This window comes from Thalassophryne amazonica, chromosome 15, assembly GCF_902500255.1.
Source record: "Thalassophryne amazonica chromosome 15, fThaAma1.1, whole genome shotgun sequence".
In the NCBI taxonomy this organism is placed as follows: domain Eukaryota; kingdom Metazoa; phylum Chordata; class Actinopteri; order Batrachoidiformes; family Batrachoididae; genus Thalassophryne; species Thalassophryne amazonica.
Genome location: NC_047117.1, coordinates 86,713,280 through 86,785,368, shown reverse-complemented (window position 1 = coordinate 86,785,368; position 72,089 = coordinate 86,713,280). Strand labels below are relative to the sequence as shown.

At 39.8% G+C, this 72,089-nt stretch overlaps 3 protein-coding genes across 5 annotated transcripts in view; 2 read left to right on the top strand and 1 right to left on the bottom strand.

The window, feature by feature from the left end:
- LOC117526997 (prostaglandin D2 receptor 2) overlaps positions 1-18,480 on the top strand; it is a 28,293-nt gene extending 9,813 nt beyond the window's left edge. For both annotated transcript variants that reach the window (XM_034189129.1, XM_034189128.1), the window contains one exon: positions 16,429-18,480. In XM_034189129.1, coding sequence (XP_034045020.1) covers positions 16,436-17,779 — 1,344 coding nt within the window. In that variant the 5' untranslated portion in view covers positions 16,429-16,435 and the 3' untranslated portion in view covers positions 17,780-18,480. The remainder of the gene's footprint in view (positions 1-16,428) is intronic.
- A 10,307-nt stretch (positions 18,481-28,787) lies between these two features.
- On the top strand, positions 28,788-59,243 carry cabp2a (calcium binding protein 2a). Of its 2 annotated transcripts, XM_034188000.1 has the most exons (8): positions 28,788-28,931; positions 32,988-33,170; positions 52,401-52,622; positions 56,471-56,501; positions 57,023-57,157; positions 58,385-58,494; positions 58,623-58,770; positions 58,985-59,243. In XM_034188000.1, exons 1-8 carry the CDS (start codon positions 28,872-28,874, stop codon positions 59,008-59,010), a joined length of 915 nt encoding a protein of 304 aa, XP_034043891.1. In that variant the 5' UTR covers positions 28,788-28,871; the 3' UTR covers positions 59,011-59,243. The 2 variants fall into 2 exon arrangements, with proteins under 2 accessions (XP_034043891.1, XP_034043890.1); XM_034187999.1 differs by lacking the exon at positions 52,401-52,622.
- Positions 59,244-64,067: 4,824 nt separating this feature from the next.
- LOC117526831 (low affinity immunoglobulin epsilon Fc receptor-like) lies at positions 64,068-69,192 on the bottom strand. Its single transcript, XM_034188908.1, has 6 exons — positions 68,970-69,192; positions 68,441-68,539; positions 67,547-68,341; positions 66,720-66,865; positions 64,389-64,498; positions 64,068-64,236 (listed from the first exon to the last, which is right to left on the bottom strand). Exons 1-6 carry the CDS (start codon positions 69,073-69,075, stop codon positions 64,083-64,085), a joined length of 1,410 nt encoding a protein of 469 aa, XP_034044799.1. The 5' UTR covers positions 69,076-69,192; the 3' UTR covers positions 64,068-64,082.
- Positions 69,193-72,089: the final 2,897 nt, after the last annotated feature.

Sequence of the window (72,089 nt, the reverse complement as noted above, 5' to 3'; positions counted from 1 at the left end):
GCGTGTGCTCAGCACATCTCTGCTCTGTGTCCGTACACATGTGCTAACAGTCTGTCATGTGTGTGACACACACGTCCCTCCTGCCGGTGCGATCTCCTGCTGGGAAAGAGAGGACGAGCGACGATGTGACTGCCGGCTTTGACCCATATGGTGTGAGTCCGGTCCATACGTTGGTTGTACTCCAGAATGATGAAGCTTCACTGGAACTATTATACATTCATTTACAGCAGTTTTTAAGAACAGCTGTCTTGTCTCTTTGCTTTCCTCCTACTTCTGCACTGTGGCTAGCACAGCCACAAGCTCTTATATTGGCGCCTAGCGCTTCTGCAGGAAACCCTTGTTTCTGCAGTCACAGAAGGTTCGAGATACCACACCAATGTGATATGTATAGAACAGCAACTGATGAAGAAAAATAAGGCAAGTATTTGTTGGTTGGAATCAATGCTTACAAGATCGGAACTAATGGTGATCACTTGTAGAGTCTCTACAAGAGTCAAGACATAAGTCAGACTACCAGAGGAAGAAATTTAGCTGAGGAAGTTTCTGCGATTAGAAGCGAAACGTCCTTGTGTCAAGCAACCCAGTCCAGTCGAATATTCAAGCTTCTCTACTATCTTCATAAAAACACTGTCAGCATTAAAATACGATGAAGCACCTGAAACTCTCTGAACAGTGGATGGCTTGAATCTGCCAAAATTCTTGTTGCCAGATTCAAAGACCTGACAGATAAAGTTGTCAGGTCACTTAAAGGTGTGAGCACAATTTTGCTGGATTCTTTAATAATACTCTGCAGCTTGTTTCTGTTCTTGAGGGATGGCAGGCCTCACCAGAATACCAAGGAGAAGGTCAGGACTGATTCAATAAAACAACTTCATAAAAACACTGTCAACATTAAAAATACTATGAAGCACCTGAAACCCTCTGCCAACATTCTTGTTGCCAGATTCAAAGACCTGACATCAGATAAAGTTGTCAGGTCACATAAACACTGTTAACATTAAAAAATACGTAGCTTACGCAGGAAGTACATCCATCAATTTATTTTTTTCTTACAGACATCATCCACCTGGGTTTCAAAGGTCAACTTACCCATGAGGGTGCCCAATTATTCATACTGCTGAACGACTGCTACTGGATGATTGATTCTTCCTAATCTCAATGACCATCATTTGTTTTGAGTGCATTGATATCTAGAAAGGGAAACCTACACCAGTCTATGAAATCAGACACAAAAGAACCACGGTCCTGGTCACCAGCCTTCAGCAGTGACACTATGACTGAGTAATCTGCAAATTTAATGACATGAAGCCCCTCATGCTGGATCGGGCACGTTTGTGTACAGAACCAACAAAAGGGGTGATAGGATGCACCCCTGCAGTGATCCAGTGGAAGCCATGAGAATGTCAGATAATCTGACATTTACTTCAAGAAATTGATCAACCAACAGATCAGCCTGGGCTCAGTATTACATGCACAACTTAACCTGTCTGCCAAAATGTGGGGGCTGAATGCAGTTTAAAGCTGAGGAACTCTCAAAAACACCAGCCTCAACAAACAGTTTGCACCTTTTAGATGTGTCAGGATCAGGTTCAGCAGGCTGCCAGTATTATCATCAACACCCCTTTCTGACGAGTTGCCAAACTGACATGGATATGAATTGGACATGTCACATTTGATATTCAGAGAAGTATCAAATATATCTCTTTGCACTCTATTGCCAGCTGAACAAAGGAGTGTTCAGATTGCAGGATTGTTGAAGCAGCTCAGTCGTAGAGAGCGGAGCGTGTGAACATTCTACTCTCTGAAGGTACTTCGCTGTTTCACAAGGGGAAGAGTGATGTGGCTTATCTTTATTAAAAGTGTTTGTATCAGTCTAAATGCAGATTAGATTATTCTGCTGTTAGATGAGGAAAAAAGCACCAAACCATTATTAGATCACTGTTGTTGCTGCGGTAAGATATTTATAAAAACCTTTGGTTATTCAATATCATCTGAGAAGATGAGCAATTGTAGGTAAATAGCAACAAATGCAAATGTAAATCCCCACCTCATTGATCAGAATCATAAAGAATGTTGTCTTTTGGTGGAAGTATGTCCTCTGAGTGCAACTCTCATTTCAGATCTCCTTCTGACACTCCAGTTCTCTTTTATTCCTTAAGATTCTTTGTAAATTCCAGTAAATTCTTTACACCAAAAAACAGTGTAAAAAACAGTGGATCTATATTTTTGAAATTTCTCCAGTTTATTGTACCTAAATTTATTAGTGTATCTCAAAGTATATTTGTAATTTAAGGGTTCAACTATATTATAGATATACTTTGAGGAAAAACGAATACAGTGTGTAATGAATTAGAGCAATTTTTTAAAAGTTGAATCTATATTCAGTTTGTCAGTGTGCTTCAGATTTTAAAGGCGTTAATGACAAACATTTTTCAAGTTGAAAATAGTCATTTGTGAGCTTGTTAAACATAATTCACAATATTTCTAGCTCTACAGTTAATTGTTGCTTCTCGTACAACAAAAATCATATTTTTTGTTGCATGAGAAACTTTTGTAAAGTCCAGAGAAAAGCAGTCAGTCAGTCAGTCAGTCACTGCTGCATCACCAGTGTATTTGCTGCAGACGTGACACGTCCTGGTGTCGCCTTGGCAACCAGCGTCAGATCTGTATGACATCATGTTTGACTGTTCTGGTGTTTATGTTCAAAACAAAATTTAAATTCTTTACGCTAAACTCACAGTGATGAGATGACACTCCATGTTTCCAGTGTAATTCTTGCGTTTATTCTTAAGTTGTTGCTTCCCGCCCCCTCAAAAAAAAAAAAAAACAACATGGAAAAAAATTTGTAAAATTACAGTTTTAATTTTGTGTATATCCTGACACTTTTTCCCCCTCTTATTTATTTATTTATTGTAGTCAAAAAGAAAAAGAGGAGAGGGAGGAATGAAAAGAAAAATAGTTGAAATTCCTGATCAGGACAGGTTATCCGTCTCAGTCCTCCAGGCTGCACATCCCTTTGATCTGCCAACAATTCAGAGTCAATAGATACCAGAGCAAATTTAAGCTCCTTCATGGCAGCTCTCTCTGTCTCTCTCTCTCTCTGTCTCTCTCTCTCACTCACTCTCTCTCTCTCTCTCTCTCTCTCTCTCTCTCTCTCTCTCCATTTTGCACACTTTGCCACTGGACCTGCTTTTCTGTTTGAATGCTTTTTAATTAGTTTATTCGACTCGTCTCGGCACAGTAACTCTCATCTTCTAAGACAACTAGTTTCACTCAGTGACACAAGTGTGACATGTGGCCCAACAAGTCACTGAGATTTTCCCAACACAAAGGCCAAAAGAAACAGCACTTCCAGCAGTGAGCTTAAGCACACAAGAGTATAATTTATGTTGCTGTTGTGAGCCGACTTTCTCTGTCTAACCCGGGTTCGGCTCCACATATCGACATGCGGCTGCAGCTTTATTGATGGCAGAGGCATTCTGGGCAGTGCACCATAAATGCACTCGTAGCCTTAGAAGATGTGGACATAATAGAGAGAGAGAGCAAAGGTGTGTCTCAGCCAAGAGGACTAGGAGGACTGTTGTCTCTCTTAAGTAGGTAAACACAGACTGTGATCGTGACATCAGCTCTGATGTCAGTCTTTATGTTCTCCAACATTCTTTCACTACTAACACGCAATTACCGGATGGCTGGTATGTGGTCAGACCATAAGAACAAACTTTCAAATGCTGTTTGCCGGAAAGCAACAGTATAAAGTCCAGGAAATGTGGTTTATAACCTCTGCCAACAAAGTTGGAGGAGGTTATGGTTTCGCCCTTGTTTGTTTGCTTGCCTGTTTTTCTGTTTGTCTGTTTGCGAACAGCCTGGAGCCCACAGTTTTTCATGCATCGTTATGAAATTTTTATTGAAGATTCATATCCTGATAGGCAAGAAATGATTCAACATTCAAGGTCAAAGATCAAAGTCAGGAAAAATCTCAGAAAAACTGGAAAAATTCCTATCCTTAACACTGGATGTATTATCAAAAATTCATAACTGTTAAAAAAAGATCAAATTTCTTTCAGATTTGAGAGTGTTATGTAGGATGGTATCCTTTATCGACTGACAAAGTTTGATCCGGATCTGATGCGGATTACAGATTTTGTGATACTAGGGGAGCTATGACCACTACCTTTGCACCACCTCCCCCAGGACTAAACCAAACCAACTTTTTTAGGTTCCTTAGATGACCCCAAAACACAATCAGGATGTTCCCAAAAATAAAAACTGGCCTCAAGCCAGTTATCCAAGATGGTGTCCAAGATGGCCACCAAAATAGTTTTTTTTCCACTAAAATACTTTTAAACAACATATAAACAACTTCATAGTATGTATTTTAATGATAAGGGTCTATTGGTGGCCATTTTGGACGCCATTTTGAATCTTAAACCCATGAATGAATTTAGTTTAGGCACAAATGAGTTTGCTGTGACCTGCAATGGTCTTTCCATTGAATCTCTGTGATATTTAAGTTGTTTATACGTTGTTTAAAGATGTTTTAGTGAAAACCCCACTATGGTGGTCATCTTGGACGCCATAGTGGCTAACTGGCTTGAGGCCAGTTTTTATTTTTGGGAACATCCTGATTGTGTTTTGGGGTCACCTGAGGAACCTAAAAAAGTTGGTTTGGTTTAGTCCTGGGGGGGGGTTGGGGTGCAAAGGTAGGCTAGTGGTCGTAGCTCCCCTAGTATGACCATTTAAATTGAAAACCCCATTTATTGTATATTTTACATTACAGTGATCCCTCGCTATATCGCGGTTTACCTTTCGCGGCCTCGCAGTTTTGCGTATTTTTTTTGCTGCAATTTTGCATGCTTCTTCTTCTTCTTTTTTTTTTAACAGCACATTGTGTTTTGCGTCCTCATCAGGCAGGCCGGTCGGCATCACCGCGATTGCTCTCACTGCCTCTGATGCGCTTACCAAGTCTGCGGGCTCGGTAAACGCCGCAGCAGGCCACTCACACCGCTCCACTGTCTGCTGTGCAGAGTTGCCGCCAAAGTCTGGCAACAGGTCCAGAGACTACACTCGCTGTTTTGATGCAGAGCGCTCCAGCAGCCTGCAAGGATAGAATTCTTGCGGAAAAATCCGCAGCGTCTCACGGTCTTGGTAACCGCAGCCGCAGAGCTCCGTGGCCACTGAGAGAAGTTTGTATCTTTTTAATGACTTGGATTCTTTGCGGGTCCCGCATCCGTCCCACAACGGTAACACCGGAGGCAGTGAGCGAAGAAAGAGCACGCGCATTGTGTTCTGCGTGTGTCTGTTTATAAGAATCTTCTCGCCCAGAAGAAAAAAGAGCGCCAACAACTACCCATAACTGTGTTCTTCACTCGGAAATAGACACCTGCACCGAGGTTTGACTCAGTGGAAAAGATGCGACAGCGGAACGACGCCACGATGAAAAGGCGCGGTCAGAGGAACTGTGAAATAATGGTCAGTCAATATTAATAATTTCTTATGGGGCCAACGTCGTAGGTTGATCGTTAAAATTAAATTCGTTAGTTCTAAAAGCCATCATAATTATTTATAGGAAAACTTTCTATTTTTATTTTTCAAACAAATGTTTGGGCCTGAAAACAGGTTTTGATCTTTGGTTTCATTCTATAATACTGGACTTATTTTTCTACTAAGGTTTGAACTTTGAGAGTGTTTACACAGGAGAGAAAAGTGAGAAAATGTTAATGCCTGTTTGAGAAAAGTGTATAAAGTGTGTAGTGAGGAGTTTTACAGCCTTAAAACATCTATAATAATTGTAAAAAATAACGCTGACTACTTCGCGGATTTCACCTATCGCGGGCTATTTTTAGAATGTAACTCCCGCGATAAACGAGGGACCACTGTATATCTTAAACAAACATGTCCCAATCACTGTCATATTTGACAGTGAGGTGTAGACTGGCACTCACTATTGCCTGACAAAGTTTGATCTGGATCTCATCCAGATTGCAGATTTCGGGGTCATGTAAATTTAACATTGAAAACCCCATTTAATGTATATTTTACATTATCTCAATCAAACATGCTCCAATCACTCTCTTATTTGAAAGTAAGGTGCAGACCGGCACTCACTATCGCCTGACAAAGTTTGATCTAGATCTGATATGGACTGTGGATTTTGTGGACATTTGAATTTAATATTGAAAAGCCCATTTGGTGTACATTTTGCATCATATCTCAATCAAAAGTGCCTCAATCACTCTCATTTTTCTATTATGGATTTACCTACACCACTGAAATTGGATGGAGGTTCCAATTTTATGCCTGTTTGTCTATCTTCCAGTTATGTTGTGGTCAGTGGTGTCAAATCACCCTGTTCTGTGGGAGTCCCACAGGGTTCCATTCTCGGGTCAGCTCTTTTCTCCCTTTATATAAATGATCTCCCAGATGCATGCAAAAACACCCATATATAAATGTATGCAGATGATGCAGTGATATACACTCCAGCAAAAATATACAAGAAGCTGGTCACATCCTCACATATGAAATGGCCAAAGTACAAGATTGTCTCTCAAAATCATATCTCCTCTTAAATATTAAAAAGACTATTTGTATGATGTTCTCCAAACAAAATCATAAAATTGTGAAATAATGTGTATTTCTGGGAGGAAAGGAGCTCCAAATGGTACATGAGTTCAAGTACCTTGAAGTGGTTTTTGATACAGCTCTCACTTTTAAGAGTCATGTCAAAAAAAATTCTAAAACTGTTGAATTTAGCCTACATAATTTCAAATACATTCAATCATCACTGTCACTTGAGGCAGCCAGGATGTTTTTGCATGCTATGTTATTTTCACATATAGAGTATTGTTTTACAAACTGGTCTCTCACTAACGAAGTCACATTCAGACAAATTGAATCATTATATGAAAAAGCATCAAAAATATTTGCCAGAAAACCTATTTCATACCACCACTGTCACATTCTGGACACTCACAACCTCCTGAGCTTTGATCATTTCAAATACTTAAATATGCTTGTACTATATACAAAATACTCAATGGACTTGCACCACCACCATTAAAGGAATTTATAAAACTAAAATCTCCTTCTGGCATAGCCACTTGGTCAGTGGTCAGAGGAGACTGTGAAGTGCCTTACAGGTGGACCAAATTTGGGCAATCTGTTCTTTCAGTCAGAGGCTGTAACATCTGGAACAACATCCCACTCTCCATAAGAGAATGTCCCATGTATGTGAATTTTCCTCATTAGATACAGGTCTCCACTGTGGGTTAGGATCTTGTGACCTGCTGCATTTTTAAAAATACACTGTGTTGCTTTTGTAGACAATAACCATGTTTTCATCATGCCATGTTATGTGTGTAGCCTTTTATATTTTTGTGCATTTATGAAGTTTTAATTAATTGTTGTTAATTGTTTAATTTATTGTTGTTGGCATTGTACACATTGTACAAAAGGGTACCATCGATGACATCGATATAAGGCTTTTTGTTGACGTCAGGCTGCATTTCCACCAGCCATCTGTTATTTGCATAAACCAGTTCCCCTTGCTTATCTCCATCTTGTGCAAGTCAAAGCAAGACTGTCCTACTCTGTGAAATCCTGAAAAGCAAGCCCATATGCAACGAGACATACAGTGGGGTAAAAAGTATTTAGTCAGTCCCTGGTTGTGCAAGTTCTCCTACTTAGAAAGATGAGAGAGGTCTGTAATTTTCATTTTAGGTACACTTCAACTATGAGAGACAAAATGAGAAAAAAAAATCCAGAAAATCATATTGTAGGATTTTTAAAGAATTTATTTGTAAATTATGGTTGAAAATAATTATTTGGTCACCCACAAACAAGCAAGATTTCTGGCTCTCACAGACCTGTAACGTCTTCTTTAAGAAGCTCTTCTGTCCTCCACCTGTCACCTGTATTAATGGCATCTGTTGGAACTTGTTATCTGTATGAAAGACACCTATCCACAGGTTCAAACAGTCAGACTCCAAACTCAACCATGGCCAAGACCAAAGAGCTGTCGAAGGACACCAGGAAGAAAACTGTAGATGTGCACCAGGCTGGGAAGAGTGAGTCTACAATAGTCAAGCAGGTTGGTGTGAATAAATCAACTGTGGGAGCAATTGCACAAAAATGGAAGACATACAAGACCATTGATAATCTCCCTCGATCTGGGGCTCCACACAAGATGTCATCCCGTGGGGTCAAAATGATCATGAGGACGGTGAACAAAAATCCCAGAACTACATGGAGGGACCTGATGAATGACCTGCAGAGAGCTGGGACCAAAGTAACAAAGGCTACACACTACGCAGAGAGGGATGCAAATCCTGCAGTGCCAGGCATGTCCGCCTGCTTAAGACAGTACATGTCCAGGCCCGTCTGAAGTTTGCCAGAGAGCATATGGATGATCCAGAAGAGGATTGGGAGAATATCATGTGGTCAGATGAAACCAAAATAGAACTTTTTGGTAAAAACTCAACTCGTAGTGTTTGGAGGAAGAAGAATGTTGAGTTGCATCCCAAGAACACCATATCTACTGTGAAGCATGGGGGTGGAAACATCATGCTTTGGGGCTGTTTTTCTACAAAGGGGACAGGACGACTGATCCGTGTTAAGGGAAGAATGAACCGGGCCATGTATCATGAGATTTTAAGACAAAACCTCCTTTCATCAGTGAGAGCATTGAAGATGCAACGTGGCTGGGTCTTCCAGCATGACAATGATCCCAAACACACCGCTCAGGCAATGAAGGAGTGGCTCCGTTAAAAGCATTTCAAGGTCCTGGAGTGGCCAAGCCAATCTCCAGATCTCAACCCCATAGAAAATTTGTTGAGGGAGTTGAAAGTCCATGTTGCCCAGCGACAGCCCCAAAATATCATTGCTCTAGAGGAGATCTGCATGGAGGAATGGGCCAAAATACCAGCTCCAGTGTGTGCAAACCTGGTGAAGACTTACAGGAAATGTTTGACCTCTGTCAGTGCCAACAAAGATTATGTTACAAAGTATTGAGTTGAACTTTTGTTATTGACCAAATATTTATTTTCCACCATAATTTACAAATAAACTCTTTAAAAATCCTACAATGTGATTTCCTGGATTTTTTTTTTTTCTCATTTTGTCTCTCACAGTTGAAGTGTACCTATGTTGAAAATTACAGACCTCTCTCATCTTCCTAAGTAGGAGAACTTGGACAATCAGGGACTGACTAAATACTTTTTTTGCCCCACTGTAAAATCTAGATAACTTTAAGATGTTTACTTGGTGATTTTACAGTTAAATGTCTAAAACAGCTTTTATTTTTGTAAAAAGCCCTATGACACTAGTAAAGAATTTAGCAAACATATCAGTACAAGATGCACACTGAGCAGGTTTGAGGCAGAGGGTGAAGCGACTAGGATGAGAGTCAGCACCTCCAAATCTGAGACCATGGTCCTCTCTGGAAAAGGGTGGATTGTCCCCATATGGGTTAGGGAAGAGTTATTGTCCCAAGTGGAGGAGTTTAAGTATCTTGGTATCTTGTTCAGGAGTGGGGGTAAGTTAGAGCATGAGGTTGTGAGATGGATTGGAGAAGCGTTTATGTTTTATGGATGCTGTACAGGACTATCGTAGTGAAGATGATGCTGAGCCAGAAGGTGAGACTTAATTTATCAGTCGCACCTGTTAATTTATGAATGATGGAGACCCAAGCAGCAAAAGCAAATCTAATAATGGTTTGATGCTTTTTCCCTTGACAAACAGCTGATGTTCATCTGGTTTTGCACTGACACAAACTGTACTCACTGAAGGAAAAAAAATAGTAAGTCATCCATGTTTGAACTCTCTGTAGTGGCTTCAAGGAAGGGATCATATAAACCATAGAATAATTTACCAATAATCAATATCTTTTTTGTTTCTTTTTCAGTAACTGAAACAATGCAGTATTGTTTTTTTTTTTTTGGGGGGGGGGGGGGGGTGGATGTGGTATCCTGATTGCCAAAATCTGTTACATGTAACACATTCCTCCTACAACTTGATTGTAATACTAAATATTGCAGTATGTGGTGCAGATGGCAGTAAAACGACTTGAAATGACAGAACAGTGTTGCTCTGCAAAGAATCTGCAGTGAGACTATTATTTTATTGTTTTTGAGTTACTGCTCAATTATAAACTGACTTTACTGCTTGTGAACCTAAAATATTTAGTTTAATTTATGACTGAATGTTTACAAGGCTGTTAATTGAGGCTTTTGTTTGATTTAGTCAGACAGTAAAGTGTTAAGTTAGTGTGCAGGCGAGAGCATGTCCACCAGCCCTATCATCATCCACATCAACATCGTCACGGTTGCAAACAGCATTCGCACATTTTTTCCTCTCGAGGCAAATGTCAACTTGTCAATAGGCAGCAGCCACAACAGAACAAAAATGTTTTTTAGACGAGAACAAACATGTCGACATCGTATATGGCCGATAACAATATAGTATTATTTTTTATGACAGTTAGTAAAATGAAAGATGTTCTATCTTCTTTGTACTTCTTTGTATTCTTCTTTACTCTTTATTAATATAATGACATGTTGACCCTATATATTTAAAACACAGTAAAATCATCACTTTTACAACCAGATGTTAACAGAAAAGCCAGAGAGTAGATACAACTACAAGACCTTTACTGGTTTACTAAATATTGCCTGTTAAATCAGTTATTTTATTCCATTTGTATTTATTTATTGTTAATGGTAAGAATATGTCACGTTATGGGAAACTGACCAACCACTGAAAGACACTCATGAGTGAAGCTTAAAAACAATGAAATGTGATTGTGACTAGAGAGACTGAATGCACGTTTTCTGTATTGCTTCAGCAGTCACAGTCAGTCTATTCTTTTTTAAGAATGCCTTCTGACATAATCAAACATTATTTTCAGAATGGTTTTTCTCTATACCACAGTAAAACTGTGACTGGTGAAGCAACAGTTTAAATTTATATGCAATCTCTCGAAAAACGTGAAGTCTATACCACAAAAATGTTTTATGAAGAAGACTATGGACAAAACTGATTGCGTACAGAGAAGACTAACGAGGAAAGCCACAAAGATACTGAGGACATTGCTGAAGGAGATACAAATTTCAGTGGCTGTGACTGGAGAGATTTTCACATTTTATGTGCTGCTGGTTTCCTCGTGGATTAAAGCATGAGTTTAGAGAAGCACACACAAAGCTACTGCCCAAAAGAAAACAGTGAGATCCAGGCTGTAGTTTTCGCATGTCTTCTTTGTGACGTTGCCTTGAAGCTGTTTGACTGGTGAAGCATCAGTGAAGCTTCTTATTCCTTCAAAGTTGGCATGAGTGTCTTTGTGGCTTCCCTCACAATCCTCCTGCATGCTACGGAGGCGTATTGTATTCACTGAATAAATAAATAAAAAATAGACCCCTGATCTCGTAATTACGAGAAAAAAAATCTTGTAATTACGAGATCAGGATGTCATCACCATGAGAAAAGATCTCATAATTACAAGATCAGGATCTCATAATTACGAGATAAGATCTCGTAATTACAAGATCAGGATATCATCACTATGAGAAAAGATCTCATAATTACGAGATCAGGATCTCGTAATTATGAGATCAGGTGTCTAATTTGGTTTTTATATATAGCTTCCATACTTCCAATCCCTCAGTAAAGAAGCGGGATAAGGTTAGCCGATGATAGCACACTGTGATCAAACCAACCCAGTCTCACAAGTTTTTTTCACACTCCTGTCAAGAATTCAGTCAAATTTTCATGACTTTTTTTTTTATCTTACTATTACTAACCCTACCCCTCCCTCTAACCCTAACCATAAATAAACCAGACACCTCTCCCCGCATCACATTTAATTTTGTGCAGCTGTCACAGAATGTATGAGAATAAATTCTTGCTCCCGCTGCGAAAAATGTTGCACTTTTCGTGACAATATAATGAACCAATAGATTCATGTATATTTTGTGATGCTGGTGAGATATGGTAGGATCAAACACAAAGTGTGGATTTCCCCTAAGGTGCTCCTGGATGAATGTTCAGGGAGGGGCATGGAGCGTCTCACCAAAATGAGACGTGTCTCGCCCACCCTCCAAGCCAGGTGCATGTCAGTCTGCAGGCGCCATGTCCCGCATCCCTGGATGAGTTTTATTCATCCAGGAACACCTTCAGGGAAAATCCACACTGTGTCCGATCACAGTGCTGCATCGGCAGTTATTACAAATTGGCTGATTTTCAGTTATGACTGGGGAATTCTCACACTTGTCTTTACTGAGGGACTGGAAGTATGGAAGCCCTTTGTACTGCACTCAACAAAAATATAAACGCAACACTTTTGGTTTTGCTCCCATTTTGTATGAGATGAACTCAAAGATCTAAAACTTTTTCCACATATACAATATCACCATTTCTCTCAAATATTGTTCACAAACCAGTCTGAATCTGTGATAGTGAGCACTTCTCCTTTGTTGAGATAATCCATCCCACCTCACAGGTGTGCCATATCAAGATGCTGATTAGACACCATGATTAGTGCACAGGTGTGCCTTAGACTGCCCACAATAAAAGGCCACTCTGAAAGGTGCAGTTTTATCACACAGCACAATGCCACAGATGTTGCAAGATTTGAGGGAGCGTGCAATTGGCATGATGACAGCAGGAATGTCAACCAGAACTGTTGCTCGTGTATTGAATGTTCATTTCTCTACCATAAGCCGTCTCCAAAGGCATTTCAGAGAATTTGGCAGTACATCCAACCAGCCTCACAACCGCAGACCACGTTTAACCACACCAGCCCAGGACCTCCACATCCAGCATGTTCACCTCCAAGATCGTCTGAGACCAGCCACTTGGACAGCTGCTGGAACAATCGGTTTGCATAACCAAAGAATTTCTGCACAAACTGTCAGAAACTGTCTCAGGGAAGCTCATCTGCATGCTCGTCGTCCTCATCGGGGTCTTGACCTGACTCCAGTTCGTCGTTGTAACCGATTTGAGTGGGCAAATGCTCACATTTGCTGCCGTTTGGCACGTTGGAGAGGTGTTCTCTTCATGGATGATGCGAAGGAGATGTGTTGCACTGCATGAGGCAAATGGTGATCACACCAGATACTGACTGGTATCCCCCCCCCAATAAAACAAAACTGCACCTTTCAGAGTGGCCTTTTATTGTGGGCAGTCTAAGGCACACCTGTGCACTAATCATGGTGTCTAATCAGCATCTTGGTATGGCACACCTGTGAGGTGGGATGGATTATCTCAGCAAAGGAGAAGTGCTCAATATCACAGATTTAGACTGGTTTGTGCACAGTATTTGAGGGAAATGGTGATATTGTGTATGTGGAAAAAGTTTTAGATCGTTGAGTTAATCTCATACAAAATGGGAGCAAAACCAAAAGTGTTGCGTTTATATTTTTGTTGAGTATATATATAGACACCTGATCACCTAATTACGAGATCAGGGGTCTAATTTCTTTTTTATCCAGTGAATGCAATGCGCTTCTGTAGCATGCAAAGTCCTGTATTTCTTATTTTTACATCAGGCCTGCTGTATATTTTTATGTAATTAAGATAATAGACATTTGTCTTCACCAAAGAGGTTATATATGAGAACTAGAGTCCTCACTCCCAATGTTGCCTACTAAACGCCAACGTCTCTTCATGGACAGCGATATGACGCCTCCTAACCGGGCAAAATACTGATGAAGTTCTCGGATGTTAATGCATTTTCAATGGGGATTCGCGACTGAACACACTCAGAAAAACACTTGCAAAATACGTGTTAAAATGTCATTCTGACCTGAATATCGAGCAGGTAAAATTAATCAGCATTAAATCATGTCAGGAAAGTATTAAACTTACTCTGACACCCACACATTCCGATATATTAGTGTTGAAAGTTACACGGATCTGATCTGTTCCAAGCTGCTGCTGCTGGTCCTGTGTTCCGTTCAATATGTACGATACGATACGATACACTTTATTGTCCCCTCAGGGAAATTTGTCTTGGACTCATGCTAAGTGCCTTTACAAAAGGAAAACAAACAGAGACAAGTAAAAACACAACCACATCCATAACAAATTAACATGACAGGAAGTCAGGAGAAACACCATAAGTATTGCACAATATATATATATATATATATATATATATATATATATATATATATATATATATATATATAGATAGTGAGGAAAATAAGTATTTAAACACCCTGCGATTTTGCAAGTTCTCCCACTTAGAAATCATGGAGGGGTCTGAAATTTTCATCTTAGGTGCATGTCCACTGTGAGAGACATAATCTAAAAAAAAACAAAAAAAACGGAAATCACAATGTATGATTTTTTTTTAATAATTTATTTGTATGTTACTGCTGCAAATACGTATTTGAACACCTGTGAAAATCAGTGTTAACATTTGGTACAGTAGCCTTTGTTTGAAATTACAGAGGTCAAACGTTTCTTGTAGTTTTTCACCAGGTTTGCACACACTGCAGCAGGGATTTTGGTCCACTCCTCCATACAGAGCTTCTCTAGATCATTCAGGTTTGGAGTTTCAGCTCCCTCCAAAGATTTTCTATTGAGTTCAGGTCTGGAGACTGGCCAGGCCACTCCAGGACCTTGAAATGCTTCTTACGGAGCCTCTCCTTAGTTGCACTGGCTGTGTGTTTGGGGTCATTGTCATGCTGGAAGACCCAGCCATGACCCATCTTCAATGCTCTTACTGAGGGAAGGAGGTTGTTTGCTAAAATCTCACAGTACATGACCCCATCCATCCTCCCTTCAGTACGGTGCAGTCGTCCTGTCCCCTTTGCAGAAGTGCACCCCAGAGTATGATGTTTCCACCCCCATGCTTCACGGTTGGGATGGTTTTCTTGGGGTTGTTCTCATTCTCTAAACATGGTAAGTGGAGTTGATTCCAAAAACCTCTATTCTGGTCTCATCTGACCACATGACCTTCTCCCATGCCTCCTCTGGATCATCCAGATGATCACTGTTGGACATGTGCTGGCTTGAGCAGGGGGACCTTGCTGCCCTGCAGGATTTTAAACCATGACAGCATCATGTGTTACTAATGTAATCTTTGTGACTGTGGTCCCAGCTCTCTTCAGGTCATTGACCAGGTCCTCCTTTGTAGTTCTGAGCTTTCTCAGAATCATCCTTACCCCACAAAGTGAGATCTTGCATGGAATCCCAGACTGAGGGAGATTGACAGTCATCTTGTGTTTCTTCCACTTTCTAATAAATAATCATAACGGTTGTTGTCTTCTACCAAGCTGCTTGCCTGTTGTCCTGTAGTCCATCCCAGCCTTGTGCAGGTGTACAGTTTTGTCCCTGGTGTCCTTAGACAGCTCTTTGGTCTTGGCTATGGTGGATAGGTTGGAGTGTGATTGATTGAGTGTGTGAACAGGTGTCTTTTATATACAGGTAACAAGTTCAAATAGGGTGCAGTTAATACAGGTAAAGAGTGCAAGATGGGAAATTTCAGACCCCTCCATGATTTCTAAGTGGGAGAACTTGCAAAATCGCAGGGTGTTCAAATATATATATATTATATTTTTACACAATTATCCTTTATTGACCAAGTTTCATTCATGAAGTCAGTGGTGTGGGTGCACATCTCAGAGTGATGCTGTGACTGTAAGTGGCACAGCGCGGATCAGTATAATCTCTGAGCAGCAGCTCGTTATTTGAAGGTGCAAATTTAAAAAAAAATCGTCAGTCTTGTGGAACAATTTTGATCACTAACAACAAGTATTTTAACTAGACATCGGTCTAGCAGTGGAAAATATCAACTTGACATAAGTGACGAGTTAATGGTCCGTGTCCATGGACAACACAGGCACGGCAGGACACATACACCTGTTTATCGACCAAATGTCACGGACAAAGTGACAAGAATGACCAAAACCACTTACTTATGGAAGGAAATATTGTCTCCCTTGTTCCTCCGTTTGCGGCTTTGCCAACATGTGCAACTTTCCAGCATATTCCACCTGTTTGTTGATGTGACTGAGCGTCTATGAACAGTGATCAGTAAGTTGCCCGGAATTAAAATGGTGAACACATCTCATTGCCGAGACACGGCTCAGTGCGAGTGCAGACTCGTTCTAGTTCTCATATATAACCTCTTTGGTCTTCACATTGAAAGTAAATAAATAAATTGTAAAAATTGTGTAATGAAATCTATATTTTATATACATTTTTATTTTAGTATTTTTTATTATTTTGATTTGATTTAATAACAAAGTAAAATCCCAAAGGGGTGTGTGTGTGTGTGTGTGTGTGTGTGTGTGTGTGTGTGTGTGTGTGTGTGTGTGTGTGTGTGTGTGTGTGTGTGTGTGTGTGTGTGTGTGTGTGTGTGTGTGCGCGTGTGGAACTTTTTAAAGCCACTGTTTTAATCCTGTCTTTTGTACTTTCATTTTTGTGTTTCAGAGGACAGATGCTGAAGATGACCTCTGCCCCTAATGTCACAGACGGCCCAGTGTTCTGCCCCCTGCTGCAGAACATGAGGGAGCACACACTCAACAACAACTCAAAGACCAACATGGCGGTGGTTTGCGTCCATGGTGTGGTCTCCTGCCTTGGAATTTTGGAGAATGCCCTGATCATCTGGGTGGTGGGGTTCCGCCTGCGAAACCACACCGTGGCTTCGGTTTGGGTGCTGAACCTGGCCTTGTCAGACTTTTTGGCCACCCTAACACTTCCCCTGTTCACCTTCTACTTCTACTCCTCTCACAGCTGGGAGCTCAGTGATGCACTTTGCTCGCTGCAGGCTTCCATTTTCTTCCTGAACATGTTTGTCTCGGCTTTCCTGTTGGCGGCCATCTCATTGGACCGCTATCTACTTGTGGTCAAACCGGTGTGGAGCAAAAATCACCGGACGGTGGTAGGAGCGTGGAAGGTGTGTGCGTTTGGTTGGTTGTGGGCGGCAGTTAACACCATACCTTACTTCCTTTTCCGCGCAGTGACCATGAAGGAGGACGGGAGGAAACTGTGCTACCATAACTTCGCCTTATATTCATCCCCGGGAGCAACACTGATGAGGGACTGCAAAGTGCGGCAAGCGGCAACAGCCATCTCCAAGCTGTTGTTAGCATTCCTGATGCCCCTTTTGGTGATTTTACTGAGTTACATCCAAATGTGTATCAGCCTGAAGAAAAGGAGGAAGTGGAGGAAGCAGAGTACTATCAAGCAACCAGAAGCAAGGTCGATTTCAAGCAAAAATGAGACACCGGAGTTTACAAATACCCTCAAAACCACAAAAATGACTAAATCCATCTTCAGGAAGCGAAAGGCTTCCAGTCAGAGTCATAATTCTGTGACTTTTCGGGGTCCGCTGTCCAAGAGCTTCACCAAAATGGTGATGTTTGTGATTGCGGTTTTTGTGCTTTGCTGGGCTCCCTATCACATCTTCTGCATTCTTGAAGTGGTGGCCCAGTACCGGCCCCCAACTCTCTTACTGGTGGATGTTGGGCTGCCCATCGCCAGCACCTTTTCGTTTCTGAATCCAGTCTTGAATCCCATTCTGTACACCTTTAGCTGCCCAAACTTCTGTGTCAGAATACGACAGAATTTAGGAACATTGTTTGATGGACTGGTCGAGGAGGGGGGAGGGATTCTGATGGCCCCAGCGAGGACTATAAGAGCACAAATTAGGCGGAGGAGCAGTGAGGACACATCCCTCCCATCTCCAGTGTCGAAACAGTCTCCACATTCACCCTTACAAGCCTTCTTCATGTCATCTTCCTCCAGCAGTCAATATGCTGACACTGAGCATGTATGACGAAATGTGAAATGGGACATTTAGCAGAGGGTCACCCCTTTGAGTCTGGTCTGCTTGAGGTTTCTTCCTCAGAGGGAGTTTTTCCTTACCACTGTTGCTCTGGAGGTTGGTAAGGTTAGACTTTACTTGTGTGAAGCGCCTTGAGGCAACTTGGTTGTGATTTGGCACTATATAATTGAAAATTGACATGACCCAGAGTTTGACATTTTTGGAATTTAGCCTGTTTGAGAAAGACAAGCTTTTCCAGGTTTCAAGGTTTTGCTGCTGGCATATAAGACTCTAAATATCTTTTACACTGTTTCAATAAGTCATGTTTATTTTGTGTATGTAAACTTTGACCCACTGGAAATCTGGCGCTACAAACAAAAACGGATATTAATCTGTCATTCCTTTTGATAATATGATGAGGAAATGAATTCAACTTTCTGTCTGACTGAAATTTAAGGAATTACAACAAACTGGTTTTAGCTACGGCATATGAACATTTATAATCCCATGCGATTATGTTTCTTACATTAAAAAGATGGTTGTTTTTGACAAAAAAAAAAAAAAAAACAAGAAATAAAAATGTGTTTGACACGTAAAGGATGTGTTTTATTGTGGAAATGTGGAAACACTGAACTTTAATTTGAAAAGGTTTTATTTCACCCATGTGGAATAACTTCATTTGGTTTGTAAATTTAAGATTAAGGTTAAAGTTGCATTTAAAGAGCTGAAGGGAAGGAACAAACTGACATCAGAAACATTTTGACACTTAAAAGACATCAAAATCAACCTGAATCAGGTTTAAGTTGACTTTGAAGGAGTCCTGTTTGATATGTTGTTCTCCATCATGGATTGAAGGTTCTCATTTGATCAAGACTTAATGATGACGTATTTTGCTGTCAACAAAAGGCAACTTCCAGTAAAAACAAACCTTTGACAATTGTCTTTAGATACCTTCCATTACAGTCATGTGTTTTAATGATACAAATAAATCAAATTACTTTTTTTCTTTATTTGTGGTTCACTTATAGTTTCATGTTCAGTAACACCTCAGACAAAAGTTTATTTATTGGTTTTGACAGAAGTTATGTTTTTTTGTATGTCTACTGGCTGTTTGGTTTTTACTCTAGTTCCCTAAAATTTATTTGTAACACATTTCTGACATTTCTTCTCTACAAGAGTAAAGACAGAAGTCAGACTACCAGAGCAAGAATTTTAGCTGAGGAAGCTTCTGCGATTAGAAGCGAAACGTCCTCGCGTCAAGCAACGCAGTCCAGTCGAAGATTCAAGCTTCTCAAACTATGGAAACCACCTGGACACCTGAGTGCCTTCACAGAAACTAAAGGAACAATGTTTGCTAAAACTGGAGAAGCATAAGGTTTGGGGGATGGTAGAGGTTCAGGTGTGGGTTATGTTTAGCCTGTTAGTTCAGGTAATGTTCATGAAAATGTTCTGGTTTGTGTTCATCCTCAATTTTCAAACTTCATGAAGTTGCTATAAACAAGAGCAATCCAAGATTTAACTCCAGATCCGGATCACCTCCAAAATTCAGTGGAATCTTCCATGCCCTAATATCTATCAGTGGTGAAAATTTGGTAAGAGTCTGTGAAGTAGTTTTGACATAATCCTTCAAAGCCTATATAAAGGGAAATCTTGACCCAGAACCCGGATCTGGATAACCTCCAAAATGTAATGGAATATTCCATGTCGTAATATCTAAATGTGGTGAAAATGTCATCAAAATCCATGCAGTAGTTTTGACATAATCCAAAAGGATCCAAATATATATATATATATATATATATATATATATATATATACACTCAACAAAAATATAAACGCAACACTTTTGGTTTTGCTCCCATTTTGCTGAGATAATCCATCCCACCTCACAGGTGTGCCATATCAAGATGCTGATTAGACACCATGATTAGTGCACAGGTGTACCTTAGACTGTCCACAATAAAAGGCCACTCTGAAAGGTGCAGTTTTGTTTTATTGGGGGGGGATACCAGTCAGTATCTGGTGTGACCACCATTTGCCTCATGCAGTGCAACACATCTCCTTCGCATAGAGTTGATCAGGTTGTCAATTGTGGCCTGTGGAATGTTGGTCCACTCCTCTTCAATGGCTGTGCGAAGCTGCTGGATATTGGCAGGAACTGGTACACGCTGTCGTATACGCCGGTCCAGAGCATCCCAAACATGCTCAATGGGTGACATGTCCGGTGAGTATGCCGGCCATGCAAGAACTGGAACATTTTCAGCTACCAAGAATTGTGTACAGATCCTTGCAACATGGGGCCGTGCATTATCCTGCTGCAACATGAGGTGATGTTCTTGGATGTATGGCACAACAATGGGCCTCATGATCTCGTCACGGTATCTCTGTGCATTCAAAATGCCATCAATAAAATGCACCTGTGTTCTTCGTCCATAACAGACGCCTGCCCATACCATAACCCCACCGCCACCATGGGCCACTCGATCCACAACATTGACATCAGAAAACCGCTCACCCACACGACGCCACACACGCTGTCTGCCATCTGCCCTGGACAGTGTGAACCGGGATTCATCCGTGAAGAGAACACCTCTCCAACGTGCCAAACGCCAGCAAATGTGACCATTTGCCCACTCAAGTCGGTTACGACGACGAACTGGAGTCAGGTCGAGACCCCGATGAGGATGACGAGCATGCAGATGAGCGTCCCTGAGACGGTTTCTGACAGTTTGTGCAGAAGTTCTTTGGTTATGCAAACCGTCAGACAGTCTAAGGCACACCTGTGCACTAATCATGGTGTCTAATCAGCATCTTGATATGGCACACCTGTGAGGTGGGATGGATTATCTCAGCAAAGGAGAAGTGCTCACTATCACAGATTTAGACTGGTTTGTGAACAATATTTGAGGGAAATGGTGATATTGTGTATGTGGAAAAAGTTTTAGATCTTTTTCATCTCATACAAAATGGGAGCAAAACCAAAAGTGTTGCGTTTATATTTTTGTTGAGTGTATATATATATATATATATACGATATATATATATATATATATATATATATATATATATATATATATATATATATATATATATATATATATATATATATATATATATCGTATATATATATATATATAATCTTATATAAATCCTTTGAGGTTGTTGGGATGGGATTAATCTCATGCCTTAATCTGAAACTGAAATATGGCATAATGTTAAATCTATATTGGAGCACCACAATAGGCTTTAGGATGAGGATTTATCTCATGCATCTTCTGGCCACTAGAGAGCAGTGTAGCAATGACTATATCTGTGAAACAATGAGGCAGGATTATTATTTTCAGGTCCTGTAATCCAGGAGCACGTTGTATATAAAACGTCAGACATTTGGCCACCTTTCTGTGTGATTGGATTTCATCCTGTCTGATACCTGATATCCTCTCTGATTGATTGACTGTCTCAGCAATCATGTGGTTTAACCAGTCCAACACCCACACACCAGCTCAGGTGTAATGTAGGCCACATCGTCAGGGGATTACCACAGAGGTAGCTGTAATTTGGTGAGAATATTAGAGAGAAAATCCAGACTATAAAGAGAGGGAAGAATTAAATCCAACAGGTCAAACATCGAAAGTTGTGCTTTGCTCTCAGCCATTAGGTTCCATCAGATTATCTTCCTCCTCCACATTCGATTTAATCTTTATTTCTTTCTCTTCGCCATGTTTTTGACGACTGTCGTTTACAATTTTCACTTTAAAGTAATGGTGCAATTTACAACCACAAAGAAATAAGCAAAGAGGAAAGACAGAAGAATAAAAGGAGGGAAAGATGGAGCAAAGTTTCATGTTTTTACTGTCAGCATACGTATGATGTCTAGAATTTGGTTTAAAGGGATTTTAATGATGAATGGATTTAGAGTTCAACTCCAGAAATACCAGACCTAAAGAAAAAAATCTCCTCATTATCAACAGGTTGGGACTGTTACTTTTGAAATGTAATAGGTTTTAGATGACTACTTACTCTGTTCAAAATATAATCAGTAATGCAGTTATTTTAATTATGTCCTCAGATTGATGTAACTGATTAATTTTGAATAGTTTATTACTTTTCTAACAAATGTTTTCAACTGGACAATAAAGCTGGAAAATCTTAAAAATATCTATTTAAAAGTAGCAGAATCAAAAGGTTCTTCAATATAATTTGTCACCTGCAGAGAATGTCTGCTCCTCTGCTGCATCTCCCAGTGTCCCCATCCTTTCTGTCCACAAAGCAGCAATATTCCAAATAATCCCACTGTTACAAAACTGGCCAGTCTGCATGGAATTAAAACTGCCAAATTTGTCACTAGTTGATAAATAAGATTTTTAGTCCTCATGTGTCCTCAATGTGTTCCCAAGCCAGCGGGGACATATAATCCTTCCAGTATGACCTGGGTCTTCCTTGGGGCCTCTTCCCAGTTGGACATGCCTGGAAGACCTCTCTAAGGAGATGACCAGGGGGCATCCTCACCAGATGGTCAAACCACGTCAGCCGGCTCCCTTTGATGCGAAGAAGCAGTGGCTCTACTCAGAGTCCCTCATGGATAGTTCAGCTTCTCACCAAGTCCTGGAGTGTAAACCCAGATACCCAACAGAGGAATCAGTTCCTTGTATCTGTGATCTTAATCTTTTGGTCATAATGGCCAAACCTTACCTACAAATCTTACACAAATCCCATATCTTTACTTCAAAAGAAAGCTATAAGAAATATCAGTAAGAAACCTTATCGTGAGCCAACAAATCCTTTGTTTGTCCGTTTGTATAGTTTAAAATTTTGGGATTTGATTGATTACATTATCATACAAATTATGTTCAAAGTGAAAAATAGACTTCTGGCACAACACATCCAGGACCTGTTTGAAATGAGGGACATTTACGAGGAACATTATTATTTAAGAAACCAAAGACTTGAACTACTGTAAAAAGTCATTGTATTTCCGTCAAAGGTGTATATATTTGGAATAATTGCCTGGATAATATAAACTCACTTGGAAGTTTGACTGGTTTTAAAAGGCTCTATAAAAATTATTTGATTACTTGCTATGGCATGTTAAATTAGGTTTATTGATTCTGTTGTGTTGTGACTGATTGTGTTCTGACTCTGTTCTGCACTGCTGCTTGCATGTTTGTGTATTTTTTTAAATTCATGGATCAATGTATACCTTGTACTCATATGATGGGTATGTGTATAATTTTATATAAATTTTGATTTTTGGTTAAAGGGGTAGGCGTTTACAAGCTTTTGCTTCTGCCTACACCCTTTTTGACACATGGGTGCATTGTTGAACTATTTCTCCCTTTTGTTGTAAGTTTTTGTTTTTCTGGACCTGTGTGTGCTGAATAAATTCATTCATTCATTCATTCATTATCAAAAGGTCATGACCATAGGTGCGGATAGGTGTTATGTTACACAACCAAAAGACAAGGATTAGGACCCAACTGCAGGAAACAGACCTTGATAACAGAAAATAATTTATTGTGGTGATAATGATAATCAGTGGTGTCAAAAGTACACACATTTGTTACTTAAGTAGAAGTATAGATACTGCAGTTTAAAAACACTCTGGTAAAAGTTGAAGTATCAACTTGACCTTTTTACTCAAGTAAAAGTGAAAACGTATGTGCTCCAAAACCTACTTAAAGTATAAAAGTATAAAGTAACCTTAAAAAAAAAAAATAAAAAAAGGTAGATGCCACTATATGAATTGAAAGCTTAATTTAAAAACTGATTCGTTCTACATGTGGCCCAAGACCCAAAACCCAAAATTACTCCCCAACACCACCTGCATGAAAATGTTTCAATTCTAGAAGCTCTGAAATGCAATCTGGGACTATTCCAGACAATAAACTGCAGTGAGTGCATCCATTTAGTGAGAAAAAAAAAAACTTTCCTTATTCAGATTCATTCCAGTAGTATTCTGCTCTTACTAGGATGCAGCAGTTTTCTAGTTTGGCAGATAGTTCTGGAGGAAATCACTGAAGAAATTAACACATTGACAATATGGTTTGACCGAAACAAACTGTCATTAAACTTAAATAAAACAGGGATGAAATGGAGGTGGAAGAGTCACTAGGTGTTCACAGGAAACATTTATTTATTTCTGTATATATGTATGTATGTTCATTGTTAGTTGCTTTTATATTTTATTTTCTGTTGTGTTTCTATTCAGGTTCTTTTTGTCTCTTTCTCTGAAATTGTATATAATAATTATCATTAGATTATTAATATATAAACAAAAATAAATTTAAGAAATATTACAATTTGAAAACAAATGCACCCGAACGTGAAGACAGCTGGAACTGCTTCATGCTAACTTTTAACATTGAAAATGCCATAGACATGCTAACATGTTAGCGTCGCTCCCATTTTTAAGTTATAAAATACATCTATCAACTGTTTCAGAAGACCATAACAGGTCGGTTTAACATAGAAAAGGTAAATAATACTCACAGAAGTATGCTCTTTAGGGTTTTAGCGGGGGAAAATTAAGCGAAAGAAAGAAAGAATAAACGAAACAATAGGTTGAAGCATTGCTTCAATCTGCAAACCACTGCTTCGACTGGTTCAAAATCCATTCCTTTATCTTCATTGATCCATGTTTCTGATGTAGCAATTATGTTAATTTTTTTAAAAAATTGACTTAAATATTCTTTAATGTTGTTAAAGTTTGCATACAGACTTCTGCTGTTGAAATGGATTATTGATAATTTGTTATCCGTTTTAATGATCCGATTAAACTGTTCATCTGTATAATAGCAACAACTGTCATTAATATTTGAGAAGAAATTATTGTCCGGGTCTATATCGTGCTCCAAGTCCAGTACATTGTGGTCTGTGTATTTAAATGTTCTCAGTTCTAGTTTTCCATGATCAGCAATCCTTTTGAGTTATATCCTTCTTGTCTCCAGATGTAGATGATGTAGTAGATGAATAGGTTCCTCTGGTCTGTGTCATGGTGTTGTGATGTGTTTGTGTCCACATACCTTATTGGTCGTATTTGTCCAGTTCCTCAATGTTCCTGATTACCATAACCTTCACTTGTTCTGGTGTTCCGTTCAGTTTGATGAATGTTTTACAGTTGGATGTCCATGTCTGTTGAATTTTTCCCTGCTTTTTTAAGAGACGAGCTTTCCTGACGATGTCTGCGTTTCTTTTGGTCAGATGTTCATTGATGAATACGTTTGTTCCTTTGAGTTTCCGTCCCTGTTTTAACAATGCCACTTTATGTTTTCTGTTGACAAACCTCATTATAACTGCTCGCTTGTCTCCATCCTCTCTCCTGGGCAGGGGGTGGCACGCTTCAATGTTATTACAGTCCATTTGAATACCTTTAGATTGCAGGAAGTCAGCCACCTGTTGTTCCACTGAGCTGGCCTCCTGCTCACTGGCCTCCCCTCCGCTGTCTTCTGACATCGCCCGTGCGTAGGATCGAGGTTTAATATGAATTCCTGTAATAATAACGTCGTTCATCCTTGTGTACTGTTCCAACTCTGCAACACGGTTCTCCAGGTGCACCAGACGCCGGTCTTTCTCGGCATTCTGGATCCGGAGAGCCTTCACTTCTTCCACCAGCTCCATAATGGATTTCTGCTGCATTTTAACAACAGAGATTTCCTCAGACAAAAAGTCCAGGGACTTCTTGATATCGTCTCCCTCCTCCGCCGTCAGTGCCTTCTTCGGACCCATGGTCAGATAAATCCGCGCTGGCACCTCGGTAAAGCCGCGCCGGTGGATGTGCGCTGAGACATCCACCGGCGCTGAAGCCAAGAGTAACGAGGCTGTTTGTTTTAAAAATGTAAGGAATAGAAAGTACAGATACTTGTGTGAAAATGTAATGAGTAGAAGTCGGAAGTAGGCAGAAAAATAAGTAATGGAGTAAAGTATAGATACCTAAAAAGTGTACTTAAGTACAGTAAAGAAGTATTTGTACTTCGTTACTTGACACCTCTGATGATAATGATAAAAATGTACAAAGCCAAGAAACCAGGTACTGGAGAAGGGAGAGATCAGCCAGAGCAGAGGTGGGTGGTACTAGATGGCAAATGAATGAAATTTCAAAAAAAAAAAATTCCTGTATATTTGTATTGTCAATTGTGTTGGTATCATGGCCCAAGCAGAGGGTCACCCCTTTGAGTCTGGTCTGCTTCAGGTTTCTTCCTCAAATCATCAGAGGGAGTTTTTCCTTACCACTGTCGCCTGTGTGCTTGCTCTGGGAGTTGGTAAGGTTAGACCTTATTTGTGTGGTGAGTTAGGCAGACAAAGGCAGCACAACAAATAGGAGGATAAATAAGCTAGTAAATTGAGAGTCTCACCTTCTGGCTCAGTCCTTTTTCACCAACAACGGTCCACTACAGCGACCTTAAAACAGACACCGTCCCGATCTGTCTATTGATCTCACGCTCCAAATGTAAAGCAACACAGGCCGAATTAATATTTTACAACCAATTTTTTATGACATCCAAATTATATTTCTTTGTCATTGCAATATTTTTATTAGTAACTGTAATTTAATTTCATATCAGATTACAATACAACCCCAATTCCAATGAAGTTGGGACATTGTGTAAAATGTAAATAAAAACAGAATACAATGATTTACAAATCCTGTTCAACCTGTATTCAGTTGAATACACCATAAAGACAAGCTATTTAATGTTCAAACTGATAAACTTTATTGTTTTTTTTGTTTTTTTTTTGGCAAATATTTGCTCATTTTGAAATGGATGCCTGCAACATGTTTCAAAAAAGCTGGGACAGTGGTATGTTTACCACTGTGTTACATCACCTTTCCTTTTCAAAAACACTCAGTAAGCGTTTGGGGACTGAGGACACTAATTGTGAGTGTCATGACTGGGTATAAAAGGAGCATCCCCAAAAGGCTCAGCTGTTCACAAGCAAAGATGAGGTGAGGATCACCACTTTGTGAACAACTGCATGAAAAAAATAGTCCAACAGTTTAAAAATAATATTTCTCAACATTCAATTACAAGGAATTTAGGGATTCCATCATCTACAGTCCATAATATAATCAGAAAATTCAGAGAATCTGGAGAACTTTCTACAAGTAAGTGGCAAGCCCGAAAACCAACATTGAATGCCTGTGACCTTCGATCTCTCAGGCGGCACTGCATTTAAACTCGACATCATTGTGTAAAGGATCTTACAGCGTGGGCTCAGGAACACTTCAGAAAACCATTGTCAGTCAACACATCGCGTTGTCACTACATCTACAAGCGCAAGTTAAAACTCTACCATGCAAAGCGAAAGCCATACATCAAAAACATCCAGAAACGCCGCCGCCTTCTCTGGGCCAGAGCTCATTTGAAATGGACAGACGCAAAGTGGAAAAGTGTGCTGTGGTCTGAGGAGTCCACAATTCAAATTGTTTTTGGAAATCATGGACGTCTTGTCCTCCGGAAAAAAAGAGGAATAAGACCATCCAGATTGTTACCAGGACTAAATTCAAAAGCCAGCATCTGTGATGGTATGGGGGTGTTGGTGGCCATGGCATGGGCACCTTACACATCTGTGATGGCACCATCAATTCTGAAAGCCACATTCTGCACGTGTTACAACAGCGTGGCTTCGTAATTAAAGAGTGCGGGTACTAGACTGACCTGCCTGCAGTCCAGACCTGTCGCCCATTGAAAATGTGTGGTGCATTATGAAGCGCAAAATACAACAATGGAGACCCCGGACTGTTGAACAACTGAAGTCGTACATCAAGCAAGAATGGGAAAGAATTCCACCTACAAAGCTTCAAGAATTAGTGTCCTCAGTTCCCAAACACTTATTGAGTGTTGTTAGAAGGAAAGGTGATGTAACACAGCGGTAAACATACCACTGCCCCAGCTTTTTTGAAATGTGTTGCAGGAATCCATTTCAAAATGAGCAAATATTTGCACAAAAACAATAAAGTTTAAATATCTTGTCTTTGTGGTGTATTCAGTTGAATATAGGTTGAAGAGGATTTGCAAATCATTGTATTCTGTTTTTATTTACATTTTACACAACGTCCTAACTTCATTGGAATTGGGGTTGTAATTTATTCTGTAATTTAATTCCATAACTCTGCTACATGTAACTATTTACTCCCCAACACTGAGTGTAACTGGTGGATTAAATAAACAACTAGTTTGGCACAATATGACCAGTTTTAAATCAGAACCAATGTTCAGAAGTCAAATCAGCTTCCACAATCTGAAACACCACACTGACAGAGAAATGTACTTTTGTGAGTGTGTTGTGTATTTATGCCCACACACGTGTGATCATAGAGTTATCTCGTGCATGTGTGTGAGTGAGTGTGTGCCAGTGCACGAGCCCATATGGTGAATGGAATAAACAATGGGAGGCACTATAAAGAGCAGAGGATTGAGGACTGGCCTACATCAGGGATGGAGAGGACGAGATCGGGGGGGAGAGAGAGAGAGAGAGAGCGAGAGAGAGAGAATAAATACGGGATTATTGGAGATGTCACATACATGAGCAGAAAATAGTGTCAGGCTCAAAAAAGTGCAAAACTGCTGCTGTCACACTCTCACAAAACATCCTTTTTCACATTTAATTTGGTTTCAGGTTTTCAGTGATTTTTTTTTTTTACTTTTTAAATTTCTAACAGAGAAACCTTATCAGACACATTGATGAGTGATGGTAGAAGACATTAATTAAGACCAAGCGTATAAATAATACTGAAGTGACTTTGTTTGGCTGGATGTGTAACGTATGTGTGTGTGTGTATGATGCAGTGATGAACACAATGGAGATGACAAAAGAAAAGATGAGACAGACAGACAAGGTGTATATACCATCAGAAAAAGTGAGTAATGAATGTCGATACAGAACGAGGGACAAAAAGTGTGTGTGTGTGTGTGTGTGTGTGTGTGTGTGTGTGTGTGTGTGTGTGTGTGTGGGCGGGGGGGCGTGAGGAAAGGAGGAGCAACAATTGTAAGAGATATTATCAGCCGGTGTTGGATGCTCTAAAGACAGATAAAGAGAAGCAGACAGGAGGGGACACTGAAGGAGACAGAGAAGAGGAGAGGACGTCTCACACCGAGCTGCAAGGATGAGTGATGCAGGGAGCATCTCGTCCATGGAGGCACCTGAGGGGACGTTAACCAAGAAGGTCAGTAACTGCACACAGCGGCGGCGGCTGCTGCTGCAGAGGTTACAGCAAAGACTGAAGCTTCGTGCATGCAAATGCTTTTGAAGTCTTACCTGTGCTGCTGCAGCCTCTTTCCACCTCACTGTTTCCCATGAATGATTTAATCCCATTCAAAATCTTAGTGATTTAGTTCTTCTTTTAAATGAAATCTTTTGTTCTGTGCTGCAGGGATGTTGTCTTTTGATGTGTGCATGGTTTGTTATCTGCAAAATATTTGAACTAATTATTAAATGACTTTAATTAAATGTCAAAGACGTCTGACTGAATCTGGCTTGTGCATATTATTAATATCAGTGAACATGCCTCATTTAGTGTAGATCTCAGTGACAATGTGATCCAGAAAAAAAAAAAAAAAAAAAAATAGTAGTAATAATAATGAAATATACATTTCTCAAATTACTATAACAACAACGTGTTATTTTTTAAAACCATTCATGAGCTAAATTTTTCAGGTCCTGAATGGATGTTTGGTCTAAACTGTAAAAAAGGAGTGTTGTATTTATTTATGTATTTGCTTTAATTAATTAATTTATTTATTTTTTGGATGAGTGGCACCAGAAAGACTTGGCTAAATGGGAGTGTGACTGTTTTAGTGGCATAATGAAACAAAATGTGCAAATATGCATTTTAAAATTAATTTTAAGTGGATACAACATGAATGTCTGTTTACCCCAATCTGCACTACACAATAAATAAATAAATAAAACTGGAGTGAAAATGAAGAAAATTTGGATTAACACACTCAATGTTTGACTGTTGTCTGCTTTCTTATCTTCACTAGGTTCAGATTTTTTTTTTTAACAAGGAAACAACTGTTTTAAAACAGGAAAACCTCTAAACAAACAATAGCGAGACAACAAAAACATCTTGTACTATTATGTGAGCATCTGAAATTGTTGTTGGAATCTGTCAAGTTGTCGGCCAAAGAAATTAAAAAGTTCTGTGATTTAATTGTAATGCAATTTTGTGTTTGGCATGACCACAAAGCAGTACTATACAGTGCATCCAGAAAGTATCCACAGCACTTTATTTTCCACATTTTGTTATGCTACAGCTTTATTCCAATATGGAGGGGGAAAAAATCCCTCAAAAAGCTGGTCATTTGTCAAGCATTTGTCCCCTGTCATGCCCATCGCAGACAATCCAGCCTTTAAACCATTAACCCTGGACATTACATTTAAAACTTGGAGGCAGGTGGGACTTTGTAAAATAGGTGACTTGTACCGAGTGGGGGTTTTTGCTTCTTTTAAACAGATACAAGAGATATATAAACTATCAGGGAAAGACTTTTTCAGATATCTGCAGATAAGAGATTTCGTCAGGAAATTTGTACAGGGCTTTGAAAGTCTTAGCAGTTCTTGCCTTGATGATTGCCTTCAACTTTCACCTAGTACAAAGAGATTTATCTCTCGTACATATGGAAATCTGATGTCAATGACCCCCACAAATCCATACCATAAATCTAAATGGGCAGAGGAGTTGAATATTCAAATCACTGATGAACAATGGGAAGAAAGCCTGGAGAATATTCACAAGTGCTCCTACAATGTAAGACACTGTCTGATTCAGTTCAAAACCTTACATCGTTTACACTACTCTAAAGACAGGTTACATAAAATCTATCCCAATATCTCTCCTATCTGTGAGAAATGTGCCATAGATGTTGCTACATTAAGCCACAGTTTTATTCTCTGCTCTAAAGTTCAGAAGTATTGGACTGACATCTTTGACCATATGGCTCAGATCCTCCATATCCATATAAAACCTGACCCTTTATTAATTATCTTGGGCATCTATGATAATATTCTGGGACTAAACAACACACAGAAATGTTTTATATCATATTGCATAATTATTGTAAAGAAACGTATTCTGACCCATTGGAAAAACAGTGATGCCCCTCCTCTAAAACTGTGGCTTAATGACCTTGTAAATACATTACATCTGGAAAAAATACAGTATAATCTCTCTGACAGGCTCTCTCTGTTTGACAAAATATGGACACCTCTCTCTACATTTCTGCAGTCATAAAAAGTATTATTGGACTTGTGCTCTTTATCATTTTATCATTTATCATCATAACAACAGTTGGGCTGGGGGGGGGGGGGGTTGAGTAGGTATCAGGTTTCTTGTGTTATTTTATGTTAAGTGTTGTGTTTTTTCTTCATTTGTTGTCTTTATAATATAAAAAAATAAGCAATTTCTGTATATCACTGTAACAAATGTATCTTACAGTCTGCTCAATTAAAAAAAAAAAAAAAAAAGCTGGTCAACGAGCTTCTGTGAAACCACTTTTTCAAGAATTTTTGAACAAAATGATAGATTTGATATTAATTCTTCCATCAAGACAAAAATCAAAAAATTATTTTTTTAAGTTAAATTACTCTGTTTGGCCTCCGTGTAGACAAGAGAGGCCGCGTGAGAGCATATGCATGCTCGATGACGTGATCACCAATATTTGCATGCTCCACCTGCCAAACAAAAGGGTTCTGCCGGTGGTGGAAACGCAAACCAAGCCAGACTTAACCATTCTGACCCGTACCATACAGTGCAGTACCGACCTGAACCACTCAGTGGAAACAGGGCTGTTAGCATACGCTGGATAAATCATCATGGTGTGACAGCTGCATAACATATTCAGTGCATCCACAGGGTTCACCACAGGGTTGTGTCCTTTCACCTCTTTTATTTATTTTATATACTAACGTGTGTCAAAGTCAACATCAAGGACGACTTATTGTTAAATTTGCTGATGATTCTGTCATTGTGTCTCTTTTAAATTCTCATGATCAAGACCATGGCCCTGTGGTGTCAGATTTTATCAGCTGGTGTAAATTGTCCTTTTTAGCTATCCACGTGAACAAAACTAAAGAGATGTTAATTGATTTTAGGAAAAAGCAGGATGACATTTCTCCTGTAGTTATTAATGGACTGGCTGTGGAAGTTGTACAGAACTATAAGTACCTTGGAACCTGTATAGACAGTGGATTAACCTTTGAGCACCAGATTGACCAGGTATGTAAGAAAGCTCACCAGTGCATACATTTTTACCGTAAACTCAGGCATTTTAATGTGGACAGTACTTTTATGAAGATGGTTTTTTTTCCTGTTTTATTGAATCTGTTCTTACCTTTTCTTTTATCTGTTGGTATGGGTTTTTAAATTTGAAAAACAAAAACCGTCTGGATTGTATTGTAAATGAGTGCAACAAGATTGCTGGCGTTGCCTTAAACGACCTGCCATCTATATATAAAAACAGATTAATTAAGAAGGCGAGGTTGATCTTGGATGATTCCAGTCCCCCCCTGTACCCTGAGTTCACATTGCTTCCATCTGGTCGTAGATTTATGTCTAAGAGATGTCAGACCAATAGGTACAAGAACTCTTTTATTCCCACTGTTATTAGATTTTTAAACACTATCACATGAGTGGTTTTTAACTAGGTTTTCTTATTATTGAGTTATTATGTTTACTGTGTGGTGAGTTTATGTTTATGTATGTCCGAATGTCCTCTACTGCTGGCTGCACAACAAATTGCCCCTGGGGGGCTAATAAAGTCTACTTGATACTTGATACTTGATCCAGCGTATTCTGCGCATTTTTCATATGTCGTCATATGCTGGCTAAATCGTCAAAATTCGTAGCTGTTAGACTTAAAATCTTCTCTTAGCTTTTGGGGGAGGTGATGGTCCAGTGGTTAAGCATTGGGCTTGAGACCAGAGGATCCTTGGTTCAAATCCCAGCTTGACCAGAAAATCACTAAGGGCTCGTGGGCAAGGTCCTTAATCCCCTAGTTGCTCCCGGTGTGTAGTGAGCACCTTGCATGGCAGCACTCTCACATCAGGGTGAATGTGAGGCATTATTGTAAAGCACTTTGAGCGTCTGGTGCAGATGGAAAAGCGGTATATAAATGCAGTCCGTTTACCATTCACCATTTAGCTTTTCTGTTCATGCATCTTTTCATTCATGTGAAATGTTCCTCATCCAGTGCGATAAATTGTGGTTAAACATCCACAGGGTTCCATCAAGAAGAAGATTGAGTCATTCCGGCGATGGAGTTCAGCAAGCATCAAGAGACCTCCAAAGCCAAAGACCAAGAGCTTGAGTCTGTCCTATCCTGTGGGAGACCCTGAAGAGCTCTGGCTGCAGGAGGGAGACAAACGAAAACTGAGACCCATTGTTGACTCTGTCTTTGGACAGGTAGGCTGCCGTACTTCAGGTTTTAGACTATTTACAACTTCAAGCAAAGTTAAATATAACCTTCATAAACAAAAGTAGAGTGTGCAGTGCTGAGATTTGGTATGTGCAATATCAATAACAGCCTGAACCCCCAAAGAAGAAGGAGAATGTCAATAATGAAATCAATAGCCACGTGAATGCAGCATTTGTGAGATGTTACTGGAATCTGTTGGTTTACATGAATTTTAAAATGTTTTAAACACTCTAAACAAAATATAAAACAGTCGATAAATGTGATCATATTTTAAGATGTTGAAAACCAATTTTTGGACCCTGCAACCGATTGGTGTCCTGTGCAGGGTCTACTCCGCTGCTGCGATAGGCTCCAGCCCTTGTGACCCTTGAAAGGAGTAAACAGGTATATAAAATGGATGGATGGTTGGAAAATTAATTTTTGTGTTCTTGAATTGAAAAAGGCTCATAACTCCCTTTGTCATGAAATGCAGGCATTTGTCTGGCTGATTCACAATGACCCGTGGCTTGAATTTTTAGATGATTTGCAATACAGGTCATGAAAGTTGTAGAACTGCAATACGACAATAGTTCTGCCATTAAGACCCAGGAGACTGGAAACAGTTAAAGATTTAGTCCATAGTGATATTGTACAGAATGTTGGAGCAGTCGATGGAGTTGGTCTCGGACTCAACGGCAAAGGGGTACATTGCTCTTGAATCCTGCCTTTTGGAAAAGAAGGCAGAGGTGGAGCCTACCCCAGGCATTACACAGGGACCAGATGGGGTGTGGTTGGGTGGAGGAGGCAGCATTTCAAGCCAGTGACTGCAAACAGCAGAGAGTTAGAACTGCAGAAAATATATAGAACTCATCTGAACAGCGGAAATGTGACTTGATCGACACAGATGAGAATTCAAAACAACCAAGTGAAGAAAAGACAATGAACATAGCAGAAAATGAAAAGAGCACAACAGTCTGAGAACTTGAAGATGTTCAGCACTGTGGACTGATCTCACACAAGATGTCTCACATACATCACTCTAATTTCTCTCCAGGAATCAACTCCTGTTTCTTACTTCATCATTTTATTTGCTTTTTGTGTCCTCAGTGCCAAATCTGTAGACCTAAAGTGTATTAAAATGCCCCACAGTGGAAAGAAAAAATCTCACATCCACAGTGCTTTAAACTCCACAGATTTGTCAGTTGGGTTTTTTCTGCACCTGTCAGAGATGATGATGGCCTGTCTGAATTTTTCCTTTGTTATTTCGAAAATTTTACATAATCTGACAGTTCTGTTATGTGTCAGACGCAGCCCGGAGAACCGACCAGCGTTTGAAGGACCCAGTATAAAATAAGCAGAGCACGGTACAAAGGATAACAGAGTTTAATGAACATAACAGTGCTGTGAAAAATATAAAAGTGTGCGGTCTGGCGTGGTGGATTGCGGTGCGCTCCCAGCAGCGCTAACGGTCCGGAGCCAGAACTGGTTCGGACCCAAGGACCCCGCCGACACCCCCCAGGTGGCCGCGACAAACCGAGTCTGTGAAAGAAGGAATCATTATGTGAGTCCACACTCAACACACAGAGAGAACGCTCAAAGGTGCACAAACAGCAAACACTTCCTGGCTTAATTACTAATCAGCTTCCCACCCTGCAGGCATGGAACATCCAGTTCACAAAACTCCACTGCAGCGGAAGCTGATTTAAACGACCAACATACAGCTCAATATAATAAGGTGTGAGGGACACCACATTTACTGACTGTATAAATGTTAGTCACAAAATCTAACGTACCTCAGGAAGTGTGCTGACGAGCGTGAGACCTCACCCTCTCCTCTTTCACAGACCATGCATCAAACCTGGACGTTCTCTGCATCCACTGATGATGAGATGGCTCCCGAGACGACGATCTCACCCGTCTGGTCACAAGGTCGAGTCTCTGGCAAATACACACTGTGTACTCCAGTCTTAAATGCCACCATGTTCCAATCCATGTAGATGCACCACAGCTGTGAGTCCTGACGAGCCGCAGGTGATCAGGGTGAGGTCCTGATAAACTCAGCTACACAGCCACTCAGTCCCAAATGCAAGCCACCTGGAAGGAAAAACAAAAGACAGAAACAAAAAGGCAGCCAGGCCCCCCAGCCATACAACAAGTTCGATGTCTTTGGTACTAGGTCTCATCTGAGGATCTTTTTGAGTACCGCTGGAATTACTTTGAGTTAAATGAACAGTTACTTAATCCTCTGATGAGGAGTATCACTTGCACATTGAGGTCCAAAATATACTCCATCATTTTGGACAGTCAGTCATTTTCTACACCTGCTTATTCAAATTTAGGGTCACAGAGGGCTGCAGCCTATCCTAGCAGTCATTGGGTGAGAGGCGGGGACTACCCTGGACAGGCCGCCAACATTTTGGACATGTGATGCACTTCTCTGTGCATGAGCCAGCATGTGGGTGCATCAGTGTTGAAGAGCCCAGTGGCTGGAGAAGGATACACCTAAATGTCACGTGGCTGAAACATACAGTATAGATGGTTATTTTTGAAGAAGCAAGAACATGCAGCACCAGTGTATGCTCCCAGAATATTATGTGCATTTTAGTGGATCCGGAGTAAAAATGAATATGTTCTTAGCCAGAGGTCACTGTCAAGTCATTTTCAAGTCATCAAACTGCAAGTCTCAAGTCAGCTTGCAAACAATTGGTGGTCATTATGACTTTAGACTTGACTTGGGACTTGCTGATTCATGACTTGAGAGTGACTGGGGACTTGCAGATTAATGACTTGAGAATGACTTGATGGTGACTTTCTCCCACATATGTATGTTCTTGGCACATGTACCACACCACCGGCAAGTTTCTCCAAAATCAGTCCATCAGTTTTTGAGTAATCCTGATTAATTTTACAAAGATGCAACATAGTAGAGAAGCTTGAATCTTCGACTGGACTGGGTTGCTTGACGCGAGTATGTTTCGATTCAAATCGCAGAAGTGTATGTGAAACAGTTGTCTATGTGAAACAGTTGAAACAGCTTTTGTGGCTTCTATTTGTTCTTCTCGACAAGGGTCAGACAGAAGTCAGACTACCAGAGCAAGAATTTTAGCTAAGAAAGCTTCTGTGATTTGAAGCGAAACGTCCTCACGTCAAGCAACCCAGTCCAGTGGAAGATTCAAGCTTCTCTACTATGGAAACCACCTGGACAACTGAGAGCCTTCACAGAAACAAAAAGATGCAACATGTAAATGCAGTATAATGTAATTTAGGCAATGCATTAAGACTAAACAAGTACCAAGTATATGTTTGCTTCTAGTAGGAAATCACATTATCCTGTTGGCTCCAGCCCTCTGTGACCCTTAACACTAAACACATCTTTTTTAGAAAAATATTTATTTATTTATTTATTATTGTTTATTTATTGAATAAAATTCCCTTATTATTATACATTCATTTGCTGAACCAACTTGATATATAGCTGCTGCGCTGGTGGTTCCATCATCAAGCTGTGTTTGGCCATTGGCTGTGGCCACCATTTTTATATATTTGGCATATATGGTGGAAGACCCTCCAGCTGGCAACAGTTATGGAACTTTAACCTCCTGACATAATTTGGATGAATATTTCATCTGTTGTGATCGTGATGCCACCATGCATGTGGAAGTGGTCTAGGCCACACGTCCTGCTCCCCCCCCCACCCAAGGTTTGTGGTAGATACAGCCTACCTGCTTTGGGCTGGTGCATTCTAACCATTGTCATCAACTTTTAGCGTTTGTGTCCAAACTTCTTGATGTAATTGATGGTTTATTATTATTATTATTATTATTATTATGATTATTAATATTATAAGTAGTGGCAGTCGTAGCAGCTGATCTGTTCTGTGTAAGCCTGAACCTGTCAGATCTCAGAAGCTAAGCAGTGTGGGACCTGGTTAGTGCTTGGACTGGAGACGTCTTTGGAACACCAGCGGCTGTGTGTGTTTCTCCAGGTTACACTGGAGTTGCGTCAGGAAGGGCATCTGGTGTAAAACGTGTGCCAAATATCAATGCAGATCTGGCTGTATCCGCTGTGGTGACCCCAAACAAACCAGGAGCAGTCAAATGGACAACAACATAGCAGTGGCAGTAGTAGCAGCCCCAGTCTGAGGTCAAGAGCACTCTGGAGCAGGTTTTCATCCAGGATGTCTCTGTACATTGCTGCATTCATCTTTCCCTCAATCCTGACTAGTTTCCCAGTTCCGGCCTCTGAAAAACATCACCACAGCATGATGTTGCCACCGCCATGTTTCCCTGTAGGGATGGTGCCTGGTTTCCTCCAAACATGACACCTGGCATTCACCCCAAAGAGTTCAATCTTTGTCTCATCAGACCAGAGAATTTTGTTTCTCATGGTTTGAGAGTCCTTCAGGTGCCTTTTGGCAAACTCCAGGAGGGCTGCCATCTGCCTTTAACTAAGGAGTGGCTTCCATCTGGCCACTCTACCATACAGGCCTGATTGGTGGATTACTGCAGAGATGGTTGTCTTTTGAGAAGGTTCTCCTCACTCCACAGAGGAATGCTGGAGCTTTGACAGAGTGACCAACGGGTTCTTGGTCACCTCCCTGACTAAGGCCCTTCTCCCTCGATCGCTCAGTTTAGACGGGCGGCCAGCTCTAGGAAGAGTCCTGGTGGATCTGAACTTCTTCCATTTACAGATGACGGAGGCCACTGTCCTCATTGGGACCTTCAAAGCAACAGTGCCTTTCCTCAGATTTGTGCCTCAAGACAATCCTGTCTTGGTGGTCTTCAGACAATTCCTTTGTCTTGGTTTGTGCTCTGACTGTCAACTGTGGGACCTTATATGTAGACAGGTATGTGTCTTTCCAAATCATGTCCAATCAACTGAATTTACCCCAGGTGGACTCCAATTAAGATGTAGAAACATCTCAACGATGATCAGTAGAAAGAGGATGCACCTGAGCTTGATTTTGAGCTTCAAGGCAAAGGTTGTGAATACTGATGTACATGTAATTTCTTCTTTTTTTATATAAATTTGCAAAAATCTCATGACAACCTTTTAACATTGTCATTATGGGGTACTGTGTGTAGAATTTTGATTAAACAAAATTCTCCATTTTGGAATAAGGCCGTCACAAAACAAAATGTGGAAAAATAAGTGCTGTGAATACTTTCTAGGTGCTCTGTACATTTCCTTTCATGTTGCCTATCAATATCCATGTTCACTGTTAACATGTAGCTCTGTAGGTTTAGCAAGTTTTCTCCAGTTGGTCTGTCAGGAAATGAGACTTCATATACTCCTGGCTCTGTATCGAAGTATCCGTGAGCAAGACACTGAACCCCAAATTTGCTCCATCCTAGGTCAGAGATGATGGTCTCCATCTTGACGACAGGTGCAAAAACAAGTAGCTGCATATTATGATATTAGTTATGTGTTACAGTGTGCACATGCTTCCAAAACAGAAGGTTCCTGATTCAAGACTACCTGTGCTCATTGTTCATTTAATGTGTCAAAAAGGGAATCTGGTGTAAAACCTGAGACAAATCAACATGCAGGTCCATATCAGATCTGCTGTGGTGACCCCGAGCAAACGGTATGAGCTGAAAGAATGAAGAGATACAGTAGGTCTCCAGTAAAACATGTAAACCTGTTCAAAATGTGAAATGCTACAAAATCTTTTGGGTCACATGTTGTTCTTGTTCCCCTAATAAAATAAAAGATCTGTCCCAAATTTTATTGTAATCAGACATTGTTTAGGGGTCCCCCACAATGCAACAATTTTCCCCAAACAAGCAATGTTGTAATCCAGTAATACCAGTAATGTTCTCCTCTGGGTCACCAATCAACCACCACTTGTTGCGATTAAAAGCCATCACATGTACCTGTAAAAGAAAAATAATGGCATCAGAGTCTGCTCCCATTAGGGTGACGTTGCCTTGCCTGTGGAGGGAGAGGAAAATGTGACCTCTAAGTCGTATCTGACCGAGTTCACATTTGTTCTGCACCTATAAAACCCCAAGTGGAACAAAAACAACATGTGGCCCAAAGTTTCCCACAACTATTATTTTTTACTATATAACATGAGCAGCACTACTTATCAAATGAATACTCCCCTCCTCCATAATAGCCAAAATAAAATGTGATTAAAAATACACCACTGCATACAACTGCAGGAAAGCAGGGCGTAGAAGGGGTGATTGAGAAATTTTGAGTCTGACCCAGAAAAAGTAGAGCGTGGTTCTTCATCTTTTGCATTCTGAGAAACCAGCATTTGTCAAGATTGTACCCAGTGAGTCAAAACTTCACACAATCAAGAGAAATGTTGGAACCCACTTATGTAACACATATCTGAGTGTTGGGCTCTTTACATAAAGAAATTCATAGTGTCGGACTTTCGAACAAATTTTTCGTGGTCTAAAGCTCCTGATTATACCTCTTTTTTTAGACTAACACATCCACATGAACACATCTGCACTGAACGACAACTGCATTGGGTGAAAAGCAGCAGTGACACGTGCGGTGCACTGTGTGCAACGTCACATCGGGTGGAAGACGGAGCCAGGTCCACATCTGGGTCTGCAGGTGATCTGAGTTTATAGAAATCTCCAGTGGGATTGGTAGTAGGATGTAGAGTCCACCCACTTGACAAGCATTCACCCATCTTGAAACCACATGGGTGATGCCAAGATGTCAGCTTTGGTACCCAGATGCAAACGTGGGTGAGTTTGACAGAATGTTACAACTGAGCAGAGACTTGAGTTCTGTACTCTTGAACAGAGACTTCCACTTCCAGCATTTCCGTAACTCTCTGTATTTAAACCCCTCCATCGTCCTGTAATCCACATTACTCCCCCAGGACCCCACAGCAAAACTAAAATCTAACATTTCATGCACATAAAAGTACACAATCCAGTCATGACTGGTGCAAAAGGCATTATCCTCCTTTTGGGAATGAGTAAGTGAGCAGGAATGAGCATGAACTCTGGAACAATCCAGTCATGTGTGAACACGTGCTGGAAAATGATGTCAGGTTCTACAGAAATCCACTGCTGACATCAGCAGAGTTCATCTGATCTGACGAGGATTTTATGAAGTCCTGTCATTCACTTTTCTATCTCTTGGGTTCTTGTTTCATTGTTCTGGCTCATAAACCGGTTGCTCACAGAATTAGGATCTGTTGAACACTTTTGCCAAATCTGAACTTCCATAGAGGATTTTATTGCAAACACTGGCTCTGAATGCAGCTTGTCACTTATCCTCCGTTCAGCATCAGTCACTCACCTCCTCAGATACTAATCACTCAGTCGATACTGAGGTTTGCAGCCAAAACCGCCTAGTAGACTCCGAGGTGATGAAATTCAAAATGAAATAAATAAATAATAATGGTTTCGGTCCAGTACAGTACAGTACAGTACAGAATAGTATAGTACACATGTCTGAGTGTACAAGCAGTTACTGGCCTTTTCGTGCTATTTTCATGTGGTATGAGGGCAAACTGTTCTTTATTTAGGTCTCTGTTGATGTCTTTGATCTCTAATATTCTTTGATCCCGATTGCTGACCTTTGATCCTCGTTGCTCAGCTTTGTTTCAGATTACCATTTTTTTGTTCCTGATCACTTGTTAATGTGTGCTAATGACTGTTTATCTTGATTGCAGATCTTTGATCCAGATGACTCATCTTTCAGTCAGATCTTTGATCTAAGTTTTTATATTTTAACCTGATTGGTGACCTTTGATCCGGATCACAGAACTTTGAGCCTGACTGTTGATCTTTGATCCGGAACAGATCTGTGAGCCTGATTGTTGACCTTTGATCCTGATCAAAGAACTTTAAGCCTGACTGCTGACCTTTGATCCGGAACAGATCTGTGAGCCTGATTGTTGACCTTTGATCCTGATCAAAGACCTTTGATCCTGATTGCTGAACCTTGATCCTGATGACAAAGCTTTTAGCCTGATTGCTGAGACCTTTGATCCAAATCACAAAATGATGAGCTTGATTGCTGACATTTGATCTGGATCAGATCTTTGAGCCTGACTGCTAACCTTTGATCCTGATCACAGAGCTTTGAGCCTGATTACTGAAACCTTTGATCCTGATAACATAGCTTGGAGCCTAACGGCTGGCAGAATTTTGAGGCTGGTTGCGGATCTTTGGTCCAGATGATTCATCTTTCATCCACATCTTTGATCTAAGTATCAATCTTAATCAATCAATCTGTCTGCCTGACTGTCAAAGGCCTGGATTCTGTTGATGCTGTAATAAAGATTGCTGATTAATTTACTAATCTGGAACAAAAGAATCAGGATTAGAGTTCAAAGGTCAAAGACAGGATCTACTCTTTGATCCACAGCTACACCATCAGTCTTTCCTTGACTGCTGCCTTCCACCAAATTACATTCAAACCTGCAGTGCCGCCATTCGGCATAAGCAGACTACGCAGCCTGCGTGGGGCACCAACCATGTTGCACTAGTTTGCAGGGCCTCCAATTGACTGAAAAATGTGTTGAAATTATTACATTATTACCAGTGGGTAACGCGTTACCCTAATCTAACCACTTTTTTTTTGTAACGAGTAATCTAACGCGTTAATCTTTCCAAATGAGTAATCAGATTAAAGTTATTTCTCCAAGTCACTGTGCGTTACTATTATTTTTGCATTGTGGGTCGACAGCAGCATTAAACTTGGTCCGTGGGCAGGAGGTCGGGGTTCGACTGAGCTGTCCACTTTAAGCGAACTGTGAGCTTTTCATCAGTTACAACTCGTCCTCACCTCTTAAAGCGCGGTGAAAACAGCACACCTGCACTGAGCTTTACAAAGACATTTTATGCTTTATTTTTCTCCTTTATTTAGAATTCTGATCTGAGCCGCTCCGTATCGTCTCGTTAAAAACAGCTGATCCTCCGCGACGCGTCAACAACTAACACTATTCAAATCCACTCAAATGCACCTAAACTCTCTTTCTGAGGACCACATGATGTGAAAACGCAATAAAACTTTCTTACCTGTAAATCTGGTCATGTTTTCTGCATAAATAAATGTTATCCATTCTTTGTGCTCAAACGCCAAAGTAGGGGCGAATCCAGATGGAATGGGGGCGTGGGGCAGGGATGTGCCCCCTCCCCCACAACACCCCTAGATTAAAGGTCCAGTTTTGAAGCCGTTTTTTTTACTACAACTACTAATACTACTTAAAATAATATTTAATTTTGACAAGAAAAATGTTTATAGAGAATTTAAATGTTAGAAAAATGTTAGAATTTAATAGTTACGTTTATAAACAATGTAGGTTAGAAATTGCAAGTTTTACTGTTACAGTGCTGTCAACAGTTAAATATGAGGTCAAGAAAGATTATTTTACTTTTTATAAAACAAGTATTTATTTTCATTGAAGTCAAGAAAGGGTGACTATAAAGTGAGTTTTGGCAAAACAGGTATCATTGTCATGTTGAGGTGGCAGAGGGTTGTTGTCGGCAGCTGGGGAAAGTAACTAAAAAAGTAACTAGTAGTCTAACTTAGTTACTTTTACAATTGAGTAATCAGTAAAGTAACTAAGTTACTTTTTCAAGGAGTAATCAGTAATTGGATTACTTTATCAAAGTAACTGTGGCAACACTGGTTATTACATTTCAAAATCAATATGAATTATTTATGAATAGGCCCATCGTTTTTGTCCTTAAACATTGTGTAGGCCCCTACCCCATTACTTCATTGGGGCAAATTAACAGTTTTTTTTTTTTTTTGCCTAATATAAAGCCCCCATCCACCCCCGTCCTGATTCCCTGAAATGGTAGAGCCCTGTTTGCGTCTTTCTCTGTTTGCTGTGTCGCCTAACCAGGGTTGCCAGATGTGACGATTTCCAGTCCAATAAATGCTCAAAAATGCATGGAGGCACTAAATCCTGCGCAATTTGAACTGATTTTTAAAATGTGTGTGGCAATTCTATACAAAAAACTCCTCCAGTGCCATATTTTTACCCTAAACAAACTAATTGGATGGGAAAACACCCAATCTGGCAACCCTGCGCCTAACTGAAGTAGCACTGCTAGCCCACATTCGATTCTGACACGAGACAACAAGTTGCCACTAGGCCACAATTAAACAATGAATCGACAGCAGGAGTCTGGAGCTGAAAAACAGAGGAAAAAGAAACAAAAAGATGATGCCCGTGCATCCCTTGCTGGTAAGTACATGTTAAAGGTTTAAATTGTTTTGATTACTTAATGTTCAGTGGTGCTGCTTAAGCTAGGTTGCGTTGGCTTTGCTGATTTGATGTAGCTTTAAACGCTAAACTTAAAGGCTTTAATAAATAGTAACGGTTTGAGTAGAACTTTTGTGTGTGTGTGTGTGTGGGGGGGGGGGGGGGTTCTCTTGTATGGGGGTGGGGGGGCCTCCCTGACCAGTTATGCTTAGGGCCTCCAAAACCTTAGCAGCGGCCCTGCAAACCCGGCCATGTAAATTTTACAGAGACATAAACCTTTCCACTGCTGTAACCCCCATCCTCAACCAATCAGGTATCCCTTTAGCTGATTTGTGAGCTGGGGGGAGGCCTAAGACACCAGTTGCCCCCTGGACTTAAACTACCAACCTGTGTTCTCACCACTAATCTGCACATAGCTCAGAACCAGATGAGGCAGATGTTGGTTTTGAGATGCCGTCATCATTAAAGACAATTACTTCCTTGTCAAATAACTTCATCCAAGAATCAAAATCATCTAAAAGTGAAAAACTGGAGGATGCCAGTCTGGCTTCCTGAAAGCATGAAGGAGGATAGCGCCACCTAATGGAGAACAGTTGGTTGTGTTGGTTGCTTTTAGCTTTTCCACATTTATATTTGTATCATAAAGTTGATATTCATGATTTAGTTGTTAGTTCTGTTGTTTGCTGTGTGTGAATTAACATGTATGCTGTCAGTGTGTTGTCATGACACATTCACTATGTGTCATGACAGTTCATGACAGTCATGACATGAGCATGTGTCATGACTGTTCCCTTTTGTGAACAGTGGTTTGCAGCCTTTGCAATATATGAGTACTCAACATAAACACACAAACACACATGGATGAGCGCCATGGTGGGAAAAATGTCTGACCTGACCCCCGCTAAAGCTGTTAGCATAGCATGACATGGAAAATCCTCACTTTTTGGAAGTGGTCCATCATGTTGTTGACTGTCCCAGCTCTGGATTTCCCACTGGCCTTGTCTTCTGCTGTGCTTGCCGTTGTCAAGGGACAGAACATGAATTGTCACCCAGCAGCTCGTTTCATGCTTTGGCTTCACACCGGGTGTGTCGACTGAGACGTGGAGCCGCAGTAATCAGGTCATCTTTCTTTATCCGCGTGAGCAGCTCTTTGCGTTTAATGCCACCTTTGACTTGCGCCAGTTAATCCGAGACATTCTGTGCATGTTTGTGAAATACGTGCAGGAAAAAAGTCCGCTACACGACGCCGGGGTTCCATTTGCTAATCTTGTCCAGGCCCAGCTGGGACAGTGGGCGAAGGCACGTACTGTTATATAAGTCAGACATTGTAGCTTCAAATCCTTTTAGCTCAACTCATCTCATCTTTGTTCTGACTACGTAATGTGTTCTCAGGGGAACCTTTTAAAACCAGAAAGCGCAGAGTGAAGGATCTGTGGTAGGACCAGTTCACGTGGACTTGTTGGAGCTCAGGAGCTTTGGTTTTGCTTGATCTAAGCTGTCCTGTCATTTTATCATCCAAATCCACCCTGGTGTGTATGACGGGTGGAAATAAGAATGTAACGCAATGTTTAAATACCTGGTAAGTACCGTGCTGCAACACTGTGTGGGAGCACCAGGAACAGTGAGCAGGTTTCTCCACGGAACAACTGGAGTTGCATCAGGAAGAGCATCCGGCACTAAATCTCTCTGCAGGTCAGCACCAGACTTACTATGGCATCAAAAGGGCAGCTGAAGGCGGGTGTGTGTGTGTGGGTGGGGGGGGGGGGGGGGGGGTGGGGGGGGGTGGACAGAGCCATGTTTTATCATTCACAGAAAATAGCTGAATATCATTTCAAGAAAGTCATCCAGCTGTCGTTTATCATTTACAGCAAGTTGTTACTTCGGCATCATCAAAAAATACAGTTGCTTTTGATTTTTCCCTACATGGTACTGAGTGATGGAGTTTTGCTGTATTCATGCTTCAAACTAAGTTGCAATGACGACATAGAAGCTCCCAGCCAATCAGCGTCTGATGTTCAGATTCAGGATTCAGTAGCTTCATCGCTGCTTCACAATCAGTGATCGTGAGTGGATCCAAACCGTCGTGACTAATTATAGCGCAGATTTCTGTGTCCCCGTGCAAAAAGGCACGTGCAATGTTGAATTCAGGAGGCCAGTGACTCCCTGGGTTGGCGCACATGGTTTTCTTTTGACTTTTTGTCTTGTGACAGGATGAAAGTAACCATTTGTTTGCTGTCAATGACAAATCAGTTGGATATTGTGTATTCATCACCTCCATGTTTAAGTATTTTTGTTGCTTCTGCCCTTGAGGCCACTTTCATAAAAAATAAAGAGCGAGTGACAAAAGTAAGACGAGGAAAATAATGAAGCATGGTCTGTTATATCAAATTGGCTTTAAATTAATAAAATTATTTGATAATTTGTCACTCCATTTTTCTTATGCATTGTCATTACTTCAGTTTTTAGCATTTAATCTTTGTTATTGTTTCATGTCAAGTGACGACTTGGGTTTTCTGACCTTGTGTGACACAGAATCAGGATCCCCCCCTCCAATATAAATGCTGAGACAGTGTCTCAAATAAAACATTGCATTATGACTGCAGGGACCTGATCCTGGATAAGCGGTTGAAGGGGTGTGTGTGTGTGTGTGTGTGTGTGTGTGTGTGTGTGTGTGTGTGTGTGTGTGTGTGTGTGTGTGTGTGTGTGTGTGTGTGTGTGTGTGTGTGTGTGTGTGTGTGTGTGTGTGTGTGTGTGTGTGTGTGTGTGTGTGTGTGTGTGTGTGTATACTCTGTTGACATCTAGCGGCAGTTGCTGGGTATCGCTGACTCTTTTTTTTTTGCCCGTGCAACAGATTAAGATTTGCCGACCTCTAGTGGCCATACAGTAGAAAAACATCGATTAGGTGACATTTCTTTTACAACTTTCAGAAAAGCAGTCAGAAATTGCATCAAAATTTAAAGGCATCAATGCAGCAGGTAAAACAAGATTAAAAAACTAAATAGAACCAAATAAAGGCAAAGTTGTACAAGTGGGTCTTGTGATTCTTTTTGGAGGTTTGCATTTGTGTGTTGGTTTGTTTTAAAAATAAAAACTGCGAGATTCAGTTAAATGTAGAGGCATTTGCACTGAGTATGTGCTTTCTTAACATGGATATACAAACTTTGCTGTTAAACAAAATAAAAAATCCACCAACAAACAACTGAGGATCAGAGTATCACAGTAAATGGAGGGTGTACACAATAATAATAATAATAATAATAATAATAATAATAATAATAATTGAATCATTTTGGAAGATTTTTAAGGCAATCTAATGTATTTTTCTTGCATTATACAAAAATGATCTAAACATATGTTGAGTATTGGACCTTCAGCCAACACCCCTCCAGCTACAGGTCTAAGAAAGACCACCGGGATGACCCTCAGGCCTTGTGGTATGATAAAGTTAGAATAAAAACTCACCATCAGGCTTCCTTTTCCTGACTGCGGTCTGTGACTCTGTCCCAGGATTCCCCAGGACCTGAAGGCAGCAGAGCAGGTTCATATTCTACACACACTCAAGACCTCTAACTTTTCACAATTATTTTAACAATTTTATTCAAGTATTTGTCTAATTATTAGAGTTTACCTTTTTTTTTTATCTATTTACATTTTATTTTAATCATCTAATTACCTGTTGAATTTTACCGTTATAGTCTTGCTGCTGGGTTTTGTTTTACTGACCCATCCAGTTCTTGATTATATGTTACTTTTGTCGTTTGACCACCCGTGGTCTGTTTTGTGTTTATTTCGGTGATTCCCACTCAGAGTGCTTGACAGACGTTTTTGGCGATGCTGATGCTGTATCTTTGCAGGAGAATAAAGATCCAGGACTTGTATTCACGAAGCATCCTAAGGCTAAAAGTAGCTCAGGTTAAAAAAATCTTAGAATTCCTCAAATTCTTAATTTTCCCTTGGTAAGATAAAAGTTATTCACAAAGCATCTTAGGCCTTAAGAGAGCTGTAATTGGGGTTGGTGTTCGCACAGATATTTTGAAAACCCCCCTTAAAAGTATGCGGACGGTTATTATGAACAAGAAAATACAAATCATTGACCAAATGATCTAGTGTAACCCCCGTAGATACCCGCTGAAGTCGAACCCCCCACTACCCCCCAATAATGCTTTTTTCACTCCAAATGCTGCCTGACAATGACAAAGAGCCTGTAAACCAGTAAAGAAAGCTACACTCAACAAAAATATAAACGCAACACTTTTGGTTTTGCTCCCATTTTGTATGAGATGAACTCAAAGATCTAAAACTTTTTCCACATATACATATACATATACATATTCTCTCAAATATTGTTCACAAACCAGTCTAAATCTGTGATAGTGAGCACTTCTCCTTTGCTGAGATAATCCATCCCACCTCACAGGTGTGCCATACCAAGATGCTGATTAGACACCATGATTAGTGCACAGGTGTGCCTTAGACTGTCCACAATAAAAGGCCACTCTGAAAGGTGCAGTTTTATCACACAGCACAATGACACAGATGTCGCAAGATTTGAGGGAGCGTGCAATTGGCATGTTGACAGCAGGAATGTCAACCAGACCTGTTGCTCGTGTATTGAATGTTCATTTCTCTACCATAAGCCGTCTCCAAAGGCGTTTCAGAGAATTTGGCAGTACATCCAACCAGTCTCACAACCGCAGACCGCATGTAACCACACCAGCCCAGGACCTCCACATCCAGCATGTTCACCTCCAAGATCATCTGAGACCAGCCACTCGGACAGCTGCTGAAACAATCGGTTTGCATAACCAAAGAATTTCTGCACAAACTGTCAGAAACCGTCTCAGGGAAGCTCATCTGCATGCTCGTCGTCCTCATCGGGGTCTCGACCTGACTCCAGTTCGTCGTCGTAACCGACTTGAGTGGGCAAATGCTCACATTCGCTGGCGTTTGGCACGTTGGAGAGGTGTTCTCTTCACGGATGATGCAAAGGAGATGTGTTGCACTGCATGAGGCAAATGGTGGTCACACCAGATACTGACTGGTATCCCCCCCCAATAAAACAAAACTGCACCTTTCAGAGTGGCCTTTTATTGTGGGCAGTCTAAGGCACACCTGTGCACTAATCATGGTGTCTAATCAGCATCTTGGTATGGCACACCTGTGAGGTGGGATGGATTATCTCAGCAAAGGAGAAGTGCTCACTATCACAGATTTCGACTGGTTTGTGAACAATATTTGAGGGAAATGGTGATATTGTGTATGTGGAAAAAGTTTTAGATCTTTGAGTTCATCTCATACAAAATGGGAGCAAAACCAAAAGTGTTGCGTTTATATTTTTGTTGAGTATATTTTAGTAGCTTTTTCTCGTCACACACAAAATATCACAGGAACATAGATATTGTTGGGTATGAATAATGTGATCATTTTTGTCCGTAATGGTCAGTTTCTGAACATGTAGGTCATAGTTCATGGGGAGCTTCTTGTGGTTCTTCGTGAGGCGAATGACGTCACTTGATTTCGGCAGGGAAAGTGAGGTATCTCGAGCATACCGAACTGCCAGGTAGAGTCATCCAACCATTGCCAGGCAGCATTTTGGAGTGAAAAATGCATGATTTGGGGGTTTTGACTTCAGGGGGTACGTACAGGGGGGTTAGACGAGATCATTGGTCAATGATTTTTATTTTCTTATTCTTAAATATTTGTACTCACACTCTCCCCAATCATTATGGTCAGGGTTGTAAAGGGGCTGGAAAAAATGTAAATTGCATGTAAATTCTATAACATTCATAGAATTATTAATATCAAAGTAAGTGATGCCAGCAGCCATAGCCTAAATGGTAGCCTACAACACTCACCTGTTTGAGAAGAACTTGGCTTGTGTGCTACAATCTCTGCTCTTGCTTTGGACTGCATCATGAACCAGCGCTTCTCACACTCATTGCTTGTGTGCATTTACAAGGATGGAGAGGAAACATAACAAGAAACTACGTAATCAATATAATAATTGGCATGTGAGTGGTGTATGGTCAAACATTTTGAAGCTGTGTAACAATTCAGTTAATTTTATTGAGTTTCGTCATCATGGCATTCAATTATTTTTATGATGACACATTTTTTAATACAGTATACAAATAATGATTTTTTTTATGAGTTCAATGGTATACTGAATATTTCATGAGGTGTAAGCTGAAATGTTCCATTCAACAAGGTGAAGCCGAGTTGAGTGGAACATTCCAGCTTTCACCGAATTAAATATTTGTTCCATTGAAAGAATGTCAAAACATTCATTATATAATGGCTAAAACTGATCCTTGTCATTTGATATTATATTAATTTATAAACAACAAAAAAGGGACTTACATTTTGGTGTTCATCACTGGTGCTTTGACATCAACAGTCCAACACAAACTTTAAATAGGAGTCCAAAATTGTTCTCAGTCAACTTGGAAAGACAGATGTAGCCTGTGATACTTCCAAAAAAAAAAAAAAAAGACTTTGTGTACTTCCTCGAAAAATCGCATTAGAAATTTGTTCAGGTTTTCATCCTAATAGCTCTTCATGCTTCCAGACAGCTTATGGTGTAGTGGATGTTTTTTTTTCGTGTGTGTGTTAGAAGAATTAGCACCGTCAATTAGCTTGTTCAAATCATCGTCCATCAGCAAAACAAACTGCCATGGTTAGCTAAATGCCGCTCCACTAGTGTGTGCGTGGGTGGGGTTCGCAGCTTGCAATGGTCCAAAACATATGGAACCAAATTTGCACTGCAAATGGAACCATATTTGCATGCAGATACAACACAAATGGGACAAATAATCCATGGGACATACAAAGCACCAATCAAATGACAACTCAACTGTTAATTAATTCAGGTTGTATGATTGGTTGATTTGTACTGTCCATTTATAAGCAGGACTGTGGAGCACATTTGTTCTTTTCTCTTTCCCTTTTTGTGACATCTAATCACAGCTGTTAGAGGACTGTGTCATAGTGTCTAGCAACAGGGTCAACCCCACCTTCTCACAAAGATAAAAGTTTCTGTTCACTCCGTGCCCAGAGTTGCTCTCAGACACTTTCTGCATCACTCTTGGGCTAAGATTCCTTGCTAGGAATCTTTAGGTTAAGTTGAGAGCTCTCTGAGTGAACTCTAAGATGCTTTGTGAATACAAGTCCTTCCTGTCTTACTGTTGGGTTGAGAGACTTTGACCCTAACTAGTGACCGAAGGTGCCTTCTAGATGTTTAGATGTCTTTGGTACTTGGTGGCTTTGGAGAATACTTGGGTACTGCTTTATGAAAGAAAGTCGGCTATGACATTTTGGCCATATTGCGCATTCTCATGAGCGTGATCCGGCACATAGGAGCCTCAGCGTTGAGAATCCCTGTGGCTTGCCACGGCAGAGGACATGCCCACATTTCACTTTGCACCAGCGCTGACTTGCAACCAGCAGATTTGTCACATTGCTTCCATTTCCTAACGACTGATTTCATGGAACCACAATGAAAGTTCAGTGACTTGGACAGTTTCTTGTATCATTCTCAGGCTGGTCATAAACTCAGGGACGTCTTTGCAAGATACATGCTAGCTTAGCTTGTTAGCATGTAGCAGACTTGACAATCAGCCAATTTTGCCCATTTGTGAGCAAATAATATTATCTGTTTGTATGTGTTCATTGGGTAATAGCAAGCTGTGGCCCAACATGTACTAATTTATTCATTTATTCATCAAATTATCTAAATGTGTTTGAATCACTTCTTCAGTACATTATAGTTGTGATCCAAATATGAACCAGGGCTCACTACATGATCTTAAAAGGTCACTTACTCATTTAATTGTATTTTAAATTCATGAATACCCTGTTTTATTGTTTCAAGTTATCTTTATCTTCTCTCTCGCTCTCTGTTATGCTTCAACAGCAAAAAAGAATACAGGAAAGGAAAATATTTTTCCTCCCTTTCTCGCCCTTCAATCTCCCACATCCAAGCCATGTCACCATAACTCTTCCCCGCTAATCTGGAATGTTCTGGATTACAGCAGCAAGCAGCTCGTCATCCATAATTCTACCATCTCGCCCCCTCTGCCCACTGCCCTCGACTTCTGCCAGACTGGTCATTTTGAGAGCATAAATACGATGTTTGAGAGAGGAAAGTGGGAGGGATGGATTGGATTAAGTTGGTCCAAATTCAAGATAATACTGGTGGCAAGACAGGGTGATGGATAAATCAGGAAAAAATAGTGTGTGTGTGTGTGTGTGTGTGTGTGTGTGTGTGTGTGTGTGTGTGTGTGTGTGTGTGTGTGTGTGTGTGTGTGTGTGTGTGTGTGTGTGTGTGTGTGTGTGTGTGTGTGTGTGTGTGTGTGTGTGAGAGAGAGAGAGAGAGAGAGAGAGAGAGAGATGGTAAAGTCACACAATCAGAGTCTGGCTGTTTCTGCTCGGATCTAACCCGGCTTGCCCGCCCACCCTGTCAATCTGCAGCCTCCTGCCTCTGTCCCGTAATATCACAGAACACGTCCCAAAGTCCAACACGACAGACTGGGAGCTCAGGATTTAACGTGACAGCATATGCTTCCACTGTCTGTCACTGGACCAATAGGATGTTGGCATAGTGAGAGGAACCCTGGGTTTGAGTAGTGGAGGTGCTTTTGCTTGCAATGCTTGAAAAAACTTCCCCCGTGGGACCCACCGGATGCAGTATGGTGCTGGATTCTGGATGTTTTTGTGAAAACTGAACAAAGTGAGTGACAGAATAACAGAGGAAGAGAAACAAGGAAGAAGAGTGGAGGAGAGTGAGGGGGGGAAGTGTTTACGAGAGTGCAGGCTGATGGGAAACATCAACAAGGCATCTAAAAAAAGCAGAAAAGGGAAGAAGGTAAGGAATGGCTGAGTTGCATTTGACCTCATTAGGATGTGAGATTATTTTGTGAATGTTAAAGTTGTGTCTGTTCCTTTGTCATTGTGTTTGCACGTGAACTCACCTGCTTTGGTACAATGTAATTAAACAGTCACTTTATTTGTCTCCTGATCTGCTTGGATCGCCTCCTCCAAGGGAGCCTCAACTGTTGACCGAAGTGGTGCCCCATCGGGTGTGGTCACGCACAGGGGCCTGAGTGTTTTGGGTGATGGGGACACGGAGGACGAAGATGGCAGTGGGATTGTGCGACAGTTTAATGGGCCTCTGTGCACGCTGGTTAAGAACTGCAACATGCTGCACAACATAGTGGGGCCGGCTTGTATCTTCCTCAGAGAGGGCTTGGAACAGAGCCAGCTAGTATGTATCGCACGCACAGGAACACACATGCACGACAATCTTGTGACATCATCACAACCATCCAACCACCACCACCACAGAGAAAGAAATCCACATAAACTCAACTGACCAACCTACAATGAAAAAAGAACCAACTTTAAAAGTTGGTTCAGTTGGTAACACATGAATGAATTAAGTTGTTTGAACTTATAATTAGTAAGTTAGATCAAATCTAACTTACAAACATAAGTTCAAACAACTTAAATCATTTAGATGTTGCCAATTGAAACAATTTGTTTAAGATGGTTAAACTACTCTCTTAGTGTAATTAGATGCTAATCTATCTATCTATCTATCTATCTATCTATCTATCTATCTATCTATCTATCTATCTATCTATCTATCTATCTATCTATCTATCTATCTATCTATCTATCTATCAACTAACAGAACTCCATACCTAGGTATCTACCTACGTACTCGCCTGCCTATGTCGAAGAACCCAACTAGGTCAGCTTTTAAAGGGACTACAGGATTTAACAGAATTTTTGCAACACATATGTTTAATCTTGCTTTCAATTTCTCAAAGATCATCAAGCAATTTCTGGATGCCAATTGTTTAATTTATTTTCAGAAGGATCACTTTTATGATATGCAGGAATCCTCAGCTATTCAAATATATAACTGGTCATATATAACTACTATATATGCAATATCACAACAGATACCCAGTCTCCATAGGTCATTAGTTGACTTCCGTAAAGCACAAGTAGCACTTTTTGTTCCACATTCATATTTTGTGCAAGACGGCTCCCATGTTGCCGCTCATTAGAAGAGATGCAAAGAGGAGAAACATTTGCAAATGGCCACCTTAAATACCCTTTTTCATGATTGGATTCACCTGTGTAAGGTCAAGTGTCTTTGAGCTTACCAAACCAAATTTGTGTTCCAGTAATTAGTGCTAAATGTATTCAAATCAATAAAATTAACAAGGTGTCCAAATTTATGCACCTCCCAAATTTTGTTTAAATAATTATTGCACACTTTCTGTAGATAGTAGAAACTTCATTTCACTTCTCAGATATCACTGTGTTTGTCTGCTATATGATATATTTAACTGAAATTTCTGATCCAGACAACCAATGATTTATAAAGGAAAATCATGGGATGCCCAAACTTTTGCATACAACTGTACATATAACAGTTTTATACATATCACGGATTTTGATCATAACAAACATAATTTGCTGGTCCACCTGAACTCATTATATGCAAGCTTTATATATATATATATATATATATATATATATATATATATATATATATATATATATATATATATATATATATATATATATATATTTTTTTTTTTTTTTTTTTTTTCTTTTTCTTTTTCTTTTTTTCTGGGTTTGGGTCACTGGGGCAACAGTGCCAGCATGGGACCCCAGACTTCCCTTTCCTGTGCCACATTGGCCACCTCTGACTGGGAGATCCAGAGTCGTTCCTAGACCAGTGTGGAGATATAATCTCTCCACTTAGTCCTGGGTCTTCCCAGGGGTCTCCTCCTAGATGGACGTGCCTGGAACACCTCCCTAGGGAGGCGCCCAGGAGGCATCCTTTAATGGTTTAAAACTTTTTTATAAAATAAAACTGAGTCTGATTCTTCCATTGCTGTCTCTTGAGTTGTGTTGTTTTTTCTCCACTTTTTATTGTTGTTGTTTGTTTTTGTTTTCCTTTTGTTTTTTGTGTGTTTATATATATATATATATATATATGTACATAATCAAAAGCTGAACTATAATTTGCACAGATGGAACAGACAGAGAAATTAAAAAAAAAATAAGATAAGCCTTGGTGATTTGTTATAAAATTTACTGGTGTAATCCCCTGGCTACTCTTCTCTGCTTCGTATCCTTTAATCCAGCTCTGATTCCTGCAGTCGATGTACCAGCCTGTCAGCATCAGTGAACGCATCACAAACAAGTACATTCTAGCATCATCACAACCCTCAGTACCACTCTGAAAAGCCAATTTATCATCTTAAACTTTGTATTGCTGTTTTGGGGGGAGAAGGGGGTTGGGAAATGAAGGGAAAAAGTGTTTGTAGAGAATTCTTAAAAAAACTTTTTAAATTCATGCTTTCTTTTACAAATCTTTGGATCTTACTAGGAAAATGCAATAAATAAATGTGCTCTCAACATTCATTTGCTGCTAAAAATTTTATCTTTAAGAAATGTGAGATATGACTATTATAAGCTTAAAGTATGTTTTGATTAGGAATGATAAAAAATGTATTTTATACATTATGCCAAACAAACAAGAGAAATGTTTATGTGAACACCCCCTTCTGTTTATTTGTTGACACAAATGTTTAGTTAATGAGTTTATTTGTTTATATGCATTTCCACATTCCTGTATCTTTTTATGTACTTCATGATTTGGTTCTGATGTTTGTTTATTAATTTGTTTGCATTAGTCAAAAACAGCTGAATGATTTTTATCAATCAGTGCAAATTTTGCTGGAATTGAACTCAATTTGGAAGTATTACATTTTTGGATGGACCCTGGACAAACCTTAAAACATCCATTTCTGTCTCCCCTCAATGAAACTGACACAAGGCGCTAATTTTTGTTTTCTGTATATTAATTTGACATGAATCTTGCTGAAGTTTACTTCACAGTGAATTTCACTGGAGAGCATTAAGTCAGTAAGCCGATTCGGATGCCAAATAATGTGTAATCAATATTTCTTTAACATCTCCCACTGGGTTTCATGTTATGTGTACTTTGGTGAAACAGCGCCCCCTTCTGCTGAGCCTTGTCTTGGGCCTTGGCAGAAGAATGGGCCATTCAAGTTTTATTTCTCAGCATAGCTTTCAGCACCAAATCTTATGAAGATAATAGCGGACTTGATTATGTTTAAAAATGTTAATTTTGTTAAAATAATCTTGATAATCTCACCTTGTCTGACTGCTTTTATTTTAGTTCCATTGAAATCGAGGTCTCTTTTAGAAGTGAGACCTGGACAATTTTTGAGTTTCCAGTTCACCTAACCTGCATGTCTTTAGATGTTGGAGGAATCCAGAGCACACCCACACAAACACACGGAGAACATGCAAACTCCACACAGAAAAGCCACACGTGGAAATCGATCCCATGACCTTCTTGCTGTGAGGCAGCAGTGCTAACCACTATTCCACTGTGCCGCCAAATGGGAGCATGTTTGGCACATTTGTTGTTAAAAAGGAGCTTGTTTCTGTGGTTTCTTGGGATGTTATCTTCACTTTTCCTTGTTTGATTTGTGTTTCTGGTCCTGTGTGATATTAACGTCGAGTATTGTTGCTGAGCACACTCTATGGACATACTTTAGATGTAGCAATTGTGCAGCAGATTTAGGTGAAATTTGGAAAAGCCTGCAGAAATTGCTGCTTGGAAGGTGGAACATTGAAACATAAGTACTTTATAAGGAATGAGTGATGATGAATGTTATCAGCATTTTCTATCCATCCATTTTTTAAACCAACTTATTCCAGTTAAGGGACACGTGGGGCCGACACATGACCACATACAAACTCATTCACACCTACAATCACAGTCACCACTTCACCTAACCTGCAATGTCAAACAAAGTGGGAGGGAGCCAGAGCACCCTGAGGGAAACCCTGCAAACACAGAGAGAACATGCAAACCCCACACAGAAAGGACCAGGTGGGGAGCATTTGCATGAACTTTCTCCCTGTGAATCAACAGTGCAAACAAACTAAGCCACCGTGCCTCCTACCAGCATTTTTATTTGTGAAAATAAACTTTTGCAGGCAGAGAGAAAGAACAAGTGAATCTGATTTGTCTGTGTATTTGTCACGCTGCAGGACAGAGATCTCCGGCCAGAGGAGATGGAAGGTACAGTGATATCAAAAGCTTAATCCAAATCCTCCACACTCCTGATCCCTGTCTTCTTCCTGAGCCAGCATCCCTTTACGTGTTCTGTTGACTGTGCAAACCACATCTTTAATATTTGCTGTTCACTGAAGAGTTTTTCCTGGTTTTGCTCCCTTCCTGCTATATCTGTTGTCAAGACAGAGCCAGCGAAATGTACCGGTTTAATTAGATTTGTGCATGAACACACCCGTGTCTGGATGGTCCACTTTGTGATCTGAGAGTATTGTAGCCAAGCCTATGAATTCTCCATGAAGCTGTAAGAAGGTGACATTTCCAAGTGTTTTTTAACTAACCAGGTGTTTCCGACAGCAAACCCAACTATAACTTGGTTAACTGAATTGCTCACGAGAGTATGTGCACACAGCTGCACATCATCCACCAATACAGGCAACACAGAACCACACCCACCTCCACAGTACTGAATCAATCAAAACGGGCAGAAGTCTACCTTTGTAGTACCTCTGTTGCTGTTTTTCCTGCAGAGCTGCGTGAGGCGTTTAAGGAGTTTGATAAAGACAAGGACGGCTTTATTAGCTATAAGGACCTGGGCGAGTGCATGAGGACGATGGGATACATGCCCACGGAGATGGAACTGATTGAACTCAGCCAGCAGATCTGTGAGTCCAGCATGAAAACGTATTTATGCACCAAGGGAACTGACGATGATTATTACATTAAAGTTATTTATCCATCAAAAGCAGAACCTTCTCTAGAAGCGGGTTTCTTACGTAATGTTGCAAAATTACAGCTCGATTTAATGAAGAGAACAAATTTATCTGGGCGGAATTCCATGGTAAATATTGTCTTTTCCGTCAAATGCCATTGTGCAGACAAACCGCAGGAGGAAGCGCATGTGTGCATGCATGAGCTTTTGAGATTACCTGCACACTGACTTCCATAAGATGTCTTGTAAAACACTTCAGAGGTGTTATCTGGTTAGAAAATAGTGTTTTTAGATTTTGAAGAGTTTACAAAATATATAAGAAAAAAATTACACTGAAAAAGAGAAAATACTTGAACCAACTTAATTGAAATGTGCCGAATGGTAACACCTGAATGAATTAACTTCGTTGAAATGAAGTTATTAGGTTAGAGTTACTCTAACTTTTTAACTTAATTTCAAAGAACTTAATTCATTCAGGTTTTATCAAGTGACATAAAGTAAGCTGGTTGTTCTTTCAGTGTAGATTTATACAGAATTAAGCTGACATCTTGGTTTATTTTGTTCACACGAGCAGTCAGCTGATGCTACGCTGCCTTTCTTCACTGTGATTGGCAGTTGGCCTGTTCTTGTCAGCATCCCTCACACAACTCGGGGGGGAAATCCCCACATGATCTATTGACATCGCTACCTAATGAACACTAAAAAAGAAACAACTTAAAAAGTTGTTTTAGTTGGTAACATCTAAATGAATTATGTTGTTTAAACTTATGTTATATAGTTAGATAAACTCTAACTTACAAAATTAAGTTCAACATTTAAATGTTATCAATTGAAACAATTTTCTTTTCTAGTGGAGGTCATGGCATCTGCTTGTTTGAATTTCTCCACTTCAGGGGTCAAAATACTAAATTGATTCCAGACAGAGGGAACTTTGATCATATTGGTAATATCATATTATGAATCTCTTATTTAAATTCTAAGGAATAAAATTATAGTGGTGACAAAGAAAATTATTTTTATCACTTAAATCTTAAAAAACTCAAAGGCCATACAGCTTTAATATCAGTAACTTTATTTTGTGTGTTTGCACCATGTTTTAGCGTTAATGCATTTCTTTTTACTTGCACATGTTTTGTCCTTGACTGTCCAAGATAAATTGTACTACATTAATACCTGCTAGGTGGCGGCAGAGTGGACTTTGAGGACTTTGTGGAATTGATGGGACCCAAAATGCTTGCAGAAACAGCAGATATGATTGGAGTCAAGGAGCTGAGGGACGCCTTCAAAGAGGTCAGCATCTAAGATGACACCAGGACACCAAGAAGGATTGTCTTGTATATTATCCTGATTGTGTGCATCAGTTTTCTCTACCTTCTCCCCCGGCTCTTCAATATTTTTTCAATATTTTTCACCCTCAGTTTGACTCTGACGGTGACGGTCAGATCAGCCTCGGAGAGCTGAGGGAAGCCATGAAGAAGCTCATGAGGGAGCAGCTCCACCAACGTGAGATTGACGAGATTCTTCGGGATGTAGACCTCAATGGGGACGGGCAGGTGGACTTTGAAGGTGAGTGAAAGGACGATGATTTCTTTAGATCAGCAAGAAAAAAGTAAAATTAAAACAAAAGCATAAAATTTGGGGCTTAATAACCAAATGTGCGGGTAAACATTACACAACCAGACTACGGGAAAAGCAACCAGGGATTGGAAAGAAGGAATGCAGTTCATGACAGTATGGCTGATTTTGTTAATAAATTCCTTAATCTCTTTTCCTTTTGCAGAGTTTGTTCGAATGATGTCTCGCTAACTGATCTCCATTGAGCCGCTGCTGCACGATACACGATACGGACCAGACAACACACTGTTGCTTTTCTAGTCTTTCTTCTTAATCTACAAATACCTCTTGATGTCTGTATTTTCTTTTCCCCTGCTTCCATTGTCTCTCCAACATTTGAGAATCCCTTCATTGTGACGCTTCATACGAAATCACAAATGTGGTCATGATATGAAAAAGTCATGAAAGATTTTGAATGACTGTAACTCTTACAGTGGATCATTTGAACCTGCAATCTCAGATGGATTCATATCTTGCACAAACAGCCATGAAGGGTTGTTAGATGTCATGGTCTTCTTGCAGCCAGTAGGGGGCAGCAAATGTCCACTTTGAAATTTAAAACAATATTTGATCAATATATGGCCATAAATTATAGATATGAGCACTTTCAGAACAGTCATGCTAGAGAGAAGAACAACATCCAGTGCTGCCACAGTTACTTTGAAAGTTACTTTATTAGTCACTTTATACAGTTACTTCATTAGCAGCTTCGGACAACTTAATAAGGTAACTATTATTCTAACGGTTACTCTTAAGATTAAGTAATCAGCAAAGTAACTGTTTGCAAAGTAACTAACAGTTGATTTTCTGAGCACTCAGTCTTAAAAATAACCAAGTTAGATTACCAGTTACTTCATTAGTTACATTCAACAGCTACCGACAAGTTATCCGCAGCTGGTAACTGTATAATGTAACTATATAAAGTAACTCATAAAGTAACTTTTCAAAATAACTGTGGCAACACTGCGAACATCATACCAAATTTGAAGGAATGCCAACAAGTGCTTGTTGAAATTTTAGTTGAAGAGGTGGAAAAGTCTGAACTTTATGTCCATAAAATGAGAAAAGTGCAATCTGTCCTCCTGGGTTCCAGGCCTGACTTTGGTGAGATTGAAATAGAGTTTTTACCTTAAACCCATGACAGTTTTGATCACGTACAAAATAGAGACTTTTCCCAACTTTTGCTGATGAAATGGGGCCGGAGAGACCTGGTCTGGGGCAATCAGAGGAGGTGCACCGAGTTGTTGCTCGACCAGTTACAGCACTAAAAAGTACCAAAGTGGGTCAAGTGCAGTAGTGGGCACAATTCAGCTAATCCAATAACGGATAATTATCAAAACTATTGTTTTTGCTAGTGGATTAGCTTTTCAGATAAGTTTTAAAACCATCATCGGACCAGTTATCTTCCCATAAATTTAGTTTGATAACTTTCAGTCCAATAACTTTTTTTGCTGGTAAAGTGAGCAAAGTTTAACGGTCAAAAACATTTGTAAACCCTAAAATCAAACATTGTAGTCTGTCTGTTGTGTGTTTGTAGCAGACTGGCTACCTGTCGCTTGCTGATGATGTCATCATTAAACACAAAACGTGATTGGCCGGTCGACGCAGAGATCATTGTGGGTAGTGTAGTTCAGGTTCACTTTCGACGTTACAGTGACTGAGTCCGCTTGACACAAAAACAAAACGGACTAATTTTAACTTTATTTTATTTCTTTGTGGCTGTAATTTAATCACCAAGACTCGGTGGGGGGGAAGAGCTCTCATGGTGCAGCTGTGTGTACAGAGGGTGGGACTTTTCTTCACCTTTAGACACTGTTTTGGATTTTTAAAAATAGGGTGCTTTATGTGGATTATTTATTCAGATGAATCCCACTGAAACTAACAGGTAAGAATTTATATTTACTATGTGTATTTTACTCTGCCAATCAATGCATTAATGGACACATTTCAGTTGTTTAAGCCGCAGGGTTGAAAGCGTGTGAGAAAAGCAGCAGCTTTTTAGTTCGTAAATGACAGTGTATCTAATACCGACATAAACTGTGACTTTTAATATTGTGTTTTACTGCTTTTGAAAGATGATTACAGTGTTTGGGGTTTTATTTTTTATTCATTAATTTTTCGTGCATTCTTATGTGTTTGTGATCCTTGAATTTAGTCAGCAGTGAAAAGTGAAAGTGAAACTGGTTTATCAGAAGCTGACAGTGTAATCCTATGTGGCCGCGTCTGAATCCAAACTAAAAGTTAACGGTTATCGGTTATCTGTAATAAAGATAATTTTTTTTAGCAGTTTATAAAGATAACTTTTCAGTTATCGGATTAATGGTTATCGAAGCTAACTTTTTGGTTAGCTGTGCCCACCACTGGTCAAGTGCAAGAGCAGCTTCACATTATATCAAACATGGAGAAATCGACTGAACTATATTTGAGATTTGACTCCAAAAAGATGGACAGACACAAGCATTTCAACGATCTTGCACCAGGGCACTTCTATAGACACAGTATGACTGGAGAAGGCAAACCGGGCGTTTCTACATGAAATGCCAAAATACAACAGTGTCACCTGGTGGCACAGAATGGTATATGCTTTCAAGTCATAGCTCCATCTTCCAATAATGATTCATCATTAAAAAAATGTTGAACATGTGGATCCCTATCATCCCTAATTTTTAATCATCTGTTCCCAGTTCCAAATTCCAGCCCAAACCAAACTTTGTCATAACAGTGAAAATTTTCTTGTATATGAAAAAATAAAGCAAATCAGATTAATCACGTACACCCTTTTCTGAAGGTTGACAATCAATATTGTTGTTTCATTTTTCCAAAGCAAGCATATCTTCTCACATGCACGCATACACACACACACACACACACACACAAGTTAACATGTTGAGATTAAAAAGCATCAAACATTAAAAACTTGTTCCAGTCATGCTTAATGTTTTCATAAATTTGAAAAATAACTCGATGTATTTCTCTTAATATGCCTTTGTGTGAGGTTATCGAGCTGGGCCACAGGTGTCTTTTCGTGTCTATCCTAATGAATGTACAGTAACTGTTTGGATCTGGTTTGTCACATACAAGGTTGGGTAGGATTACTTTGAAAGAATACATGTGGATTACATGTATGTATGTACATACATTTGGATTACTTGTAAGATGATTACTTTTGGATTACGTTTCAAAGTAATCCTACCCAACCCAGGTCACATATGTGATCACTGTTATGTCCATCTTCTTCATCAACCTTCATTGACCTTCAGCATCATTTTTGACTCTACATCTCTTCACTCTCTCAAATTGTGTCAATGGAAAACACTGCCAGAGCAAGTGATTTTTTTTCTTCTTTTTAAGTAAATGTCACCAACATTTATATATATATATATATATATATATATATATATATATATATATATATATATATATATATATATATATATATATATATGTATATATATATATATATGTATGTATATATATATATATATATATATATATATATATATATATGTATATATATATATATATATATATATATATATATATATATATATATATATATATATATATATATATATATATATATATATATATATATATATATATATATATATATATATATATATATGTATGTATGTTTGTATGTACAACCCCAATTCCAGTGAAGTTGGGACATTGTATAAAATGTAAATAAAAACAGAATACAATGAGTTGTATATCCTCTTCAACTTATATTCAATTGAATACACCACAAAGACAAGATATTTAATGGTCAAACTGATGGACCTTTTCTGTTTTTGTGCAAATATTTGCTCATTTTGAAATGGATGCCTGCAACACATTTCAAAAATGCTGGGACAGGGGCAACAAAAGACTGGGAAAGTTGATGCATGCTCAAAGAACACCTGTTTGGAACATTCCGGAGGTGAACAGGTTAATTGGAAACAGGTGAGTGTCATGATTGGATAGAAAAGGAGCATCCCCAAAACACTCAGCTGTTCACAAGGAAAGATGGGGCGAGGATCTCCACTTTATGAAGAACTGCGTGAAAAAAAATAGTCCAACAGTTTAAGAACAATGTTTCTCAAAATGGACTATTATGGGATGTGGGGCATTTTGTCAATGGTTTGGAGAAGCAGCTGGATTAAAACTGAGGAATGTCCTAATTTCAATGACTGATCTGGCATCAGTGACATCACAGCTTTGTGCTGTTTACTATTTACTGCAATGATTTAGAAAGATTATAGTCCCGTGCATTATGTGTAAGAACATTTTTGCAAATTCTCCTAAATTCATTTATTTTTAAAACGTCAACCTTAGTCGAGCTTTTCAAGGGCAATAGTCAAGGTCAAGGTGATATTTGGTGCAGTTTTTTTCAAGTCGCAAGTCTCTGTGTCAATTCGATCCAAAGTTCTCTATAACTTAACCAAAAATTGGCTACAGCCAGTTAAGTGAATGACCTTCTGTTTGTCATGTTTGGTGTGGCTTTTCATGAGGTAAAATATGAATATTTGAATGACAGGGCCATTCTTTGTTGACATATAATGCAAAATATACAATGTTACATACCCACAAGATACAAATGGTAATTAAATGTTAAATTCAAATAACCAAAACATCTGCAATCCCAATCTAACATAGTAAGTTCCTGCAGATTGCAGATTGCAATCCTACATAACTCTGTCACATTTAAAAAAAAAATGGATTATTTCTGAAAAAGTTATACATTTTTGAACAAATTCCTTCAATGTTAAAAGATAGGGATTTTTTTTTCCAATTTTCCAAGATTTTTCTTGACCTTGACCTTTGACCTATGACCTTGAAAAAAGAATGGTGTCTCACCACTGTGGTATAGTTTATGTGTATAATGTTTGATGAAAATCCAATTTGTTTGGTAAGGGTAGACCTTACTTGGGTGAATGAATGTTGTGATTTGGTGCTATAAAGTAAATAAATTGAAATCCAATTTGAATTGCAAGCTGATATTCTCCCCATGTTTGTGTGGGTGCTCTGGCTTCCTTCCACATCCAAAGACATGCTCTAAAGCTGTTTTTTTTACAGTATGTAGAAGTGCAGCACACCTACCAATTTAAATGCTCAAGCAATTTATTGATTTTTTTATTTATTTTTACACAAGTTCCAAAATAATGTGAAGTTGGTGTCTGTATGCATTTTTGCTCATGAAATATTACATATTTACAGAATGATTAGGCATCATCTTTGACTTTGTGTTGCAGCTTTAAAATCAGCAGAAGGAAGTGTGAAATTCATACAGAATAAAACTCCTTTTCACAGATCCACTGTGTTTTTGAGCGACAGTTTTTCACATTCCACTCCCCCTGCTCCGTGGAATGGTGCCAGAACCCCACACAGTCCCAGTTCCTCCGGTTATAGCTCCTGGGTTGACCCTGAGCCCAAAACCTGCAGCACATAGGGACATGTCCAAAAGAAGAAATGATGCTTCATGTTACAAATCCCTGACTTGCCTGAGATCAGCATTGCTCAAATAAATGCATAAAAACAAAAGAGTTTAGATTTCTTGGTTGTGCAGAGATGGGAGTTGAGTCTCTTACGTCCAGATAAGTGGCATCCCATCGACCCAAACAAAATGTCCTTGTACAGCTTGATCAGTCAAACCGATCCAGGATTCACTGTCTCCTGAATACAAGCTATTGATGAACATCTTTGAGAAAACAGACAGAACATGATTGTAATTGACAATGATTTTCACACACGTTTCAAAAATATCTTTCATACATATTGCATATTTAATAACAAAAGTGAATGAAGCTGTAAATTTCAACAGCACAGATGTGTCCAAATGTGCTTTAAATGAAACTGGATGGAGGACAAAGAGGCAAAAATAAATGTTGATGGTGTTTAAAACGAAATGTAAAATGAATATAAGGGTCTAGAGTGTTTAAGAGTAATTTATTACAACCCCAATTCCAGTGAAGTTGGGACGTTGTATAAAATGTAAATAAAAACAGAATACAATGATTTGCAAATTCTCTTCAACCTATATTCAATTGAACACACCACAAAGACAAGATATTTAATGTTCAAACTGATGGACTTTTTTTGTTTTTGTGCAGATTTTTGCTCATTTTGAAATGGAGGCCTGCAACACGTTTCAAAAAAGCTGGGACAGTGGTGTGTTTACCACTGTGTTACATCACCTTTCCTTCTAACAACACTCAATAAGAGTTTGGGAACTGATGACACTAATTGTGAGTGTCATGATTGGATCTAAAAGGAGCAACCCCAAAAGGCTCAGCCGTTCACAAGCAAAGATGGGGTGAGGATCACCACTTTGTGAACAACTGCATGAAACAGTTTAAGAACAATATTTCTCAACATTCAATTGCAAGGAACTTAGGGATTCCATCATCTACAGTCCATAATATAGTCAGAAAATTCAGAGAATCTGGAGAACTTCCTACACGTAAGTGGCAAGGCTGAAAACCAACATTGAATGCCCATGACTTTCGATCCCTCAGGCGGTACTGCATTAAAAACCGACATCATTGTGTAAAGGATGGAACCGTGTTGGCTCAGGAACACTTCAGAAAACCATTGTCAGTTTACACAGTTCGTCACTACATCTACAAGTGCAAGATAAAACTCTACCATGCAAAGCAAAAGCCATATATCAGCAACATCCAGAAACACCGCCGCCTTCTCTGGGCCCGAGCTCAATTGAAATGGACAGACGCAAAGTGGAAAAGTGTGCTGTGGTCTGATGAGTCCACATTTCAAATTGTTTTTGGAAATCATGGATGTCATGTCCTCTGGACAAAAGAGGGAAAAGACCATCCAGATTGTTACCAGCACAAAGTTCAAAAGCCAGCATCTGTGATGGTATGGGGGTGTGTTAGTGCCCATGGCATGGGCAACTTACACATCTGTGATGGCACCATCAATGCTGAAAGGTATATCCAGCTTTTGGAGCAACACATGCTGCCATCCAAGCAATGTGTTTTTCAGGGACGTCCCTGCTTATTTCAGCAAGACAATGCCAAGACACATTCTGCACGTGTTACAACAGCGTGGCTTCGTAGTAAAAGAGTGCGGGTGCTAGACTGGCCTGCCTGCAGTCCAGACCTGTCACCCATTGAAAATGTGTGGCGCATTATGAAGCACAAAATATGACAACGGAGACCCCGGACTGTTGTACAACTGAAGTCGTACATGAAGCAAGAATGGGAAAGAATTCAACCTACAAAGCTTCAACAATTACTGTCCTCAGTTCCCAAACGCTTATTGAGTGTTGTCAGAAGGAAAGGTGATGTAACACAGTGGTAAACATACCACTGTCCCAGCTTTTTTGAAATGTGTTGCAGGCATCCATTTCAAAATGAGCAAATATTTGCACAAAACAATAAAGTTTATCAGTTTGAACATTAAATATCTTGTCTTTGTGGTGTATTCAATTGAATATAGGTTGAAGAGGATTTGTAAATCGTATTCTGTTTTTATTTACATTTTACACAACGTCCCAACTTCACTGGAATTTGGGTTGTATATTTGAACAGAGCTTGTCAAGTGTCATGATAAGCCAAAACAATCAGAAGGGCGATAAAAGTGACCCATGGGCACCAAACTGAATCATTAGGCAAATCTCACAGATTAAACAGAAATCCAAATATGGACTGGTCATTTCAGCTCTAAATTTTGTTTAAAGTGGAAAAGCTGCCAACATAGTCACAGAATTATTACACTTTGAAGAACTTAATTGCAGCCCAGTCTCATGCTTTTTTTTGTGTGTGTGTGCTCTGGTTCTGAAATGAATTTGTGCTCCTGTAACTTAGGTATCACAAACCAAAGATTAATTTTCTTTTTGTGATGCCATCACGAAATGGCATGAGATTGGGTTGTGTTAAAACACATGCAGTTAAACGCACCATTTCTTCTTCACTGGTTATGATGACCAGGTCAGCAGCACCTCTGTTCTGACAATCCACTCTGCTCAAGCGCCACGATTTCCGTCCAGAAGCAGCATAGTAGCAGCTGTTCTGAAACTTCTTCCAGCCAGCAGGACACAACTTATCTTTCAATACAAAATATCACAAATCAATAAAATCGAAGACTGAGATCAAGTCTTTGTTTGACCCTCTGCATGGAGAAGGTTGCAGTCTACATTAGAGCTTATATGGACCCAGAACCCATTTCTGAATTGGGGTTACAACTTGGAAATGTCCTAATTTCAGTGAAAAGAATCAGAGGGCATTAAACAAATCCTGTGTACTCTGGTTGATCATGACACCACTTATACTGGAGAGAGGGTATCAGATCTGGCCTAAAATGTCCTGGTCATGCAACTATACTCTATGAATACATCTTCAAAATCTTGTGTCTTCACCATAAATCAACTTTAACTGTCTTCATTCAAGAGCAGACACCAAACTTTCTCTAGTCTTCATTAAATTATTGGTTATTAATTATAATCATCATCTATATTGTCAGTTCACCCAACCCAGCTGTACATGGGTACTGGACTTCATTGTGGAAGTAACCAGTAATGGACTGGCATCCCATCATAGGGGAAACATAGACTCTCATCTGCTTCACCTTACAGAATCTGGAGATAAGCACCAACTCCAAAGGGCCTCAGGTCCTATACAGGAATGACTTATTTGACTGAAATTGTACTTTTTCAACTAATATTTGCATTGTCCTTTGGCCAACACTTGTCTTAAATCTGTTTTGTAAATATATTTGACTTGCTGACCTTGAGCGGTTGTGTTCAGTTTCTGAACTTCCTGCTGCAGTTTGTCTCTCTCTGCAGTCAGATTGAAGTTGACCATCTTCAGCTGGTCTCTCTCTGCCGTTACATTCATCTTAGTGCTTAGAAGTTCCTCCTTTTCTTGAAGTAAAACGGTGTAACTGGCCTGCAGCTGATCGTTGACCTTCACGAGTATGTCGTAACTGGCCTGCAACTCAGCCATCTCCTTCGTCAGGTTTTGGTGACTGCTTGCAAGCTTCTCCTTCTCACTGGTGGAGATGTTGTAGTGTTTCTGCAGGTTCTCCACAGTCTTGGTCAATAAGTTGCAGCTAAGCTGCAGTTGTTCTCTTGATCTGGTTGCGTTGTTGTACTTGTTCTCTAAATTGTTCCTCTCCTTTACCGCCGTGTCGTAACTTGTCTGTAAGTCCTTGTTGAGTTTGACCACTGACTTGTGTTGTTCGTCTAAGAGGTCTCTGGCCTTAGTCAAAGCCTTGTTATTGGTCTGCAGCTGCTGCTGGCTGGAGTTTAATTGGTTTAAGCTTTGACTTAATGCACTGTTTGCCATCTGTAACTGGCTTTGTTTAACTTTAAGATCATTACTTTCTTGTTTCAGAATGTTGGCATTTGTTTGCAGCTGATTATTCTGCCTGGATAAATAATCATATCTGCCCTGTAGCTGGTCTTTGTCCACTTGGAGGGTTTTTTTGTCCTTTTGCACGGTCTTCAGGTTCTCCTGCAAGTTGTCTTTGACTTTGGTCACTTCGTTGAGACGGTTCTGGTTTTCTCCCTCTAATTTACGATCTGCCGGAGAGGTCAGACTCATGTTATAATGTCACAACTTTTACACCAAAATCTGGCAACTTTGTGAGAATTTATGGAAAAGAAAAGAAAGAGACTCACAGTGGAGATGCTGACCGATGACTCCAGCCAGCAGAAAAACACACAACAGTCCGAGACCAGCTGCAACCAGCTTGAACGGGTTCCTTCTCAACCCGTTAACTGAACAACAGCAAGCAGTTAAAAATGACAAGTATAACCTTCATGTCACACATCTTCAACAGCTTACTCCAGTTAAGGGTCACAGGGGGCTGGAGCCTATCCCAGCAGTCAGAGGGTACACTCTGTACAGGACGCCAGTCTGTCTCAGGACCACATATGGACAACACACACACACACACCTACAGACAATTTGAAGTTTACAATTCACCTACCCTGCATGTCTTTGGATGTGGGAGGAAGCCGAAGCACCTCGCGGGAACCCACACAAACACAGGAAGAACATGCAAACTCCACACAGAAAGACCCCAGGTGGGAATCGATCCCATGAACTTGTTACTGTAAAGCAACAGTGCTAACTGCTAGGCCACTGTGCTGTCCTTCATGTCACACATTCACTTCAGACAGTTAAAACTAAATGTATTTTTCTCACCTGAGTTCCAGAACCTGCTGCCATTCCCTGAAAGTTGACTGTAGCCAAATTTACTGTCGTCGATGTCCATCTTGGTCATTGCAGAGGCACTCATGTCTGCGGTCATTTTTGTCTGTACTCAACAAGCCTGATCGCTGCAGAATCTTATGAGTAAACAGGAAAGTGTCGGCTTGTGAAACAGCTGCAGATCTTGTTGCGTTGCAGACTCTTGCCCCTTACAGTTGACTTAACATGTTGACAGAACACAAATGATTATGTTGACAATCAAATTCATGTTCGTGAGTTCAGCTGTTGTCCATTACTTATTAAAAGTTCTCAAAGTAAGCTGTAAAATGAAATTGTACCTCTTCTTGCAGAGAGAATGCTTTGTTTGTTACGCTGTAAATCCTTGCACAGGGTCTTTCCACTTCAGGGGCCACGTTCAAGGCTTGTTCAAGAGGTGGAGCCTGATCCTTCCTCACTGTCTCTGAGTCAGGTTAGTTGCTCAAGATCTGCTTAACTTTTGCATTTGGGTGCAGACTATTGGTTTACAGACTATAATCTTGTGAACAGTTTTATATTTAAGGATGAACATTAATTTCCACAAAATATCACACAACTTTCAACTTTAATTCAAGAATTTCAATGAAGCTAGTGCATTTATAAGTAATTCAACAAAGTAAATCTAATTATTTTTAATTCAAATCATTACTTTTACAGATAGTTTTCTTGAGACAAGTCATGAACATTTCTAAATAACTGAATATGTCTTTGTCTGAATTTAAATCAGTCATTAAGAAATACAAATAACATGGTAGTCTTTCTTGAGAATGCAGTTCTCCCATAAAGATTCAAGAAACAAAAGTAAAAAAAAAATATTTCATCTATAATGATACTGTACAAAATGTTACAACAGTCATTGGCAGAGGTCCCTGTCATGATAGTGTAGAGAATACATAGATCTAAAATTTTGCTATCAGTGGAAGGGGCCAACTGGTGGGAATGAGGTGGAGGAAGTGATGTTCAGGCCAGCGACTGCAAGCAGCAGAAAGTTGAGTTTGAACTGATTTTTTTAAATAACATGCACTATTCCTGTTGGCCATGAGTTGGTGACTGAAAGGGGGGTTTGTGCCTGACCACTGGTTTATACAACCCTATCAACACCCAGTCCAACTTAGAAACACAACTAATGCACTGTAACAAGCATACTGGAGTAAAAATGGTCCATGTCACAAAATGCAAGCTTGAGTCTGGAAATAGTAGAAATCAACCGTATGTGAACCATGTATTATTGTTGCAGACCAAACAAGCAAATGACATCATCATCAGTATGTCTCAGATGTCCCAGATGCAACCAATAGTTTCAGAAAACAAATTCCTTCATGCTGACTGTTTGAAGTTACTGAAAAAAGAAAAGCCACAAAAGAAATAATCTTACGGCATGTTTATACGGCGCAATCTCCAAACAGAAAATGCAAGACATATGTGATGGGAGAAAAAAAAACAAAGCTTTCATTTCAAGCCAGAAATCTCTGCAATTGTAACAGGACAAGTTTAAAAATGCTGCATTAATCAATGGAGCTTTTCTGTCAATATTTGTTTTTGGAATATTAACCATTTATTGTGAATTTGCACATTTGCACCACCTTTTTTTGTTAAACACAGTTTTTTTGTGTGTGTGTGTGTGTTGCACACTGAAACAATTTATTTCAGTTGGTCCAACGATTCTCCCTTTTCAGTCTGTTGACAGCCCAGTCTCACATGTTTTTTTTTTTTCGTGCTCACATCACAAAATGAGTGAAATTTTCGTGTTTTTTTTAACTCACTATTACTAATCCTACTCCTACCCCAAACCTTAACCAAGACCACCCTGACCCCCCCCCACCCCCTGCTTCACTTTTAATTTCGTGCAGCCATCAAGCAATGAATTAGAATTAATTTGTGCTGCTATGATGAAAATGAGGCGCTTTTTGTCGCAGTATCACAAACCAATAGATTAATGTATATTTCGTGCTGCTGAATCACGACATGCCGTGAGACCAGGTTGCTAGTGACCAATGAGCCCCAGTGTAATATGGAACATTTTAAATGTGATCTTCCTTTAATCTTTGACTGAAGCAAACTCAGACAGTACAATAAGCAGTGCAATAAAACAGTAACAAAAAATGGCATTCATACAGTGAATGGATTAACAATGATGCAGATGGCATGAGCTTCAGAAAGTTGAGATTTATTGGCTCAATCACCAGTTACTCCTGTTCATCAAAGTGTCCTTCAAAAAGACACTTGAACCTCAGTGTGCTCAAGTCCCAAATCCATTTGGGAACATTGTACTCCATGTTGGAGTACACTACAGTTCTGCTTTGAATATCGTTTGAATATTCACAATTTTAATTACAAAAACCTAAATTGTATTAACTTCAATAATTACATTTTACTGTAGGTAAATCTAACTTCAAATATCTAATTTGTAATAACATATTTTTATTTCAGAAACTTAATATAATTGAGGCAATCATGAGACTCTGTTATTAAGCTCTGGTAACTTTTTGGGTGTCCTGGAGTAGTGACTAAAAAGGTTGATGTGTTTTTCAGACGCCTGGTAACCCATAATAACTTGTTCAAATGGTGGATAACACCTCTTTAAATAAGAAAGAAGGGAGGAATGGTTATAACAAAGATCTGACACTGAAGGTTTCATCTTCTTGCTTTTGAGCTGAAGCGCTGCAGGAAAGGCATTTAACACGTCGATGTGATCTTAGTCGGCACCGTGATCCCCTGACAGGCCATCTTTTTAACATCACTTTGGGCAGATGGAATCAGTTAATCCGTGAAATCTCCTGGTGGAGTGGGTTGTTGAAAAGAAAACCTGCACCCCCTCGGCACTTTCTGGAATGAGTTGAAGACATCTGCTCTAAAAGCTAAACTCACTGTGATTGTGGTCCCCCAAAGGTTACCTTTTAAAAGAAGACAGTTTGCCTTGTTGCAGTAAAACCTTTGTCCTGATTCATCAGGTGTTTAGATGCATTGGTGTTATTAATCTGGATTGTGTGTCTGACTGTGGGGGTGCAAAGGCATTTTGGTGGTGATTTAACAGATGTTTGTCAGCACGGTTCGTGTCTTAGTTGAAGCTGAAACAGT

Excerpts from the sequence above, each read along its gene's own strand:
- cabp2a (XM_034188000.1), top strand. The coding sequence starts at position 28,872 with ATGAGTGATGCAGGGAGCATCTCGTCCATGGAGGCACCTGAGGGGACG. Across the intron at positions 33,171-52,400 it reads TTGACTCTGTCTTTGGACAG|GGAGCCTCAACTGTTGACCG; the intron begins GTAGGCTGCCGT and ends GCCTCCTCCAAG. Across the intron at positions 52,623-56,470 it reads GCTTGGAACAGAGCCAGCTA|GACAGAGATCTCCGGCCAGA; the intron begins GTATGTATCGCA and ends GTCACGCTGCAG.
- LOC117526831 (XM_034188908.1), bottom strand. The coding sequence starts at position 69,075 with ATGACCGCAGACATGAGTGCCTCTGCAATGACCAAGATGGACATCGAC. Across the intron at positions 68,342-68,440 it reads CATCGGTCAGCATCTCCACT|ATCGTAAATTAGAGGGAGAA; the intron begins GTGAGTCTCTTT and ends CCTCTCCGGCAG. Across the intron at positions 66,866-67,546 it reads ACTGAACACAACCGCTCAAG|ATAAGTTGTGTCCTGCTGGC; the intron begins GTCAGCAAGTCA and ends TTGTATTGAAAG.